At 38.7% G+C, this 72,089-nt stretch overlaps 4 protein-coding genes and 1 long non-coding RNA gene across 6 annotated transcripts in view; 2 read left to right on the plus strand and 3 right to left on the minus strand.

The window, feature by feature from the left end:
- The first annotated feature begins 5,745 nt into the window (after positions 1-5,745).
- On the plus strand, positions 5,746-7,134 carry LOC131319455 (uncharacterized). The gene has a single exon (XM_058349694.1). It carries the CDS (start codon positions 5,984-5,986, stop codon positions 6,671-6,673), a length of 690 nt encoding a protein of 229 aa, XP_058205677.1. The 5' UTR covers positions 5,746-5,983; the 3' UTR covers positions 6,674-7,134.
- A 14,065-nt stretch (positions 7,135-21,199) lies between these two features.
- Positions 21,200-26,426, minus strand: LOC131321191 (protein FAR1-RELATED SEQUENCE 9-like). The gene is made up of 6 exons (XM_058352195.1): positions 25,482-26,426; positions 21,853-21,950; positions 21,701-21,753; positions 21,483-21,561; positions 21,370-21,395; positions 21,200-21,282 (listed from the first exon to the last, which is right to left on the minus strand). Exons 1-6 carry the CDS (start codon positions 26,424-26,426, stop codon positions 21,200-21,202), a joined length of 1,284 nt encoding a protein of 427 aa, XP_058208178.1.
- Positions 26,427-27,140: 714 nt separating this feature from the next.
- Positions 27,141-27,623, minus strand: LOC131321192 (protein FAR1-RELATED SEQUENCE 11-like). Its single transcript, XM_058352196.1, has one exon. It carries the CDS (start codon positions 27,621-27,623, stop codon positions 27,141-27,143), a length of 483 nt encoding a protein of 160 aa, XP_058208179.1.
- Positions 27,624-34,084: 6,461 nt separating this feature from the next.
- Positions 34,085-37,667, minus strand: LOC131319176 (actin-like). Of its 2 annotated transcripts, none has more exons than XM_058349326.1 (5): positions 37,381-37,667; positions 36,385-36,457; positions 35,681-36,074; positions 34,441-35,054; positions 34,085-34,337 (listed from the first exon to the last, which is right to left on the minus strand). In XM_058349326.1, exons 2-5 carry the CDS (start codon positions 36,442-36,444, stop codon positions 34,272-34,274), a joined length of 1,134 nt encoding a protein of 377 aa, XP_058205309.1. In that variant the 5' UTR covers positions 36,445-36,457; positions 37,381-37,667; the 3' UTR covers positions 34,085-34,271. The 2 variants fall into 2 exon arrangements, with proteins under 2 accessions (XP_058205309.1, XP_058205310.1); XM_058349327.1 differs by having other exon boundaries at positions 37,311-37,386.
- Positions 37,668-68,196: 30,529 nt separating this feature from the next.
- LOC131320373 (uncharacterized) overlaps positions 68,197-72,089 on the plus strand; it is a 4,278-nt gene continuing 385 nt past the window's right edge. Inside the window, exons 1-2 of the long non-coding RNA XR_009198206.1 lie at positions 68,197-68,774; positions 71,985-72,089. The exon at positions 71,985-72,089 is cut by the window's right edge and continues 218 nt beyond it. This is a non-coding gene — a long non-coding RNA (uncharacterized LOC131320373). The remainder of the gene's footprint in view (positions 68,775-71,984) is intronic.

Genomic DNA, 72,089 nt, shown 5'->3' on the forward strand with positions numbered 1-72,089 from the left:
CCACTGGATATTGCATTCTTCTTGGAGCATCCCCAATTTCGTGGAAATCCAAGAAACAATCCATTATTTCTCGCTCTTCCGCCAAAGCCGAATATCGTGCCATGGCTAGTACTTGTTACGAGATTACATGGTTATCCTCTTTGATCAAAGACTTCGACATTCAACAAAAACGACCAGCCACCCTTTATTGTGACAATAAGGCAGCCCTCCATATCACTGCTAATCTCGTTTTTCATGAACGAACCAAACATATTGAGATTGATTGCCACCTTGTTCGTGAGAAACTTCAAGCTGGTCTTATTTGCACTGCCTTTTTGCCTTCACAACAACAGCTGGCTGATGTTTTCACTAAGCCTCTTGGAGCATCTCAGTTTAAGACTTTGATTTTCAAGTTGGGTGTTCATAATATTCACACGCCAACTTGAGGAGGAGTATTAGCTACAAAGATTCTTCCATTATCAATATGCTGCAATCAAGGGATTATATTGTCATGGAATCAAGAGATTATGATCCCTATAATCTCTCCATAATCACTAGCTAGTCAATATGCCTTAATCATAGGGATTTGTAGATTCTTTGTAATGTATATATAGCTGTATAGTGGACACAATCAATATACTATTATTCTCTCTTCTTTTCCTTTATCAAAATTATCAAAACCCATTCGGTAGGGATCTTTCCTCTCTCTCTACATGCCTATGTGTTGATTACGTGCGCAATCTTCCTTTAAATTCCTATTCCACGAAATAGAGTCGAACCTAGATGTGATTTTGGCATTTTTTGATGTGTTAAGTTTGTGATGTGATAGAGGGATTTGATACAGAAGTATAGTGATGAGAGAACGTGTAAGAGTTGTAGTTGACCTTGATTTGGGTAGGGGATCGTACGTATGGCCCTTCGATTAGCTTAAAATCTGCCTAGAACGCTGCTCGAGTGCTCGTGGTATCTATACCACGATGAAGGGTATCGAGACCTGTGATGAATATGAAATTCCAGGTCTTGGGGTATCGATACATGGCCCCCTTTTGGGCATTTTTGCTTGCTGCCACACCTCGGTGCCATTCCGAACAATCTTCGATCCTTTTTTTTTTTACTTTCTTGATACTTCTAAATTAATCTTCCACATTGCGTCACATACTTGAATGATACCCTATGAATATTTGAAGTCCTTCCATCTTTAGAATGGATTTAGACAAAGAAACAAAAAATAAAAATAAAAAAAAAGGGAAAAAGCCTGGAATCGAATTTGTGATGGGCCTTCATAATAAGGACCTAGTTCCTCTTTGCTCCCCAACTATGGTAGCCACTTATTATTACAGGAACACTTGATTGTACTCTTGTATTATGGAATTTCTTGGTTGCGTTCTTAGCTATTACGAGGAAAGTAGAATTGTTTTTGGGTAGAGTCGTGAGATGAAACTTTACAGTGTAATTGTGATGCTTAAGGATATTACACTCCACTCGGTGATGTGCTGACCGTGAGTATGAAATCTTTTATGTGTAGTCGGATGATTTGGCAATGATGTACAAAAAAAAAATGACAAGGCTAGTGAGGAAATTTGAATAAGTGGATAGGATGGGTTGTCGCCCTTGCCGTTGTTTGTTTGGCAATCCCTTACTAGTTTAACTCTGCGAGAATGGGACCACGTATGTGCTTAATGTGTACTGAAATGGGAAAAGACCTGGGAGAGGCCGTGGTGACCCTAGTGTTTGTTGAAAAGAGAAGGACACGGAAACTTGTGAACCTCCTTAATCATCTAATCCTTTGTCATTCCGTGGAATCAATAAAGAGTTCGGCATCTTCATTTTTGGTTATCTGGATGTGAATTAAGGGATTTTCTCATGAGGTTCGTGATTGCTTTTCAAAAATGAGCTAAAGATGTCTTCTTCTTCTTTTTTTATAACTACGAATGTGAAGTCTAAGTCTTCTTGAATGATTCAAATAGCTTAGTACCATTTAGAGAGGAGGAAGTGTGTGAGTGTGTGTGAGGGTATGTTTTATGTTTTAAGTTAAACGAAGCGGTTGGACACACTATCTCTTACCCTAGGTAATATCCTCCAACATTAATTTTATTCGAACTGTTCTTTGATTTTATCATCTCATATACATGTGAAGTTGTTAGAGATTTTCCTACTGGGCGCGTGTTTGCTCAACCCTTCATATTTCAGGTATTACATGTGAAGTTGTTAGACATGCATGCATTTAGGGTGCATTCTTTTGAAAGCAGGGAAAGTGAAGACACTAATTTATTCCATACTTAGTTTGAAGGTGTAATGTGAGCTCTTATTATTTTCTTTTAAAGTATTGGGACCTTGTTTCTAGAAGGTTGACACGATACTCTTTTGTGAAGTAATTATGGATATTATGTGTGTTATTGTGAGGATTTTTTTAAAAGAAAGTTAACTCTATTTATCTTGAAAATCAATGGTGTGACAAAAAGTCTCCTCACGGCCTCTAGGAATTCTAACCTAATGCTCTGATACCAAGTTATCACGTCTTCGATTTTCAACATAAATATTAATCACCTTACTAAATCAAGTCCTCGCAGTAATACAGATAAGACCCAAACAATATAGCTTTCCCTTGTTCTCAAATCAAATTTTAGTATTACATTTCAGGCTCAAAGGCCCCGAGTCATTAGAATACTAGTATCCGGAGAAAATATTATTACAATTTATAATAAATATCCTTCCCAAAATGCTCTTTCAAATCTTTTACTATGAAATCCCTCTTGAATACCTTTTAAAGGTTTAGTCATAAATGCACGACAAGCACTCCATGCCACTTCCTTTGTTTGTACTTGAAAATGATAGGGTTGAGCATACATGCACCCAGTAGAGAAATCTATACCCTAGCTATATGAAGATGAGATGAACTATACATCCAAAGTGAATGAATAACAACAGATATGCCCAAAGTACATATGATTAACGACGAACAATACGTGGGAGCCCAAGGATTATAAACAATCCTATAAGAAATTCCCTAACAGTCTACAAGCCAAGCTAAAATCACTAACATTCTCACATCAGCCTAAACATACCATTAACAGGTCCTCAATCATTCTCAACTGTTTAATCACCTTTCATTTAATACTTCAGTCTTTCTCATATGGATATTCGGTTCCGTCACATTTCACATTGTCAATTTTCAAACTCCATTTCCATGTAACTTTCTTTTCAAGTCTTGATAAAATTAACCTTTTTTCCCCTTCTCAACAATCACACATCGATCCATATATGATCACTGTTCTCACATGTTTCGATTTCATTTTTTGGCTATTAGGGGACTTGTGCGTCCCATATCCATTTTGGCATCGTACCAATTCGATGGATCTGTGGCTTTCTTTTATCATTCCAGCATCGCACCAATTCGGTGGATCCGTGGCTTTCTATTATCATTCTGGCATCGCACCAATTCGGTGGATCCTTGGTTTTCTTTTACCATTCCGGTGGATCCGTGGCTTTCTTCGCATTCGTTCTATTTCTTGTTCCTCATTTCACATTCCTCAATGACCTCATGCTCAACATATAACTAATCTATATCATTCATAAAACATGCCACACGATCTCATTATATCCACATATCGATTGATCAATCACGTTTGGTTAAATGCTAAGGTTAACATTTGCTCAAAAAGAGCTCACATTGGAATAATCAAACTTAGCAACTCAACAAATTTTGATCATTGGATAATCAAAACTAGCAACATTTTGCCAATAACCAAATTTAATTGTCCCCACGTTCCTCAATCAATTACATCATCATTACACAAAACCTTCTCTCTCTTCCATTTTCAACATGTTTCTAAGGAAAAATACTTTTGAAAACAGTTTTTATTTTTTTGCAAAAACTTTTTTTAAAAAATTTTTCCCAAAAATTGTTTTTGTTTTTTTTAAATCTAAGTTTTCAAAAAAGTATTCTCTCTTTTTCTAATAACTTGTTTTTATTAGTTTGAAAATTATTTTATGTGTCACAAATTTTAGATTTTTATAAGTTGAAAATGTAATGTGGCCAATTTTGGTTATTCAATTTTGATAATATCATTGTGGACCTCTACATTGCTAACCTTAACAACCTCTTACATGGATAACCAAAAGATGATGTAACAACTTTTGATTATTGAATTTTGGTTATTCCACTACGGATGCTCTTATGCACTTATACAAGTCTAGAATTGAAAATAAAATTTTTATTCTATCCATAAATAAGTTCATACATATACAAAATGACAAAAATAACATATTAAATTCAAGTTAGTAGTACTTTTAAAATTTATCAACTTATAAAAATTTTATTACCTACATGTAAAAATTTATACAAACTCAATATTATATAAAATTAAATGAGATATATACCTATATACTTCGGGTTCGGGAGCCTAATATTGTCAAGTTCAAATTTGGCTCGTTTAGTACCGGGCGGAATCGAACTCGAACGAGTAATTGCCGAGTCGAGTCTCTAACAGTTCACGATTGGCTCAATTTATTTGCAACCCTAGGGATGTCTACCTGACATTCACGGTAATCAGGTGTCCGTGGCCGCTCATAGTTCGAATATATACTCCGGGTTTGGGAGCACAATCGAGCCTAATATTGTCAAGTTCAAATTTGACTTGTTTAGTGCCCAGCGGAATCGAACTCGAATTCGAACGAGCATTTGCCGAGTCGAATCTCGAACAGTTCACGATTGGTTCAATTTATTTGCAGCCCTAGAGATGTCTACCCTGACATTCACGGTAATTCGGTGTCCTTGGCCGCTCATAGGCCGAGCAAGCCAGTTATCCGAGCATGCCTTAGGAGAGCCATAACATAACAAATTTTATCTCGACACAAAAATTTGATTATTCGATTATATATAGAAAGTATCTCCACAATTAATATAAAGGGTAAAGCTCAACTTTCAGAACCTCCATAATATACGTACAAGTTTTGAGTTTAATGATGAAAAATGATTTTTAAGCTTCACTTATTTATATGTATGTATTTAAAAAGTTGTTTTCTAGTGTGCTTTGATAGTTGTGTTAGGTGTCATTTTAAGCACAAAATGACAAAGTTTTGGAGTATATTTGTAAAACATGGAGTGCAAAAATAATTACCCTAATTAAGGAAATGTAATTATCTTAAAAAGTTTAAATTGAAGTTTTAACGACTTTTTCGTTTCTTTGATTTAAAGAATGATGCAGATAGAACAGGACTATCAATCATATCGTCCCCGATGTAGGATGCTCACTGTGTTCATTAATCAGGTCGGTCCCACAACAAACATTAAACCAACGGAACATCTGATCATAGCTTTTGACATTCACGGTACACTAAACATCAATACTTGCACATGAATAAGTGCCCAACATTATATGAGATATAGAATATGTCATCAAATCAACTAAATTACCCCACCTCATCCCATGACCAACCAGTACTTTAATAACACACACACATGCACTCCATACACTTAATTAATTAAATTACCCCACTTCATCTCATGACCTACAACTTTAGTAATTTCTTTCTTTTCTTTTATTTTCTTTTATTTTCGGGTAATGCAAGGTTATTTTGGGCCAATTCGTCCGCATCTTAGACTAATCATACGCCTACGTGTGGAATGAGATAGCCCAAAGACTTGCTAGCAAGAGAAATTAAATATGAGATATTAAATGAGAGCAAACTTCCAAATCTCAAAATAAGACGATCAGGCCCGCCCTTTGGGGTTCATGACCCACCACTTTAATAACACACATATAACCACCATTAAATTAGGTGTAACAAAATAAAAAGAACCAATTTTTGTTGCAAAGTATACCTAGCTAGCTAGTTGCCCACCCTCCTTTTGACTGGAACATCTCATCAGAAAACAATCCTTTTTCTGTACCCAAATGCACCTCCTAAAGCATTAGATTCGGTTTCTTCATTATTTTCACAAACACAAACAAAACCCACCCACCATCTCCCCCACCCCTCACCCCTCACCCCTCATTAAACCATGGGAGAAGACAAAGATAACAGCAAAAACAAGAAGAAGAAGAAGCAGAAGCACAACCACCCAAACGACCAAACCACAAAACCCACCTCAGATTTCTCCTTCAAGCCCTGCTCCGACGTCAAGGGTCTCAAATTCGGCGGCCAGTTCGTCGTCAAATCCTTCACCATCCGCCGCGCCCGCCCGCTGGAGCTCCCCCGCCTCCTCTCCCTCCCCACTACCCAAGATGACCAAAAACCCACTCATTCAACAAAACCCCCTTTCCCTTCCACCACCGCTTTCCTCCCCACCAACTTCACCATCCTAGCCCACCACGCCTGGCACACGCTCACCCTCGGCCTGGGGACAAAAAAGTCCAAAGTGGTAGTATTCGTGTTCGAGACGGAGAGCATGAAGTCGGCCGTGGAGCGGGTGTGGCCGCCGGAGATACCGCTGGGGGAGGTGAACAAGAAGCTGATACGGGGGCTGAGCGGGTGCGAGATGGCGAGGTTCAAGTTCCGGAAAGGGTGCGTGACTTTCTACGTGTACGCGGTGAGGCGGGTGGGTAGCTTGGGGTTTTCGTGTGCGGAGGATCTGAGGAGGATCTTGGAGTGTGTGGTTGAGTTGAAGGATTTCTTGGACCACACGGCCATGCTTGCTATGCCTAACCAGAGAAGCATCAGTTTTGCGCCTCCAGCAGCCATGGCTCACTAATTACGGTGTAGATCGATCCACTTCTTCATTTCAGTATCGCCTGGCCGGGTCAGATGAATCTCATTCATACGCCAGTGCAGTGCTTTTAACAAATTACTGTAATAGTATTTTCAGTAAGTATTTTTTTATTTTTTTAAATCTCTAGCACTACACATGCTCTCGATCTTGCACTGTTTGTGTCTTAATTTGACATTTCTTCTCTTTGTTTTTCGTTTATATCATGAGATCTCCTTCGTCTTCTCCGTTAAGACACTTTCCTTTTCCTTTTCCATTTTTCTACTGACTTGTGAAGATATTTTTATTCTGGGGACTGGGATTGTTTTAATACTAGTATTTTTTTTGTTTTTTTTTGTGTGGCGGGGGCGGGGGCGGCCTCGCTTGTTTTTCTGTATCTTCTTTGTCCTTTTCAGATGTAATTTACTGGTAGTATGAATAAAGTGAAGGCTTTTGCAGTTGAGTTATGTTGTTTTGCAGTTGAGTTATGTTGTTGCTTTGTCCATTTGCATAGAGAGTAATTATCTGATAGTCCTGGTGCATCACCACGTAGTACTCCAATGTCCTAATTCATCACATATTTCTTTAAAGTGCATACTTAACCCTAGGTTTATAAAAAATGTATGATATAGACAAAAGTGATGGAACCGTGGCGATATGGTACTTCAAGACCACCAAATAAATTTTCATGCATAGCCCACCAGCACATGTCCAGTATGTGGAAAGTAGTACTATCATTTAATGAAGTTGAATGGATTTTGAATGCTACTCTTCATACTGATTTGTTTGTTCCTTTTTTGACTTTTAGAAAGCGTTTGACCTCTAAAAATTCTCTATAATTTTAATTTGTAATGTTTTTAATATGTAATATGAATCTTGTTTGATAGATCTCAATTACTTTTATTATAAAAAAAATCATAAAAATCATAAAAAAAACATCACCACGTAGTACTCCAACGTCTTAATTCATCACAAATTTTCTTTAAGGTGCATACTTAACCCTAGGTTTATAAAAAAATGTATGATATAGACAAAAGTGATAAAAAAAAAATGTATGATATAGACAAAAGTGATGGAACTGTGGCGGTACGGTACTTCAAGACCACCAAATAAATTTTCATGCATAGCCCACCAGCACATGTACAGTATGTGGAAAGTAGTACTATCATTTAAGAAGTTGAATGGATTTTGAATGCTACTCCTCGTCCTGATTTGTTTGTTCTTTTTTAACTTTTAGAGAGTGTTTGACCTCTAAAAAATTGTCTATAATTTTAATTTGTAATGTTTTTAATATGTAATATGAATCTTGTTTGATAGATCTCAATTATTTTTATTATAAAAAAATCTTAAAAATCATAAAAAAAATATTATAAAATGTAAGATATAAGTATATTTTTGAAAGACACGAATGTCGACAATTGGACAATAAATTGGGACGGAGGGAGTAAGATTTTCTTGAGATTTATACAATTAATGATGGCTTAATTTCAAAAACACCCCCTCAAATTATCACGTTTTTTTAACATCGCTCTTTTAACTAAAAAATCAGCCAACATAACCTCCTCAACTATCAAAACTAAACAACCTCACCCCCTATCTCCACTTCTGTTAATTTTGTGGACGAAAAAGGGACAAAAGATAAATATACCCTTATGTAAGTGGACGGGAAAAGTAGGGCAGAAAAATTAGATCTCATATCATCTCATCTCTCACATCTCCATCTTTTTACGGCGTCCACCGCATCTAGCTTTCCAACCTCCTCAAAACCGGTGGCTGGCCAATCAACTTCATCCCCTTGCTCATAACCTACCTCCACTGCCGCTTCAAACATGGCCCCACCACCAAATCCATCCTCATCAAACCCCCCGTCTTCCTCGCAGTCATCGTTATTAGCCTCCTCACCAGTGCTGACTACCTCTACGCCTACAGCTTCGCCAAACTCCCTGTCTCAACCTCAGCCCTCATCATCGCATCCCAGCTCGGCTTCACAGCGTTGTTCGCGTTCTTGTTGGTGTGGCAGAAGTTCACATCATACTCTACCAACAAAGTTTTCTTGCTGACAGTGGGGATCCTAGTGCTGGAGAGAGAGAGAGAGAGAGAGAGAGAGTTGGACAGAAGGGGTAATGTTGCTTAGTTTGAGGGGGTCATGTTGGTTGATTTTTTAGTTAAGGATGTGATGTTGCAAAAACGTGATAGTTGTGTGTGTGGGGGTGGATGTTTTGAAATTAAGTCATTAATGATATTAGAAGAATGGTATATATAATGTAATCTAATACTAATATTGAGAGCGAGCTGGCTCCCGGGAGTTCCCCAATGTAGACACATGAAGCAATGGAATCAAAACGATTGAATATAGAATCAGTCTACCCATACAGATAAAAGTGCACAGATTATGCACAGATGTTTGTGTGGGGCCTATCATGAGTCCTACACAAACGATTCGAGCCGTTCATTAAATGTAAAACATTTTTTCAAGAGTCCGTTATGAAAAATCAGTTCAATCCGATACCTAACAGTTCTCGACCAAATCATCTAACTCTTCATTGAGATTTTAGGAAAATGAAAAGTTAAATGATTGAATCGAGCACTTATAAGTATCGATTTAAGCTGATTTTTCACAATGACTCTTGAAAAAGTATTTTACATTTAATGAACGGCTCGAATCATTTGTGTGAAATCCGTGATAAACCCCATAAAAAAATCTGTGTATAATCTATACATGTAATATCTATGTGGACAGACTTTCTGTTGAATATACTCACACTCCTTAGTTCCCTAGAGTCTTTTAATTTCCGTTTGATCGGAAAAAAAATTACCTTGAGTCTTTGACCTTGACCCCCCGGAAAAAACGAAAGAAAACGTACGAATGAGATTTCTTTGAAATTAATTAATTGTGAGACAGTGCTGGATCGATCGATCACAGTTGTTTCGTAAATTGAGGTGAGAATGTGAGATGAGATCTATCTAACCTAATAATAATCCCGACCCGCGTGACGTGATCAGTCCGGCCCCATTGTCGAAGCAACAGTACACAGTACATTACTCCAAAGTCCAATCCCCTTTCGAGATACTCCTAAAAACTAAACAACGCCGCGCCCTTGTTCGGTTAACCATTTAGTTTTAATTTTGTTTTCAATCATTATTTTTTTTTTTTTTTAATAATTATTTTATTTTTTCAATTATTACTTTCTCATCTCTCTCTATCTCTCTCCAATTATTATCCATATCTTCAATCATTATTTTATTTCTCTTTCCACCAATTTATCAAAACTAAACTAAACTAAACTCTCAACCAAACACAACCCGGTATAATTCAATCTTCAATGAACCACGTTTAGAAATCACACAATCAAACAAAAAAGTTGAAAAAACAATAAGATATATATGCTACTAATGCAACATTTTGCACAACATTTATTTAGACCACGTAAACATGTTGTATATAATATTGCGCAGAATACATTTTCTCCTAAGAAAATGTGTCTTCCCCTCATAAACCGCATGAATTCGCTATGATAAAGTTATGGACTACATAAATCTTCTTCTCACTCCAACAAATTGTTTGCTTTTTTCTTCTTTTTTCACCCCACCATCTCAACGGTCTCTAACTCTAGAAATGTACGATATTTATATGGCTTTTCGAGTCATTAGAACATCCAGAGTGGTATAATCAAGACAAAAAGGTTTATAAGGTTTGCAACATTTGCTCAAAAAGAGCTCACATTGAAATAATCAAATTTAGAAACATCTTAGCAACTCATCAAATTTTGGCCATTTTATAATCAAAACTACCAACCTTTTGCCAATAATCATATTTAATTGTCTTTATATTTCCTCAATCAAGTATACCATCATTACACAAAAACCTTCTTTCTTTCATTTTCAACATGTTTATAACAAAAATACTTTTAAAAACAGTTTTTTTTATTAAAACTGTTTTTTCCCCAATTTTTTTTTATTGTTCTTTTGAAAGAAAAAAAATTTTCTATTCAATAACTGTTTTTTTTAAACTTTTTCCCAAAAACTCTTTTTTAATCAAAGTTTTCAAAAAAACTATTTTCCCTTTTTCTAATACCCTATTTTTATTAGTTTGAAAACTATTTTAAAAAAATTATTTTCTATGTTACAATTTCTAGATTTTTATAAGTTAAAAAGGTGATGTGGCAAGTTTTGGTTATTCAATTTGAATTGTATCATTGTGGACCTCTACATTACTAACCTTAGCAACCCTTTAAATAGCAACTTTTGATTATTCCACCGTAGATGCTCTAAGTAAGTAAGCGTTACGGTGGGGGAGCTCACCCCCGTCTTTGGGGTTGTCTCCGCTCGCAATCATAGTTGTCAGAATTGCACAATTCTCGATTCGATTTACGATTTATACGAAACCGATACAACTCTATAGGTGAATAAGGAATCAAACAGAATTGGTAATGAAATGTACGATTCACGGTTCGATTTATGCAAATGTAACTTCGTAGAGCGTTAAGTTCGGAAAATAATATTCCCATAAAAATTTCGGGGCGGTTCCGGGGACACTTATAAAAACATCTAAAAAAACACCTCAAATCTCAATCTCATAGGTCCGGATCAAATTTTTATGATCCGAACTGTTTAATGTGTGCAGAATATGATTTTAAGGGTGCTCGCTAGAAATTAACAAAAAACATGACCAGAAAGTGCTTGTTTTGAGCAGTTTTTAATTGAATTGTTCATCAAATCTAAACTAAAAACTGCTCAGATCAAGCCTTCCTGGTCAAATTTTTTTTTGATGATTTCTAGCGGGTACTCTTAAAATCACGTTCTAATCACATTGAGCAGCTCGAGTCATCAATTTTTGATTGGGAACTATAAGATGTTTTTATAAGTATCCCCAGAACCACCTCGTAAAAATTTTGTTCATATATATGTTGATTACAATACGTATTCTTGCTAGAAATTGCCCATGCCTGGTTGATGAATTTGTTATTCAGTATGATTTTGAGTGGCCTTAGATAGGTGTGAGCTTAGTTAGCGGAATGCCCAAGCCTAAAAGCATTTGCGAACAAAATTTAACTTCCCGCTATATTAAACACGATTATAATACTGATCACATCCCAAAAACCCAATTGTCTTCACAAAATCAATTTTATAAGTTCGAAATAGGAAAACTTTTTTTTTATCCATACAACGAAGCAACATCTAACTGATCAATTCGAAATGAAAGAAGATTGAGGTGGTTTCACTTCTACCTAATCAACTTGATATGAAAGAAGTTTGAGGTGGTTTCACTTCCATCCCAACATAGCTTTTGACGTTGCAAGGTTGGCCACTGCAAGGTTTTTCCCACCCGGACTGAATGCTGTTGCAATGGTTGACCTTGGAGGAGGCATCAAAGAATAATCCTTAGCTGATAAATGTCGCAATGACTTGGACTCAACTCTAAAATAATCCAAAGACGTGCCTAGGACTCAACATATTCAAAATGATATGAGAACTGGTAAATTAATATAATAGTAAAACTTGTGTGAAAATATAATGCTAAACCCTATATGGAAATACCATGATAAAAGGCCATACTTTACATCTCTCGTTGCTTCAGGTCGGGACCCCAAACCAATGCCCTAATTCCGTTTTTTTTTTTATAAAGGTCAAGAGGGTAATTTCCGTCTAGGCAAGTGATTGTGACCTTAAAGTGTGTTGCAATAAGAATGCCCCAAGCATAGGGCTAGGTCGGTTGAAAGCATAATAATACCCGAAAGTCCGGGGTCGAATCCACAGGGAGCACATCCATAACTTGTTTCAAAGGTTAGCTTGCGTAGAGATTTTAGCGTTAGGACCGCCAACCAAACTTCGGCGTTGAGACGGCCAACTGAAGGATTTAGTTAACTGGCTACTTAACCTAACTACGGCTTTTTAACTGGAGATTAAACTAAAGATTAGGTTTAGGGATAATTAACACCCATAACGTAAGGATAAACTCAATTCTTCCCTTCTTAACAAAGGTGTTAAACATGACTAGGGCTCTTTTGGTTCATTTTGACAAACACAGAGGAACATAGCTCCAAGCACCAAATGTGGCAAATAGCTTAGCCCTTGCCTACATTTGATCAAAGAGATTAACACCTCTAAGTTTTGATACATAAAATTAGTCCTAAGCCATGTTTAAGCTAGAAAACGGGATTTTACAAGAGAAGAACAAGCCACATCCTTGGTTACGGGATGTTAACTATCCCACAACCTAACCTTACTACACTACTCAACTATTGAAAGGGGCAACGAAATGAGCAAGAGTAAAAATAAGGAAAATACCAAACATTGAGTAAGTTTGAAATAAATACAAGATCCTCGAAGAGGATGAGATTCCTTACAACTTTAATGAAGGTGAAATGCTTCGAAAGTAAATGGATCGTACCTAAAAACCTTGCTCAAAGCATAAATGAAAAGAGAGGTGGGAGCTCCATTAATGGAGGTAGAGAGAGAAAGTGCAAGAGTAAAAGATGCCTACTAAAATCAGGTCTGGGGGTATTTATAGCCCCTTAAAAATGAGTTACAAAGGTCCGAAATGCCCCTAGAAAGTTACAAAAGTCGGGCACAAAAAGCCGACTTTTTTCCAGGATGTACCGGTACCGTGAAAGTCCAGTACCAGTACAGGTCTTGTTTCTCAGCATTTTAGACCAAATATGTCCGCGATGTACAGGTACAGCTTTTATCTGTACTGGTACATTGCTGGCAGATTTCTTCTGAATTATTTTCTTCCCTCCAACGGCCCCTTTGGCATCCCGAACACTCTTCGACACTTCTTTAAACACTCCTTGGGACTTGGTGGCAGTGTGCACATGGTCTCGACTCTTTGGATGATCCCGGATTGATTTCTTTGGCGTTCAAAATGCCTTATTTCCACCTTTAACCTGAAAGGGCCAAAAACACCAACTCCGCGCAATATCATCTAATTAAGGTAAATTATGTACGAAAGCAGGACAAAATTAGTATCGATAAGCCCATTTATAAACACTATCGAGGGCTTATCAGCAAGCATTTTGTTCTTGGAGATATCTCTCTTCGTGCTAATCTGAGCAATATCTAATAATACCTGAGGGGTATGTTTCAATCTTTTAGACCTCAAAGCATAATTAAGAAGACGAATATTATACAAAATTGAAAAGTAAAATCAATCACTCTACCATACTACAACCATCTATTATACAAAATTGAAAAAGCATGCTTACCGGATCCCAATTTGTCTGTACTGCGTAGTTAAAAGTTTTTGAGATGTGTCATTACAGGTGAGCTGGTAAATCCCAATTTCAGAAGGCAAATCCCAATTTTTGTTTAGATGGAATAAAAAAAGTAAAAACTTTACTCAAACTTTGTTTATAAAAACTTTACCCAAAAAGTTTCTATGCAATAAAAAGGTGAAAATCATATCATCGAGCGTGACAACTCCACAGACCACTGGAACAACACCACGTCTTGTTTGCATAGATGCCAATTCCAAAAAATATAAGAGATGAATTGCATATAAAAAAAGTAGACAACAGGAAACCTCACATACATCCCATTGAGTCCATAATGGAACTAAAAAAAAGTAAGCTGGAAAAAGAAATGTCAAGTTGACTATGGTTTCCCACACCGTCGCGATTTGTATTATAGATAACAAAAAGACATAATAAAATAAGAATCATACAACTGATAGAAACTTGCCGAATAAAAAACTAACTATTTTTTCCACTTGCCGAATCATACAACGGTGTGCTCCTCATGCCAAATTAAAGTTGATGCAGAGTGACGGGGGATGGGGGAGGAGAGAGGGAGAGAGGAAAATAATGAAATACAAAACCGTATATTGATTTGCCTTTGATTTGCATTCTTACCATAAATAAAGTGCATTTTATTTATTGCCGTGTATATTGATTTTGCCGTGCACTGTCATTTTGCATTCTTACCATAAATAAAGTGCATTTTGTTTATTGCCGTGTATATTGATTTGCATTCTTACCATAAATAAAGTGCATTTTGTTTCCATCCATTTTGCCATGTATATTGAGTTGCCTTTGATTCTATAAATAAAGTGCATTTTTATTGCCGTGGGATTAGGAATAGCAATAGCAATGGCAATAGCAATAGCCTTTGATTTGCCTTACCGTAAATTATTGTTGTGAGAGCTAATTAATTACTGGGCTCTTAGAATGAGAATGAATAAAAGGTGAAGATTTATGCAGAAAAATATGTTACAAATCCAACGGTAGAGGAAAAATACGTGGACCACCACGCCATCGTGATTTGTATTATAGATATATATTAGGAGCATTTGGTTAACCTCTTTTTTTTTTCTTCTCAAACATAGAAATAATCATTTCAGATATGCTTCAGGCTAAGATACCTTGTTCTCATGGATTATCTATTACTCCGTATTAGTTTGGTAGAATTTCCACAGTTTATGAGTCTATAGATCGCTTCAATGTCTTCAGAATAGGTTTTGTTTTTTTTTCAATTTGCTAGACTATAATTAGGCCTGTCAATGGATTGGATCCAATCCGAAAAATTCGATCCGAATCCGATAATCCGAATCCGGTAATCCAAATTCGGATCGGATTGGATTAAATCCGTAATCAATCCGAATCCGAACTTTATTTTTTAATTTTTTTAAAAAACAATAAATTTTTTATTTTGAAAAAAAATGTTTAAGAAGTTGTATTTTTATTTTTAATTTTTTTAGGAAAATAAATTTTTTTTCAAATTTTTTTTTGTTAAAATTTTTGAAGTAAAAAAGTTTTCGGATCGGATCCGAATTACCACTATCGGATTTGAGTCTTATCGAATCCGGATCGGATTCAAATTCCGGATCCGGCTCATTGACAGGCCTAACTATAATAGCACAGGTAGTTAAGAATATGATTGAGTACGTATAATACCCGACATGAATGCTGCTAAATTTGACAAATTGATCACTTAACTTATGTTTGGTTGGATGGAATCAAGGTTGGAATGGAATAGTTATTCCAATAACTTACTTATTCCAATATTTGGTTCACCATTGAATAATAGAATGATGATTCAAAATGAAATCACTATTCACCTTAGTAAAGGAATTGTCATTCCATCCAAAAAACTAAGGAATTGTTATTCCATTTCTTTGTCACACCAAAATTACTAGTGCCACTCCAACATTCACTATTGCCACACCAAAAATTACTATTGCCACTCCAAAAATTACTATTGTCACTCTAAAAAATGCTATTGTTACTCCAAAAATTACTATTGTCACACTATTCCATTAGAGATGAGAATGACTATTCCTAAGCACAACCAAACATGAGAATGATTATTCCATTTTCAATTCCTCCAATTCTATTCCATTCTTAATTCCATTCCTATTCACATTTCATTCCATCCAACCAAACGCACCCTTATATCCTCTAAATCGGATGTCGCGGCAGGGTTCAAAGTTTCAGACTACTAGTCTCCAAATGTTATCATATAAGCTACTTAATAATTGTCAAAAACATAATTCATAGTGTATTAAATTAAATCTTAGACTTTTCATTTTTATGATGAATCTTTAATATCTATATACGTACATATTTTTCTCTTATTGATCAAATTTTTACAATTCACGATTTGATTTCACTCATGATTTAGGAGAAGGCGAGAGCGAAAAAGTTTAACTGCACACAACTGTTACACACACACACACACACACACACATATATATATATGGGGGCATATCTGTAGACAACCAAACAAACACCCCATCTCAGCCCTTTATTTCAAGGGCTGAGATTAAATCCCAGCCCATACTTAAAACTAATTACACTCTTCCCCTCTCTCCTCCCATCTCTCACGTCAGACACAAGCCATCCTCTGTGACAGACCATCCCTCCACTCCGACTGACGCGCTCAGCCCCCGCCGCCGACAACCCTCAGTCCCCTGCCGCCGACGCCCCTCTCTCTCCACCGACGACCCACGCTCGACGACCCCTCTCTCTGGTCGAGGTAACGCTCTCCCCCCTCTCTCTGTCTCCGCGTCTCTCTCTCTCTCTCTCTCTCTCTCTCTCTCTCTCTCTCCCCCTCTCTCTCTCTCTCTTCCTCAATGAGCCCTAGATTCTTCATCTTAGGGTTCCAAAATTTGGAGAGCCCCAAAAATGAGGGTTTGTGATCCACTATGAAATTGGGGATTTTTTGTGGTCCACTATGAAATTACGGTTTGTTTCAGCCATATACAGCTGGATTGCAAAGTTTTTACTAGAGAACATGAATTCCACTAGTATACCATTATTTCCCATTGATTATTGGGTCTATAACACGTGTTAGGTTGTAAATTCCATCCATACCAGTTGTTATATTGCAAAGTTCTGTCATTTAAACAAGGGTTCGACGCTTGGAACGACACATTGCATTAAAAACTGAACTGGACCTATGTAGTAACATTTGACGTAACGTTTAAGGATGAGTATAGATGCGTCAAGTACCCAAAGATGGTTCTCTAGAATTAGTTTTCTTCTTTCAAGGACCCCAGTTGTTGTTAGCTTTCGGTTTCAGTTGATAGTAGAATAATTGACATGTATTTGATTTGTTTGGTTGTTGGTTTGTAGTTGATGGGTACGTGACAGAATGCATCCATTTATTGTAATCATTTTCAAATCAATTGTGGCCATACCAGTTTTTTTCTTTTGGGGCCAAAATAATCTTTCAAGGTTCATTTCCGAATGCAACTTTAAATTCCCAAGGCGCATTGAGAGAGAGAGGGGGAGAGAGAGATTGCCTTTCTGCTTTCTCCCTCCATCCCTCTCTCTCGTACGTTCTCTTCCCTTCTCTCTTTCGATTAAGTATTCTTCCGTGGAACATTTCAAACTTGTATGGAGGTTTGAGGATGTGGAATTCCTGTCTTCTGTTTGTGTTTTATTCGAACGAACAGCCGTTGTGCTAGCTAGGAAATTTGTGGATCTTTGTCTACGGTTGGCTGGAACTGATCAAGTCTCCTCAATTTATCTGCATTTATGATTCACTTCTTATTCTTCTTGGTTGCATTTTGAAGTTACGGAACTGCTTAATTGGGAGACTACATCTTAGAGTTTTTGTATCTGATCATGGAATACCTAACTGGTGGAGATATGATGACTTTGCTTATGAGAAAGGATACATTGACTGAAGAGGAGGCCAGGTTTTACATTGCGGAAACAATTTTGGCGATTGAATCCATTCATAAGCATAACTATATCCATAGGTTCTTAGCTAGCAGTGTTCGATGCATAAATGTTATTTGTATTTTAAAGTTTTATTGTGATTGCTACTTTCAGATAATCTGATTCCTTCTTTTCGCCTGCTGCCGAGACATTAAGCCTGATAACTTGCTGCTTGATAGATATGGTCACTTGAGACTATCAAATTTTGGACTATGTAAACCCTTAGATTGAAGCTGTAACGCCCCGATTTTCTAAGGAATTTTGAAAGCATTAACCCTAAAATACACTGAATTTTATAAACTATTAGGCCCCTATTTGTCGTTATACAAAATGTACATTAAAAAAAAATACAACAAAAAGAATCCAACATTTTATTTAAATATCTTCAGAGCAACTCTAGTCTTGATTCAGATCTCAAGCATACTTGGTCTCCGTTGTTGGTATTCTTCCTGTGTCAAACAGCTCCACCATTGAACCCTGCACCCTCTGGCAAATTGATCGCCGAAGCAAACGATTTACCAGGATACAAACGTATCCGTGAGTGATAATTCACCCAGTAGAATAATTCCAATCCTACCAACCCCTTACTCTACATTTAGCAGATCAACAATATATCAATTCACAGGAGGTACAGAATAATAACACATCGCCCTTTCCTTTACTATCCATTATCTTACATGAAATCTAAGGATCATTTCCACAAGGTCATTTCCTCCTATATCCACTAACTTTGACCGTCCCATGGAATATAACTCTCCCTTTATTTGTCCTGCATCAAGGTTCTAAGCGAATACTACTAAATTACGTATCCAGTCTGGATTCACTTACAACCATAATAAAGGAACAGCTCACCATGACAACTCAGCATTAGCGGTCGCACTATCTCATTGTCAGGATCCTTTACCGTCTCCCAACTCTACACACTGGGTACTTTACCATACCCCTAATCTACACACTGGGTACTATACAGTATTCAAGGATCCTTTACCGTTTCCCAAAATACTGTACTCGGAGTCCTTTACCGTCCTCCACACACACACTGGGTACTGTACCGTATTTAGGATCATTTACTGTATCCCAAATACTATACCCGGAGTCCTTTACCGTCCTCCACACACACACTGGGTACTGTACCGTATTTACGATCATTTATCGTATTCCAAATACTGTACCCGGAGTCCTTTACCGTCCTCCACACACTCTGAGTACTTTACCGTACCCGGGGTCTTTTACCATTCCCCAACTCAACCAAAGGTACTTTACCGTACCAAGGTCCTTTACCGGCACCTAACATCCTTAATCAACTTTACCATTTTATCCTTTACTTAACCACGTCTACTTGTTCACTACTCAAAACCACCCATGAACCCAAGCCCATTCCAACACAAACAACATGATACAATCAATAACAGCTCGATTCATAACATAATACATTTCAATGAGATAAAAAGTCATATCAAATAATATTGTGCGAGTAAGTAAACACATAATATTTTATGATTGGACCGATGCCCTTAAGATTCGTTGAACAAGTAAATTAATTAATTATAGCATGCACTTATTCTACTAAAAATAAATCAACCACATAGTTTAGGTTCAAATTGAGAACTAAAGTATATTCAGGGGGCAAACTGCAATTTCATAATATCTCACTTTAAAAGAAAAACGTGCATGCTACAGTAGCCTTCGATTTTCAATTTTTCAGGAAACAGAGTACTTCTGGTTTGATTCGCGGGTATGACAAATCCCATTATAACTTTTCAAATTCATCATATAGAAATTATTTAATACTTAGGAGAAAATAGGAAAGCAATTATTCTACCTTAAATCCGGCTGAAAGAGCGGGTACTAGCTTGCGGACAATTTCGGTAAAATGAAAAAGATGGCGACGGCAGCAGGGGACTCGGGGCTAATTGGAAGGTGGTTTGTGGATACTTGGTGATGTAGTGGTTGATTGAGAACCTGAATATGATGTACGGAGGGATTTTATGTAGAAATCCGTCTCTCTCTCTCTCTCTATTCTAGACTCAATAATAGAATTGGGAGTGAAATAATATACTGGTGTTCAATTTTCGGATTTATGTGGGTATGTATAATGGGAGAGAATAAGGTAGTGAGAATGTGAGAGGATAAGTGTGGAAGTGGTAGAATGGGGAAGGAGAGTGAATGAGAAAGATACTGATAATGATAAGAGAGATAGAGGACAAGTGTCACATTTTGTGGGGTTTTCTTTAATCTAATGTATGTGGACGCGTATATGTATAAGATAAGAATGTATGTGGACGCGTTTATGTATAAGGTGAGAATGTATGTGGACGCATATATGTATAGGATGAGAGAGAGAGAGAGAAGTGGAGAGTTAATTTGAATAGAATTTTAGTTAGGATTTAGATAGGAAAGATAAGAGATGAATATGAATCCCTAATTTCCTGTATATCTAAAGTTTAAATATCTTAAACAATAGCGCAAATAATATCAATTGTACACGTAATAATATATTTTAATTATTCAATCTAATTAATTATTGAATTAGAAATTTAACAATAAAAATTTGTATTAAAAAAATTAGGTCAAAAATCCGGGTCGTTACAGAAGCGCTCTCAAAGAGAAGGATTTTTCAGGGGCAGGCAGTTTTAATGGAACTTCACAAAATGGTGAACGCTTGGTTTAGACTTCTAGTAGACTTATGATTGGTGCTTTTTTAGGTGGTTGCTTGGTGCTATTATGTATGAAATGCTCGTGGGATATCCTCCTTTTATTCTAATGATCCCATGTCAACATATAGAAAGTTAAAATTGCAGATGCTGAATTATATCTTTATCAAGGGACAGAAATGCATTGCGGATGATAATCTTCATGACGCAAAGATAGCTATGAAGGATTTGATTGATTTTATGGGAAGCAAGAAAAGTGGACTGTACAATTATGTCAGAAGATACAAGAAAAATTGGATGCTCCTATTTCTTTACAAATTGAAAAAAGTCTCATGCCTTCGGGAAGAGGGAAGGAAGCATCATCAGAGAGATGAATTTTGTTTAGAGAGATTAATTTTGTAACTTATACTCAGATGATGTAATTACATTAGAACTTCAATAAAAATTCAGTTTATACATAATTTTTGGTGTTCTTCTACTTGTTTGTACATATCCTTCACTTGTCCAATATGCCTATGAATTCTATTCTATTCACTTTTCCATTATTTAGTTGTTGTGAATGTGGCCTGTGAATGGTGATTTAGAATGAGAAATGCCTATCGTGGGCTTATGCATAACCTGATGTGGTGCCTGTTGTTATTGCTGTACTGACTGAGACGCAAGATGTCGGGTTAGGACCAAAAATAGAGGAGATTGTGCCGAATTTTTTTCAAAACCTAACTTTGTGAACGGACACGACACGGACACCGGCATTCCAAATAGTCAATTTCAGCACTTCTAAAACTCAATTTTCCAGCACCTAATGAAGCAAGTGTTACCAACCAAAAATAGGGGAGATTTTGCCGAATTTTTTTCAAAACCTAACAAACACGATACGGACACCGACATTCCAAATAGTCAATTTCAGCACTTCTAAAACTCAATTTTCCAGCACCTAATGAAGCAAGTGTTACCAACCAAAAATAGGGGAGACTTTGCCGAATTTTTTTCAAAACCTACCTTTGTGAACGAACACGATACGGACACCGGCATTCCAAATACTCAATTTCAGCACTTCTAAAACTCAATTTTTCAGCACCTAATGAAGCAAGTGTTACCAACATTGAAACTCAAGATCATTTGAAGCAAGGCTAGTGCTCGGGGCATAAAAAGAACTTTTATACACTGATCAATTCCACCCAAAAAAAGAAAAGAACTTTCTTACATTCAATACCAACATTGAAACTGATCCATGAGAATAACTTTCTTACATTCCATTTCATCCCAAAAACTGATCCATAAAATAAACTTTCTTACAGTTAACATAAAAACTGGTCAATTCCATTACATTCAATTCCAAATTTAAAGCACAATAACTACATTACATTACGAAACAAAGCTAACATGCCAAAATACTCTGAGATCATTCAGAGCAATCTGAGCCTTCCTCTTGGTCACTATCTGAACCTTCCACTTCCTCTTCCAAGTCTATTGAATAAAATTGACAATTAAAAAAAAGACATTAGTAAATAAGAACATCTATGTCCATAAGAAAAATAGAATTAGTAATTGAGTTACCTTTGCTAGTTTTACGCATTGGATTCGAAGGACAAGTTCTCTTATCATGTCCAAATTGAAAGCACATGTGACACTTTCTTTTCTTCTTATTTAATGACATCTTAATACCAATTTTCAATCTTTCGGATTGTGTAACGCCCCTCAATTTTGGTCAGTGAAAATTTCGTTAAATATTTGAATTTTATTTGAATTACTTATTTTCCATTGAAGGGCTATATGATTTCTTATTAATTTTCGTCGTAGTTAAATTTCAGTCGTTGGTTAAACTCTCGACTAGAAAACCTACGTGACCAATTTAGTTAGTTTTCAACCGACTACTTGGAGGAACCAAGCAACCAACTTACCTAGTTACTCGATGAACCTTTTGGACCTTTTAAAACTTTTGAACCTTTTGCCTTTACCCATTGGTCCATAATGGTTAGGGTAATTTTTGTCCATTGGACAATAAACTTTTTTTTAAAAAGTACATGTAGTCTTTTCAAAATTTTATTTTAATAAAAGGTACTTGTACTCCTTTTATCCATTGGTTATTAACTGCAAGGGGAATTATTATCCATTGGGTAATAACCGTTAGGGAAATTAGTGACCATTGGGTAATAGAGTCTTTGACCAAATAAAGTACCGATGTGACTAGGGAACCTTTCAATAAAGTTGATTTGACTTGTACTTTATTATTATTTTAATGGGGAGAATCCTAGTCTTTTTATTTAATTGGGGTACTTGGTACCACACCTATATTTAATATAGGGCTTTTGTCACATGCTTAAAAGTACTCCTTGATTATTTTACTATAAAAGTTTCCTAGTAGCTATTGTCCATTGGATAATAAAAGTTAGGGGATTTATTATCCATTGGGTAAAAGAGTTATTCTTTTAACTAGTCTTTTTTCCTAATTGCCCATGTGATGAAGTACCAAAATTTTATTTTGAAAGTACTTGTTAGCCTTAGTAGCCTTTAATGCCTAATATTCTCCTAAGTACTTTTTTATTATTTTGTATTGGAGTTTTGTACCCAATTGGATTTATTTATTGGGGAGTTGATCTTTCTAGATTACAAAGTACCCTAGTTTATTTATTTAATCAACATGTGCCTTATTGGATTTCTTTAATAGGATTTTTATTTGGAAAATCTTGTACTTGGTACTTTGTATTTATTCTTTCTTGGTTATAGTACATAAGTATATATATATATATATATATATATATGTGTGTGTGTGTGTGTGTGTGTGTGTACCTTTGCACAAGAGAGAGAGAGAGAGAGAGAGAGGAGAGAGAGGCCGAGAGAGGGAGAGAGGAGAGAGAGGCCGAGAGAGAGGGAGAGGAGAGAGAGAGCCGAGAGAGAGATAGGAGAGAGAGAGGGAGAGATTTTGTTGTACTTTCTTGACCTTCCATGATCCTTCCTTGATCTTTCTCCATCCTTGGAGAATCTTTTCCCTAACCAAACTTAACTCCCCATTTGTACTTCCATATTTGTTTTATGACCAAATCTTGTACCATTGTCTCCTTCTTTCCAAACAAATCTCCCAAAGATCAATCCTTGGTACAATCTAGCCATGCAAGCCTACCTTTTAGCCTAACCTAGCCATGCAAGCCTACCAAGTAGCCTTTGATCTTCCATGATTACATGCCATGTGTCAAAATTTTAGGTAGAGAGAGAGAGAGAGAGGCCGGCCATGAGAGGGAGGGAGAGCCCAAGGTTTTGCCTATAAATAGGACCCCATTCCAAGCATTGAACTCACACCTTCACCTAGCAACTTCTCTCTCTAGAAAAATTGTGTTCTTTCTTTGTTTTTTCCTTTGTTCTTGAATTCTTCAAGAAACTCATCCTAGGCCACCACTAAACCGCCACTCGACCACCCTCTCGATCCAAAAGTAGTAGTAGTAATAGTCAAGTAGAAGTTTCGAGAGAAACCTTTCTCTTTCGAAGCTACCGGAGACCACCGTAGGAAGTTACTCCGTCCGACCACCGACGTACTTTCCGTAGCCGACCTACCGCCAAGAAGAACGGTAGATTATCCCTATCTACTACTCCTAATTATATGTAGTTCATCCTTACGTACTTATCGTTTAATTAGAAGTATTCGTATTTTGATCTTTAAGATAGTTATGAGTATGCGTATATGAGTTGCTTGTATTACTTGTGGTATGTGATAAAGCATAAGTGATTTCACTCCAAAGACGTCCGTACATGTGGCGTTGTGCTTTGAATAAAGCATAAGTGATACACTCCAAAGGCGTCCGTACATGTGGCGTTATGCTATAAGTAGTGATTAAGCGTGATAAGTAATATAGAATTTGATGATCCTGTTAGAATGATTTCTGTTTATTTTTGTCCTACCGCGGAGTCTTTGCATGTAACGAGACATGAGAATCGAGAAAGTAGAAACATGACACCTAGGGTGTGATTAAAGGAAATATTTTTTCGAGGAAGGAAATATTTTTGAAACAACATAATGACCGGTTTTGGGTGGCATTATGTGAGTTGTGTGCGTGTGTAAAAGAAACATTTGAAAAGGTTTTGAAATGTTTTGAAAACCGCAATGTGGCCGGACATGGTAGCCCATTGTGTGGTGTGTGTTGAAAAACCCAATGAGAACCCGGAGCGGCGGAATCATTGTGGGGATACTCGGGAACCCGGAGCGGCGAAACCGAGGTTTTTAGATTTCGAAAACCCCAATTGGGAACCCGGAGCGGCGGAACCATTGTGGGATACTCGGGAACCCGGAGCGGCGGAACCGAGGGTTTTGAAATGTGTGCGTTCCCATGGGAACCCGGAGCGGCGGAACCATGGTGAGGTATAGCTTGGTTATCCGCGGTACGGAGCCAATGCAAATGATTTTGAAAGGTTGGGTGTGTAGCTTGGTTATCCGCGGTAGGGAGCCAATGCAAATGATTTTGAAAGGTTGGGTGTGTTTAAACAAAGTGTTTTTTTGAAAGATTGTTTTGTAAATGAAAATGTTGACACGGTCTACGATGAGTCGCGTAGGAGAAATACGAACCTCTTGGACACCAACGATAGTTGATTAACGAATGTGGATGTGTCATTGATTAGCTGCGTATATACTTATCATGTGGAAATTGATGTTGTATTATAGCTTTGTTTATAAGTTATGGGTTAGCGGGTATGGGATTACTCTGCTGAGCTTTGTAGCTCACGGTGTTGCCTTTTTGGTGACCCTGACATATTATATTAGTGGTGACGCTGGTATAATGTGTCAGATTTTGTAGATAATCAGGGTAAGCAGATCATCGTGGAGGCTTTTGGAGCTGAGGAGCTGGCAAGAATGGAGGAGCAGGAGGAGCTGTAGTTAGGAACCCTAGAACCCCTTCCATTTGTGTAAATATTGAACTCGTGTGGAAGTTCTGTTGTAATAAGAGCCAGACTCCATTTGATTTTATGAATAAAATGTCTTCTTAACGTACTCAAAATTCGGGGCATTACAGATTGTGTAGTAGCGGCTTTGCCCTTGACGTCCTTTTTCCTACCCTTGCATTGTGAGATGTTCGGATCCAAAAGCAATATCTCAGCCCGCGATGGCTCGATAGATTTCTCATTATCTTTGTCAGCACAAATTTCAATTGGAGACACCTTAGAAACTTTTTGAATCTTCTCAAATAAATCATTCATACCTTCAATAAAAATTGTGTATGCCCCATTTGATGGGGCGGCCAAACAAGCCAATTTCGTAGCTTCTTGACACATATGGCTAAGTCTTAATGCCTCAGATTCTTCTTTGCCATCGTCATGCACCAATCCTTGGGAATCAATTATCCTAAATTTATTGGCCTTTTGCCTCCATCGTGGAAGAATAAAATGTTCCGGTATTTCATCAATGTCTAGTCGGACAAACACTTTCAAAATGTGCGCACACAATATCCCAACAAACTCAAATTGTTGGCATTCACACTTTCCCTCATAGGTTTGCGAATCCAATGTCACCTCAAACTTTTCAAGTTCATCATATTTTGACTTCATTTCGAAAGATTGAAAACTATTGCCATTTCTCACATTTTCAACTTTGTAGTCAAAGACTTTACTCCATGATTCCTTGAACTTGTTGAAGACGTTTCTAGTATACACTTTTCCCGCATGCTTCAACAAAAATTCATGGTCATTAACAATCCGAAATTTATGTTCGGACTCAAAATCCTCATCATTTTCCCTTTTCACAATCCTATTCAAGGCTTTCTCATACTTCACCACAAATTCTTTGAGATTTGACGTGTGAGTTACAAAACCATCAAAAAATGAGTTAATACCCTCACTACGTACGGTAGTATTCATACCGGCAAAGAATGTACCACGATTGTAAACGGGTACCCATGATTCACGAATATCAAATAACCCTTGAAGCCATTTGTTGCTTTCTAACTCGTTTTCCTTCATCAATAACATCCATCTCCCTTCAAAGTCCTATTTCTTGTATGTCTCCTTAATACATTTTTTGATATCCTTCTTGAATTTCGACCTCTTGTAGTACACTTGTGACAATTTTTCAACAAATTTCTTCTTAATATGCCAAAGACAGAGACGATGACGGGTGTTGGGAAAGACTGTGGCAATAGCTCATTTCATTCCCAAGTCTTGGTCAGTGATCATAGAAGTTGGAGGACGTCCTCCCATAGCGTCAAGCCATGTCCGAAACAACCATTCAAACGTCACCTCTGTCTTGTCTTGTAAAAGTGCACATCCAAACTGTATCGACTGCATGTGATGGTTTACTCCCGTAAATGGTGCGAAAGGCATATCATACTTATTTGTTCGATATGTTGTGTCAAATGTGACCACATCTCCAAAATAATGGTACGCCATGCGAGATCGGGAATCCACCCAAAAAAAATTAACTGCCCTCCCACTTTCATCACATTGAATTGCATAAAAAAATTGTGGATTCTGAGCTTGTTTGTTCTTAAAGTAGTCAAGAACTGATTGTGCATCCCCGCAATCTAGGTCTCTATGCCTCACATTCCTCAAGTGATTGTAGCAGTCCCTACTATCAAAGCCAATGTACTCCCCACCAAAAATTGAAGGAACTTTCGAAATTCCTATACTTTCTTTATGAAATACCTCAATCAAATCCTTAACTGCTTTGGGCATGTTTCAATTTGACTTCATTTTCATCCTTTTAGATGGAGTCACTAGTTGGTGGTTGTGACGTTCATTAAAACCTGTTACTTTCCATTTGTAATTCCATTTGTCAAGCATAATCCGCATATGAGCCTCGCATCCACATTTAACGGTTGAACAACTTTTAACTCTTTTCTTTGATATCACTTTCTCTTCTCCGACTGTCTCATCATTCACTTCCACGATACGCTCCTGCTGATTTCTCGCAACATACTTTCCTTCTTTTCTGCAAACAAATATCACCTTAGTGACTTCATTCGACCGGTTTCGTCCTTTGCCTGAAGCCCGAGTACGAATCCAAAATCCATTTTCTTGACCATAACGTTCGTAGTACTTCCGTGCTTCTTCAATTGTCTCAAAATATATCCCAATTGTCGGTGTTGCTAAACCTTCCACAATATTATCTACAGTCTCGGTATCATCTACTTCGACATCATCTAAACCCACTAACTCCATTGTTCACCCTTCAGTTGCCTGCAAGAAAAAGAAAAGAGATCCATATAGTTATAAGGCAGATGATACTTTTTTGCTTCTTTGTAAAGTAATTAAGATGTGTATTTTTTCTTTTAAGGTCTCACGTTCGATACCTCTCATGTATCATCAACTCTTATGAGTTCGTCTATATAGGGCATTACCCTAATTTTAAACGGGCTACGTGTCAGCAAACGATAAAATTGAGTCCCTAGAAAATAGTCAATGTATGCATAAACTAACACGAATGTCTTTTTCTTTTCTTAATTCAAGTAGTAAATCCTGATTATGTTTCCAATGTTGTTAGGGTTCAACAACATTGGGTGGCACAGCCAAGAGATTTTGAAATACAGTCATATTCACAAGCTACATTAGCCATAAATAGTGAGCTCATGACTCATAGAATTACTCAGGAAATGCTTATAGATATTTAATGATTAGTTGTACTTAACTGCTGCTAATGGTTGGCCCTCCACGTATGTATGTATTTATATTGGTTTATTACCTCATGAAAATCGAATATGAGTATGTCATACATAGGTAAAATCTTTTTGAGATCTAAAGATAAAATCATATTCAACTAAATATAAGGGCTTGGCCCGCTGGTCAAGATCTAGGAATCAATCAAAATTATATAGCAATTTAGCTAATCTATCCTTGTGAATTCGACACTTGGATTTCACTACTAATCTTTTGAGTATGACAGTACAACACGATCACCTCACCTTAATCTACTTTTTGACTTAGGATGACATAATCACCCCGCATGGAGGGGCCTGGGTCACTGAACAATCTCTCCCTAAATCCACTCCAGGTTTTGAATTTGGGCCTAAGAACCGGTTCAAAAGTAAAACTACCTACCCAAAAATGAGACCCAACCCAATTTAGTTTTCTATTGTTAGCCCGTATTCCTCTTTCACGTTGTTAACGTTTTCCATGTATGCGCCCATTTTCGAAAAATGCATTTTTGGAAAATCCCTTCTGTACCTCGAGTAGAGAGGTGGTGGGTCGGCGTCGACGGAGTCTCGTCGGTCGTTGGTTGAAGTGCAGGCGGCGGGGGACTAAGGGGCGTCGGCGGGCATGGGTCGTTGACCAGAGAGAGGGGTCGTCGGGCGGGGGTCGTCAGTGGAGAGAGAGAGGGGCGTCGGCGGCAGGGGACTAAGGGTTGTCGACGGCGGGGGCTGAGCACGTCGGTCGGAGTGGAGGGAGGTGGAGTCGGAGTGGAGGGATGGTCTGTCACAGAGGATGGCTTGTGTCTGACGTGAGAGATGGGAGGAGAGGGGGGAAGAGTGTAATTAGTTTTAAGTATGGGCTGGGATTTAATCTCAGCCCTTGAAATAAAGGGCTGAGATGGGGTGTTTGTTTGGGTGTTTGTTTGGTTGTCTACAAATCCGCCCCCTTCTCCTAAGGACCACCTTAACTTAATAAAATAAGGACCTTCCTTTCCCGATAGAATTTTGATGATCCAAACCGCTCAATGTGTTCAGAACGTGATTTTAAGGGTACCTGCGAGAAATCAACAAAAAAAAATGATCGGAAAGGCTTCATCTGAGTAGGTTTTGTTTGTTTTTTATCGAACGGTTCAAATAAAAACTGCTCAGATGAAGCCCTTCCCGGTCATTTTTTTTGCTGATTCCTCGTAAATACTCTTAAAATCACGTTCTGAACACATTGAGCGGCTCGGATTATCGAAATTCGAACGGAAAATGGGAGGAATGGAGAGGTCCTTATTTTAACTCAAATAAAAACCTCCTTATTTGAAAATGAATATATATATATATATATATATATATATATATATACATACATACAGTCAGTCTCAAATGAGGGAGTCCTTATTTTAGTTAAAATGCAGACCTCCTCATTTCTCCCATTTTTCGATCGAATTTCGATGATCCGAGCCGCTCAATGTGTTCAGAATGTGATTTTAAGGGTACTCATAAGAAATCGACAAAAAAAATGATCAGGAAGGGCTTCATCTGAGCAGTTTTTGTTTGAACCGTTCGATAAAAAATAAACAAAAACTGCTCGGATGAAGCCCTTCCCGGTCATTTTTTTTGCTGATTTCTCGCAGGTACCATTAAAATCACGTTCTAAACACATTGAGCGGCTCGGATTATCGAAATTCAATTGGGAAAGGGAGGTCCGCATTTTATTAAAATGAGGTGGTCCTTACGGGAGACGGACTGTATATATATATATATATCGGGGCGGTTCCGGAGACCATTAAAAAAATCCTTAAAAAACCACCCAAGTTTCCGATCGAATTTTGATGATTCAAGCCACTCAATGTAATCAGAACGTGATTTTAAGAGTGCTCGTGAGAAATCAGCAAAAAAAAATGACCGGGAAGGGCTTCATCCGAACAGTTTTTTTATTGAACTTTATTGAACGGTTCAATAAAAAACTGCTCAAATCAAGCCCTTCCCGGTTAGTTTTTTTGCCAGTTTCTCGCGGGCACCTTTAAAATCACATTCTGAACACATTGAGCGGCTCGGATCATCAAAATTTGATCGAAAATTATGAGATTAAGATTTGGAGGATTTTTTTAAAGGTATCCCGAACCGCCCCGTATGTGTGTGTGTGTGTGTGTGTGTGTGTGTGTGTGTGTATATATTTACAAACTTTTTTTAAAGAAGGGAATTAATTTCTACACTCTCTTTTTTGATAATCACATTCTTTTTTTTGAATTTTTGTATTGAAAGTGTGTATTTTTTTGCTTAAAGACAAAAAAAGATGTGTGAATATCAAAAAAGTGGGTAAAAATCATTTTCTTTGTAGAAATATCCACGGATTGCGCAGGTGACTAATATTTGCAGTTGTGTGTGAGAGCCAAAGAGTGACAAAGTACTGGAGCGATGGACAGTTCCACTTGGTGAACTTGTCGGTTGATTATTTGCAAGGGAGATCTAGAGAGAGAGAGAGAGAGAGAGAGAGAGATGAGTGAGAGAGATTGTTAGATGAATGATGCCTTGATGGATGATGGATGGTGCATGTGGGTGTGATGATGATGGTTACATGGAAAAAGAAAGGGGATTGGTTGGGCCAACCCTTTATGGTCTACAAAAGTGAAGTGAAAGTGGGGGAGGGAACAAAGAAACCTTTCTTTTTGGTTATTCCATTAATCCCACTCTTTAGCCTTTAATAATTAGTGCCATGAGACGAGAATGAGAACCTAGAAAATAAAAAGTATTTTCATCAGGTCACCTCCAATTAATAAAACACTAAAATTCTATGAAAATACTTAAAACTCTAAATTCTGAAAGTGCCTAAACCCTAGGATATCCTATGAAAGTGCCCAAACCTTAAGGTACTCTATAAAAGTGTCTAAACTATTGGATATCCTATGAGAATGCCTAAATCCTATGGTACCCTATGAAAGTGCCTAAATCACTAAAATTCTATGATAGGAAAGTGCACCCTAAATCCCTAGGGTGTTTTAGGGTGACACTTCCATTAATGGTAAATATATTTTGTAAAAAGTGGACTTAGTGATAATTAAGTATTCTATCTTATCTTAATGAGAAATACTTTTGTTTTCTGGACCTGGTAGTAATAATCTCAACCTTTTTCACATGAATCATGGATTATACTATACCATGTACGTAGCTAGAATGGGATACTACATTTTCTCGCGGAAACCCTTAAAATCACGTTTTGAACACATTGAACGGTTCGGATCATCAAAATTTGACCGAGAAATGAGAGGTCCGCATTTTGTTAAAATAAGGGATTCCTTATAGGATCCTGATTGTATACGAGTTTCCTTCTTATAAGGACCTCATTGATTCCAATCGAATTTTGATGATTCGAGCTGCTCAATGTGATCAGAATGTGATTTTAAGGGTCCATACGAGAAATCATAAAAAAAAATTACCGGAAAGGATTTCATCCGAACAGTTCCAAACAATTTTTTACTAAACAGTTAAAAAAATTGCTCAAATCAAGCCCTTTCCGATCATTTTTTTTGACGATTTCTTGCGAGTATCTTTAAAATCACGTTCGAGTACCCTTAAAATCACGTTCTAATCACATTGAGCGGCTCGGATCATCGAAATTCGATCGAGAAAGGGGAGAAATGGAGAGATCCGCATATAAGATCCTTAACTTAAGGTCCTTACCTGAAGATTTCTATTAATATATATGGGAAAGTTTTCTATATATAATATAGCTCTTTCCCTTTTTAAGCTAATTAAGGGGCTGTATAGCTAGCATAAAAAAATGCACTTAATTACTCTTTATCCTAGTTACCTTATGCCCAATGAGGAGATCTGGTACTACTCGTACATGCATTTAGCTAGGTGATCAAGTGAATAACCTAGATCTCACACCGTCAAGGTTTTTTGAGAAGCATATATATAGGGGAGAGCGCAGGAAGGTGATTCGTATATGAGACGTACATAGTGACGGCCATGGCAAGTGAAAAGATGTACAACTCTTGGCACGTCTAGGTAGTATTTTTGGCTTCTATATAAGGCGGAAGTTTGGAGTTTGAGTCTAGGGAGGGACATCGAATCTCCTTTGATTGCTAACCAAACTTAACCGTTTAACCCCCACTAATGCATATAATGTTGACAAAAAATTCAAAAACAAAAAAAATCACTTGTTCAAGAAAATAATCATATGATTGCTGCTAACTGTGTTCAAAAGGATAGAAAAATCGTTCACTTATTAATATATTAGGGAATACTGTGTATTATACTGTGTACATATTATTACAAAGAGTAGTAATTTTTGCACTCCCCTTACTTATATCCTTACTCCTTCCAACGTTGACCAATTGAGGTTCTTTATTCACGTAACGTAGGTTACAAGATTAACAGTTCACATGCATCTTCTATACATCAAAGCATATTGTTAATTCTAAGTTCACATTGTAAAGATAGAAAAACAAGTGTGCAAACGTATAAAGTAGAGTAAAAAAAGAGTGAAAATCAATTACCTTATGCGAAATGTACTCCTATGTGTTTCTAAGAGAAATGACAGGGGTGACCTTACAGTACACAAAGGATGTCTGTATGCAATATGCTCCCTAAAAACTCTAACCCACCAGCTGGGCCACCACAAATGAACAAGTGGTAAATAATAGTAGATCTCATCTGTTGCCAGAGGCTTGCTCATTAGGTTGGTAAGCTGGGCTGTCCTTTTCCTTTATCATTGAAACTAAGGCACCAGGTTAAGTTAAGAGCCCTGTTTTTTTGTTTTGGTACAAGGTTAAGAGCCTTGTAACCCAAATGGGTTGGTCAAGTGGTCTTGATTTGAGACTTAGGTGTTTTCTCTATCCTAAAGTTTCAGGTTCGATTCTTTTTGTCAACAACTCTTGGGGCCATCTCAACCTCCACACGTAAGCGTGTGAAATGAATGTGAGAGGGGCTGTAAGGATTAGTCTGAGGTACAGACAAGCTAGCCCAGGTTACTCTGCATTCCCAAAAAATAATTGTTAAAGAGGCTTGTACACTATGCTATGTGGCCTTAAAAGTCCCGTGGCTCATTATAGTTTCCTCCAGTTACCACCTAATACTATCATGGTCCAATAAAATTGAAAGCCCAAGAAAAAGAGAGAGCTTAACAGCCCCTTTACATTGTGACCATTTTTTTGGCGACAATCAGTAAGGATAACTTTTGACTGCCTGGATGATACTTGTGTTGGAGTCTATTATTTGAAATTGAGGTAAAGTTACTCTAGAACTCACTTGATTTTGATCTTACTCGTGCATGGTAGTGTAATTTTAAGATGCTTTCTAGAGCTGCTGCCCGGAAGCTGTTTACAAACAACTATTTGAAGAAGTAACAACTAGGAACATGGAGATTGTGCAGCTGGTGCTTTCATGTTGAGTTAGTGAGTCTATTTATGCAAACTTTTTGGGACCCCTATGGTTGGAGAGAGCTGTAAACTGGTCTGAAATTCCTGGATCCAAGGTTAGTCCATCAAGCATTCCAAAAATGCACACTCTGGGAGCCTGTTTTCATGTCTGGAATCTATATAGGACTGGCATGTGAAAATTTGTCTTCGGGGTTTAAGCATTCCCATTTGGAGAACAGCCAGCCACCCTTCCATATTTGCTTTCTTTCAGTTCACGCAATGCCAGACAAAGAAACAAATTGTAGGACATATGCGTCTTTGAAAACGTTAGTGCAGAGGAGAGGTTACATATACCCTGGTTTTGTAATCAGTGACCAAAAACGGGCAATTGGAAGTCAAACTCTGGGTTTAAGTACCGGAGAGAGATTCACCACCACCGCCACCTCTGAACTGTTTCTTTTCTTTCTATCTATCCACAAGATGAAATTCATGCAACTCTGAACTCTATATAAATGAGTGCTGTAGATGCTCTAGACATTCGTTTCCTGGTCTCGGATGACCATAGTTCTTATGTCCATGTTTCTTGAATGTACCCCAAACGAAAAACAAATAAAAGCTAAAAACAAAAGGAATAACATGCCAATAGATGGAAACTCCAAAAATTAGGTAAAAATCAAAGAATTTCGCCCGTTCCAACAATTCCTCGCCCTCTAGTCATCAACCCAACAACATATAAATAACAAATGTAGAAAACAAAGGAAGAATGAAAAATCGCAAGCTGCATCGCATATAAATTAGCTTCTTTCTTCAATATTTCTCTTCTGGCACAATCAGAAGCATTTTCTGTGCACAATTGATGGCCCAGACTCGTCATACTCGGCCTTTGCAATCCACATCTGCACTCAAACAATAAATAAGTCCAATGAGAAATCATCTGATAGCAAATCAAAGAGAATTCATGAACGTTCAATGTCTGCTTAAAATGACAAAAGTACAAACCTGCTGGAAGGTGCTGAGAGATGCCAAGATGGATCCTCCAATCCAAACACTATACTTCCTCTCCGGCGGCGCCACCACCTTGATCTTCATGCTACTAGGGGCAAGCGCGGTGATTTCCTTGCTCATCCTATCTGCAATGCCAGGGAACATGGTGGACCCACCACTAAGCACGATATTCCCATACAAATCTTTCCTGATATCGACATCACACTTCATGATGGAATTGTAAGTGGTCTCGTGGATTCCTGCCGCTTCCATTCCAATCATCGACGGCTGGAAGAGGACCTCTGGACAGCGGAACCGCTCGGCGCCGATTGTGATCACCTGTCCATCAGGCAGCTCGTAGCTCTTCTCGACGGAGGAGCTGGTTTTGGAAGTCTCTAGCTCCTGCTCGTAGTCTAGGGCTATGTAAGCCAGCTTCTCCTTCATGTCCCTCACAATTTCCCGCTCCGCGGTGGTGGTGAAGGAGTAGCCGCGCTCCGTGAGGATTTTCATCAAGGCATCAGTGAGGTCGCGGCCTGCCAAATCGAGACGGAGGATTGCATGTGGGAGGGCATACCCTTCATAGATGGGGACCGTGTGACTGACACCATCTCCACTATCCAGCACAATGCCTGCATAATCCAAATACAGGATACAGTGGACACCAGAATCCAGCACAATGCATTGTCTACTGAACTACTATTGAGACCAATCAAAACCATTTCTCTTCCTATATTCTTGGTCATTTTTATGGCAGTCGTGCTCTTTAATGGGATCAACAAATAATAATATGTTCGAGACATTTTCTCCACCAATGAAAAGATCTCAATTACAACTTGTAGAAAGTTTTCCAAACCATTCAACAAAGAATACAATAAAAGATATTGGCTTTTTTTAGACGTCAGGAAAAGACCATGAATATGGAATGGAGGTAGTAAAGTAATTCGTCCTCAACCTTCATGAAAAACCATCACACCGAGAAAATTTAACAAAGACCATATACATAGGCATCTCATGCCTGCATATAGACCATACACTGGAATTGAAGTTCTGGGCCACGAGAATACATAAAACACCTCGAGGGAGCTATCAAAAAATTATATACATCAATCTAAGCTGAAATCATCAGCCATTGTCATCATTCTGTCACGCTGACGTGTATTGACACATTAAGCATGCTGAATTTCAGTATTTGATGGTTTCATACTAAATTCAATTGAAAGCTTTACTACTGGCAATATAATAACTGACAACTTACCAGTTGTACGACCACTGGCATAGAGGGAAAGAACAGCCTGAATAGCAACATACATAGCAGGAGTGTTGAAAGTCTCAAACATGATTTGGGTCATCTTCTCACGGTTAGCCTTCGGGTTCAGAGGTGCTTCCGTCAGGAGAACAGGATGCTCTTCTGGGGCAACACGGAGCTCATTGTAGAAGGTGTGATGCCATATCTTCTCCATGTCATCCCAGTTGCTGACAATACCGTGCTCAATTGGATATTTCAATGTTAGAATACCACGCTTGGATTGAGCCTCGTCTCCCACATATGCATCTTTCTGCCCCATCCCAACCATCACACCAGTATGACGCGGGCGACCTACAATGCTAGGGAACACTGCCCTTGGAGCATCATCTCCAGCAAATCCAGCCTAGCAAATGGTAAACCAATTAGTTCTATCAAATCAGCGATCCCCCTTTCCTCTGAAGTAGAGAGGGATTTTTATATCACCACAAACTGAGACTTAAGCAGTGTTGGATTCAAAACTGGTGCTAGAGATCACCAATTGACTTATTACACTCCTGAGTCCGGACTATGAACTCAAAAAGAATGATATGTTGGCAATATTTTGATATTGTTTGTTTTTTCATTTCTAGATTTTTTAAGGGCGGCAAAGGGGGAGGTTTAGTATGATCAAGCATCTATTCGAAACCTTAAATAGAAGAAATTGCAGCCGATACCTTAACCATTCCAGTTCCATTATCGCACACGAGTGGCTGAATATCCTCAGCATCTGCCATCCTATATTATCTCCTGATAAGAATGCAGATTAAGTGAGAACAAGTACAACACAATGAACATATTTTGTTTAATCAGATTTAATTAACCTAATACTTGATGTACTACCATGTATGATATCACAAATGATTTTGATGTCTGTTCTCTCTTATTCAAAATTCTCCATATGAAAATTATTCGTGAAAGCCGAGAAAATAAGAACGGGGGGGGGGGGGGGGGGGGGGGGGGGGGGGGGGGGGTGGGGGGTGGAGATGTTTCAGCAATTTTTAGTTTTTCTACAATTTGATCTTATGTCACATTTGACCTTAAATCAAACAAACATCTATTCGAACGTTTCACTTCGTTATGATTCCTGTAGTAAGTAAACACAGAAACCAATCAATTTCAATGAATCAATTGGAAACAAAATGCTACAAATCTCATGAAAGTGTTTAAAAATTCACCGAATCATTAGAGTGCACCGACACCAAAACCCGTTCTCAGAAAACACAGAACATGCCAATTCAATGCAACAAAATACTTGATCTAATCTTAACTCAGATGCATTTTCCCATTGCACATCCCATGTTTCTTGTAGACTTTTCCCCCCATCGCATCGTTACAAATAAACACTTCTTTTAAATTTTTTCTGAATAAAAACATCTAATATGAAAGAGAATCTTTGAAAAATATTAAATGGCTACTTTTAACACATATCAGCGGCATGCACAAATAACAGCTAGAACAAACTGAATTACAATGGAACAAACAGGGGATGAAATCAATTATAGTACTATATATCATATCGTAAATTGAGAATCTGGGAAAGCATAATCCAAAATAAACAACGGAAAATGGATTGTAAAATGGATAAAGCAGCGGTTTTAACTGAATCTACTGCGCCAACGCAGAATGGGATCAATCACAATGGCGATGAATGCGATTAGATATTCTCCTACCTTTCTTCTGAAACTCTGGATGTGACGAGAGAGAGAGAGAGAGAGAGAGAATCGGGTCTGGGAAGGATGCGGAGGCGAATGAATGATCGAAACACAAATGGTACCCTTGCCACCCGAAAAGAGGAATGGCTGGGGTTAATATGGAGGGCGAGGGAAGATCAGGGCCGTTTGATTTGGCTTAACCTCTCTGGATGGACGGACAGGAAGACACGTGGATGAATCATTGCGAGTTCTTGAGCCATGGAAAGTGGTGTCACTCTGTCACTTTGAGAAAATAAGAATGCTCAAAGCTAGTCTTGGCTTTAGATGCATGAGTAATTACCATTTATGTAGCAACAACTCATACGATAACATTACCATTCACACGCACTACACTAGAGCAGGTCTTGGCTTTAGATGCCTGAGTAACGTTACCATTTATGTAGCCACAACTCAAACGATAACATTACCATTCACACGCACTACACACTGTGCCCGCTTAGACTATCTACAGTGGTATAATCAAAAAAATGATAATCTAAAGTTGACATATCAGCTTTTGATTATTCACTTAAGAGGTTGCTAAGCTTAACAATATTGAGCTTCACAATGATCACTTCTAGTCCATAATCAAAATAAGGGTCCACTACAAGTTCACTCTCTCTCTCTCTCTCTCTTTCTCTCCCTCTGTTTTCTGCCATTCACTTCCCTCCATTTACCTTTTTTTTAGGCAAAAATATATCGATTTCCTCTCTTAATTTTGGGCAAAATCAGTGACTTTCTTCACTCTTATTATTAATATTTTTTTGGGAGGAAGAAAGTGAAATATCTTAATCCGGCGACGATAGGTTGAATTGTAAATGATTGAGAATATAAGCTTCACTTTTGTAGGGAAATAAAGAGAAATAGTTTGTGTAAAGTGAAGAAGATATAAAGTAGGCGAAAAAAAGAAGAAGAAAATACCAGTTGAAACACGCATGTATACAAATTTTGGAACTAGTTAACTTATGTGGTATGAGATCCACAAATTTTGATTATTGAAAAAGGTTGCTAGTTTTGATTATCCAAAATCCAAAATTTGATTATTTGTAAGAATGTTGCTAAGTTTGATTATATCATTGTGAGCCATCTTTTACACTAACATTATTAACACTAAAAATAATTGATTTTTGATTATACCACTGTGGATGACCTTAGAGGGGTTCTAGCCTTTTCCGCCACTGAACCATGAGACAATAAAAAGTATGTGATGCCCAGGCATATTCCGGCCCATAGATGTGTTGGTGACGTGTGTGAAACCCACAAAATATATGAATTTGTGTATCTCTCTGTGTGAGTTGTATGCGAACTAGCATCGCTCTCAATCCAATTATTGTCAAAAACTATTTCAGACACTTTTCAATCTCCTACACTTCTTTCTTGTCCTTATTCACACAAATTACTCTTAAGTTTAACACTCATCACACACACACACACATATATACAGAAATCTTCAGGTAAGGACCTTAAAATGAGGACCTTATATGCGGACCTCCTATTTCTCGCCTTTTCTGATTGGATTTCGATGATCCGAGCCGCTCAATGTGTTCAGAACGTGATTTTAGGGGTACCCGTGAGAAATTGGCAAAAAAAATGACCGGAAATGGCTTGATTTGAGCAGTTGTTATTTGAACCGTTAGATAAAAAAAACAAAAACTGCTCGGATGAAGCCCTTCCCGGTCTTTTTTTTTGCTGATTTCTTTAGGGTACCTTTAAAATCACGTTCTGAACACATTGAGCGGCTCGATTATAGAAATTCGATCGGAAAAGAAAGGTCCGCATTTTATTAAAATAGGGTAGTCCTTATAAGAAGGGGACTATATATATATACAGGGCGGTTCCGGAGACCTTTAAACCCCCCCTCCCCCCCCCCCCCCCCCAGTTTTCAATTGAATTTTGATGATCTGAGCCGCTCAATGTAATCAGAACGTGATTTTAAGAGTGCTCATGAGAAATTAGTAAAAAAAAATGACTGGGAAGGGCTTCATCCGAACAGTTTTTTATTGAACTTTATTGAACGGTTCAATAAAAAATTGCTCAAATTAAGCCTTTCGCAGTTAGTTTTTTTGCCAGTTTCTCGCGGGCACCTTTAAAATCACGTTCTGAACACATTGAGTAGCTCGGATCATCAAAATTTGATCGGAAATTATGAGATTAAGATTTGGAAGGTTTTTTTTAAGGGTCTCCGGAACCGCTCCGATATATATATGTAAATGATAATTTTGTTATTTCACGTGAATAAGGAGGGAGTAGAACAAGTGGACAAAATGTTAAAAAGAAATTGCAAAATCATTTTCCCTTATCGATAGCATCTTACTATGTTGTTATATGTCTGCAGCCACAATGCATTGATGGTGGTACAATTATATTTTTGGTAATGGAGGGGGTAACTCTTATTAGTCGATTTCCATGCCATAGCCCATATGCGGTGTGGTGGTGAGAGATTTTATTGCCATACCATTATTTTTGGTTTGAAGAGATTGAGCTGTGCAGTGCACCCCATTGCCAGATTCCATTGCTGTCAATACTGCAGTGTCAAACCTTTCCACCCCATCAAAAAGAAACCAACATAAACTTTTCCACTTTACTGAGTCCACAGGCTATGAAAGAAAGAAAGATTCAAGCCACATGTGGTGTCTGAAAACCCAACTCACCAATGAATAATCGATACATTAACTGGCCTTCCTGAAATACAACTAGTATTTACTATCTGTTCCCAACTAGATTGGAGTGCATTTTAGCATCCAACAGTTGTCACCTAAATTTTCCTCCTCCTATTTTCCCTTTGGGAATGTCTACTCCATCCAGAATCCCCACCAAGCACTAGTGGCAATGTCAAATCAAACGAAGATAACCAATACCAATACTACACAGAATAAATAAAGCCTTAAATATCAAATGACAAAAGCACCCATCACTTTTGCAAATGCTTAGGCTCCGTTCCATAACACTTTCTCAAAAAATAGGTACTTATTTCACATTTTTAAACTCAAAAATAATATAAATGAAAAATAATTTTTCAATTTTTTTTGTACCGTCTTATAGATCTCAATAAGATCTATCAAACAAGATCCATATTGATAGAAAAATAATTTGCGTAAGCACATGATTTTTAAGCTTGAAATTACCTTCTTAAAAAATAAGTACTTATTTTTCTTTCCGAAACGGAGCCTTAGACTCCATTTTCCTTTGTACTGGAGCCATCGTAACTATACCTTTACATGTGGCATATATTCATACAAGAAATATATTTTTTGAACAGTTCATACAAGAAATACGGACACACAAACTGTGTGCATCTTTCCAAGATAGCAACTCAAAAGATGAAATTGAGACTACTATTTAAAAAAAAAAAAACTAACTTGGGACTACTATTGGAGCATAAAAAATGGTCTTGTGCTAAAAAATTTATTCACGGAGGAACTGTAAATAAGGAAATTGCAGCACCCAATACTGTTTCAACACCTCAGCCAAATAATCCCTTTCGTATGTGGGACCGAAAAAACTGTGAATCACTTTTAGCAGACCGAATCAAATCTTCTCCAACTTAAATATGGTCGCCGAGGTCTTTTATATATACATTTCGGCTGGATTTTTGCCAGAATTACAACAATGCCATGTAGTGCATCAGTCAGTAGATTCAGCACTCTACACGCTCATCCAATTTTTCTTTTCTTCGGTTTTTCCCTAGTTAATTATCTCGAAAAGTATGGTCAGTAGACGATTATTTTTTCCTTATATTTAAAAGAACAGAAATTCGCTTTATTGGTTCATTTCTAGAGAGGAATCTTTAATAGTAAAAATTTTATACACCAATCCCATTCCATTAACACTTTTTTTACTTTTTTTGGTTTTGTCTTTATTCAATTTTTTTTTTTTGCGTTTGTTAGTTTTACGACTCACTTTTCCACTTTTCTGATAACGAGACGAATCGAAAAAGTAAAAAAGTGAGTCGTAAAACTAACAAATGCGAAAAAAATTCAAATAAAGACAAAATCCAAAAAAGTCCTAAAAGTTCCTATCGGAACAAGGTCTTTGAAAAAGACAAAGCTAATCCAATAAATATACCTATTATGGATTATTTTTGTCTTTAGTAGATATTTTGAGGTTTTGACTATTTTTTTAAGAAAATTTAGGTTCCTCTCTTCAAAACGAAACAATATTTGTCCAATTACCATAGTTGTAGCTTTTTTCCCAAAATGAAATCGAGGGTAATTTCCCAAAAAAGGCCACTTCGTTCTTTTTTTTTGTCTTTATTCAAAAAAAATTCTTGTTTGTTAGTTTTGTACCAAATTTATATAGTTTTGTTGATTTGTCTCTACGACATAAATCGAAAAAATAAAAAATTATGACTCAAATTCAAATTTTTTTCAAAAACTTTAAAAACTTAAACTTTAAAAACATAGCATAGAAAGCAGTCTTTTTGGGCTTTTGATTGGATTTTTCCTAAACAATCAGGCTTTACTCTTAATTTTTAACAAATGTTATTTGCTCCGCCTTTTCTCTGATTTGATAGACAATTACCATTAACAGTTGGGCATAGAACAATAGGATGAACAGTTCCCCCAAGAGCAAGTCCGATTAGTTGGTGGGTTTGTCTCCCACACAATTAACCAGTGTTTGATTTTTGGGATCAGGCTGTGAATTTCCTAATCCCGATATAGATGACTTGTCTTTAGTCAAACAAGATATGAGACTAGTCGAAGTACGCGTAAGCTAGTGTTGACAACCTTTAACCGTTGAATAAAAAGAAAGATAGTAGACAGTGCTTCGTCTTTCTGGACCGCTTCTTCTACGCGCTTCTTTGTTTTGGGTTTATTCAGCAAGTGCAGTGGCAAAAGGAATTTAACCATGGTTACAATTGAGAGGACAATATATGAATGAAACTTAAAGTACGTCTATCTGGCTGAGGTGTTCAAATATCATTGGGTTCTATAATTTTTCTTATTCACGGCTCCTTCGTGAAAAAGTTTTTCTTGTGCTAAAAAATAGAGATCAAATCCACCACATACCACGAAAGGACTATCTAAGAATCTTATCTATTCATTACACGCACCCAATGTTGAATATTCAATAAGAGAGAAATTTATTCATGGCTACGCTCAATCTCATCCGTTTGGCTGAGATGTATTTTCAATTTTAATCGGTAAAAATACTAGTAAAAATGGTTTTCAATCTAGACCCAAAATATTAATGTGCGCGATTGAGCGCTGTATATCTTCTTTACGGAATGTCCGTAAAAAAGTTTTTCTCATTCAATAATCGTAGACCTTTTTTTCCCGGATGGAATACACTCCTAGCCGTTTCTCAAGTACAAGTCAAACTGGAACTTGCGCAGGAAGCTGACCTTGCAATCACGACGTAGGGGTAATATAGGGGTGGGCTTCTCTCTCTAGAATGAGAGGCTTCCCTTAGTGGTTTTGTCTTGTTGTGTCCATTACCAATAAGGGTCATCATCGGGCCGGGCCGGGCCAGCCCGTCAATGTACTACCCAAGCCCGCCCACGGGCCGGGCCGATCGGGCTTTTTCTTTTTTGCGGGCCGGACGGGCCGGGCTACCTACTATAAATTGAAGCCCAAGCCCCGCCCGCGAGCTAGCCCAATTGACGGGCTAGCGGGCCAAAAACCGGACGGGCTTAAATTTCCTTGGGAAAGGGAAAAAAGAAAGGATTTTGTGGGATTTGGGGCTAATGGGCGGACCCGTGGGCGGGCTTTTGAACGGGTACCACGGGCGGGCCGAGTAAAAATTTATAGGCCCGATCCCGCCCATTATAAACTATGGGCCGGGCCGGGCTTAGGGCGGGCCGCGGGCCTTCGGGCCAAATGATGACCCTTAATTACCAACTACCACCACCTTTCACCCTCTCTGTTTTCCTCCTTCGCTCACCTTCTTTCACTTTTCTTCCCCCTCCACCCTTTCCTCTTTCCCCTCGTTCTTTTCCCTACTCCCTACTCCCTCCTTTCTCCTTATCTCTCTTCCCTCTTTCCCCCCTCTTCTTCTCTCTCTCTTTTCTTCTTTCTCTTCATCCATGGCAGACCTTGAGGAGGGTTCTGGAGAAACAGGAGAAATCAGCAACCGTTGTCTTTTGGACCTTGAGCAGGGTTCTGGAGAAACAGGAGAAATCAGCAACCGTTGTCTTGTGGGCAAAATCTTAGCCCAAAAAGCACTAAACATTCAAGGAGTCACTAATATTCTCAAAGGGGCCTAGTGTAACGCTCCGATTTTCGGACACGTTAATTAAATTATTTTTAATTGATTTAATAATTCATAAAACTGATTTAAGAAGTAAAATTTTATTAAACAGGATTTAGTAGCGGAAATCTCAAATACTAAATTCAAAACTACTTAATTATCTTACAACTCAACAAGAATAAAACAGGGTTTGACAAATGTGATAATACTTTTGGAAATTTAAATAACATTATTCCAAATTACAGAGCTTCTAAAGGTAAGGCATCCAAGGCTCGACAAACTCCCCTTCCTTAGCTGGGAGGTCCTCACCCTGGTACTGATCATCTTGTAGAGGATTCTGTTCTTCGGTCTCCTCATTACCTGGCATGAAATGCCAGCCCAATGGCACTATAATGAGTTTTGAAACTCAGTAGATAAATCTTACTCATTAACCCTTACTCTACAAACAATCACATTTATAATAAAAGGAGGTAAGAATCGAATAACACAAAACTTATATCATTATATAACTATCAACTTAAGTAAATTCCAGAATCTAAAATCATTCCAACACCGTAGTATTCACCACGTTCCAAACTCAGAATTTCACTGGATATACTTTACAGGTCCTAGTAGGCTACTCTCACAATTCTAGGTCCATTAGGCTACCCTCAAGGTCCTGCTAGGCTACCCTCAATATCTGAGGTCCTGCCGAACTACCCCTGAGGTCCTTCTTTGCCACCCTCACAATTCTAGGTCCATCAGGCTACCCTCAAGGTCCTGCTAGGCTATCCTCAATACCTAAGGTCCTGCCAGACTACCCCTAAGGTCCTGCTTGGCCACCCTAGCTACATCGGATCTTTCAGGCTGCTCTCAAGGTCCTACCAGGCTACCCCTGATCACACAAGGTCCTGTCAAGCTACCCCCGAGGTCCTGCTAAGCCCACCACCTTTCATATGTTTCCTTTTCCCACTAACCAGAACAACGTATGCATAAGTTCTCTAAGTCCACAACTCCTCCAATGTCCATAATGTCCTTTCTACATTCTCGGTTCAATCAACAAAGCAATTATTTTAAATGACGAGTACACATATCATACTATCACCACATACACAGGATAAGTGAACCACCGTAGGTCACCTCCAGTGAGCTTAAGTCCAAACTAACCTCACAACAATTTCTATATATTTCAATACCAGAGTAATTGCAAGTGGTAAATAATAACAACAATTCATAAAAAGTCAATACAACATAACATTATCGATAGTTCAAAAGACAAAAGAATTTTGAATAAAGTATTTGGTTTTGTCCTTGTGACTTTTGTGTTTCTTAATGATTTAGTACGCAGGTTCATTTTAGTAATTTCTAGCACTTTGAGGGTTAACGAGCCTTTCGTAAACCATAGGGTCAGTTTAATTAGTAACTTAACTAATCTTAGCGATTGTCTTGTGGTATTTAACCTTATGGTGAAATTTATAGTTTCACTTAGTTAAAATCTTACTAGGCGAGATCTTCTAATTGTTTTAATATTCTACAGTGTCACATTAAACTATTCACCTAAACACCATCTAGTTTTATCAAACTAAATTACTGAAGTAGTCAATCAAGTTCCACTAAAAGGCATACATTTTTATTAACTACAATGATAAATTATAATTATTTAACCTCACACTTTTTTTTTTTACTAAAATCTGACAATATACCCATATAATTTTGTTTAGTGAAATATAAACTGTGCTAGTTAAACAAGTAAAATTAATTATCTAGTACATCCGTATAACGTCTTAATCATGTAGCTCCAAAAATCTTCTATTTGTTTTAACTTCTTTACACTTCTAAACATACTAACTATTTCGTGCCTTACTAATTAATAAATACTAGTTTTATTCCATACTCATATAGATCAATAGAAAACTTATACATTTCAAGCACACTACCAACATATCATTACCATTATAAGGCCCAAGCTAAATGTATATCCTTGATTAAGTTACTAACAACAGAACTAGTATTACCCAAATAGCCAAACATATTGTTAATAAGCTGGCGGCCATAAGGCCGTGACTCACGGACTTGAGGTACCGACTTGTTCGAACATGTAACGCCCCGAATTTTGGGTACGTTAAATAAACATTTTATTGAAAATAAACTGAGTCTGGCTCTTTTATTACAACAAAAACTTAAAAGAAGTACTTTTATTACAAACGGGAGGGAACTAAGGTTCCTAACTACTGCTCCGCTTGTTCTTCCATCCGGGCTAGCTCTTCGGCTCCAAATGCCTCCAAGGTGTAAAGTTCACCCTGTTCATCTATGAGGTCTGACATATTATACCGGCGTCGCCACCAATATAATAAGTCAGGGTCACCAAAAAGGCAACACCGTGAGCTACAAAGCTCAATAGAACTATCCAAACCCTCTAACCCATAACTTACACACAACAGGTTATACTGAAACATCGATTTCCACATGATACGTATATACAAAGCTAACAATGACACATCCATCAACGTTGGTGTCCAAGATTTTCCGGGTTTCTCCTACGCTACTCATCGTAGACTGTGTCAACAATTTCATTTACCAATCAACCTTTCAAAAACCATTTGTTTAACTCACACAATTTACATTGGCTCCGTACCACGGATAACCAAGCTACACACCCAACCTCGGTTCCGCCGCGCCGGTCTCCCGAGTATCCTCACAATGGTTCCGCCGCGCCGGGTTCCCATTGGCACACAAAACTTGCATTGGCTCCTCTCCGCGGATAACCAAGCCACATTACCAATGAGGCTACCACGTCCGGCCGCATTGGCAATCTTCACAATGGGCTACCAAGTCCGACCACATTGTGGTTTTCACAATCCACGCAATGGGCTACCAAGTCCGGCCACATTACGAGTTTTCATACACACAACGGGCTACCAAGTCCGGCCACGTTGCGGTTTTCACAATCCACACGATGGGCTACCATGTCCGGCCACATTGCGGGTTTCCATACACACAATGGGCTACCAAGTCCGGCCATATTGCGGTTTCAAAACACATCTCATCATTATCCACACCCTAGGTGTCATGTTTCTACTTTCTTGATTTTCGTGTCTCGTTTCTCATGCATAGACTCCGCGGTGAGACTTTTCACATAAGATATCATTCATTATACTATTCAATCTAACAAGATCATCCATTTTAAAACTACTTGACATGCTTGAATCACTTAATAACAAACATCATGCATTTCATATACTTTCAACAAAAGATAACATTATCTACTTTAAATGACATGATTAAAGTTTCTTCCTAACGAACTTATAATTGGGTACAAGACTATATTTGGGAAAATAGGTAAAGATAACTACTTGGGATGGAAGATAAGGATATCCTACCTTGCTTCTTGGCGGTAGTAGTCAGTTATAAAGATTCGGTCTACGGTTTTGGATTTTGGCGGCGTAACGGCGTAGGTTTGCTTCGAAAGGAAAAGAGTTGTACTTTCTTTTCCTAGAGAACTCAAGAACATGAAGAACTAAAGAAAGAACAAAGAAAGAACACAATTTTTCTAGAGAGAGAAGTTGCTAGGTGAAGGTGTGAGTTGAATGAGAAGCATGGGGTGCTATTTATAGGCAAAACCTTGGCTCTTCCCCTCTCTCTATGGCCGGCCCTCTCTCTCTATAAATCCTCCATGGATTTGCTCCATTAAGTCATCAAATCACTTCACATGTCAAGCCATGCCTTGTCCAATCCAAATCTTAGGTGTAAGGCTATGTAATCAACTAAGATCTTAGGCTTTTTAGGTGAATCTAGATAATTATAATCTAGGTTTAGCTTGTAGTCAAGGTCTAAGGCTAATAAAGGCTAGGATTGTGTCATAAAGGTCCATCATAGGTTGTCATTAGGCAAAATAGACTTAGGCCTAATAAGGTAGCTTGCAAGGCTAGGTTTAGTCCTTGGATTTGATCTTTGGGAGATTTGTTGGAAGAAAGGGGACAATGATACAAGATTTGGGAACTAAACAATCCTAGAAGTACAATGGGGGAGTTATGTTTGGCTAGGAGAAAGATTCACCAAGGATGAAGAAAGATCAAGGAAGGATCATGAAAGTACAATCCCATCTTCTTCTATCTTTCCTCCTCTCTCTCTCGGGTCTCTCTCTCTTTCTCTCTCTCTCTCTCTCTCTCTCTCTCTCTCTCTCTCTCTCTCCCCCCAATAAATTAATCCAATTGGGTACAAAACCCTAATACAAAATAATATCAAGGTACCTAGGAAATCTTAGGCTTTAAAGACTACCAAGTACTAGCACAATAAAAATATTGGTACCTCATCCCATGGGGTTTTTGAAAAAGACTAGTTTATTAAACCCATGTACTTGGTTGAAAGAATAAGGCTATTACCCAATGGATAATAAAATCCCTAACGGTTAATAACCAAAGGATAATAAGGTACGAGTACTTTAAATATTAAACTAAGTCTTTGAAAAAGACTACATGTCCTTTTTATTATTACACATGTTTATATATATATATATATATATATATATATATATATATATGTACTTACCAAATAAAATAAAGGAAAGGCTTTTGTCCAATGGGTAAAGATTACCCTAACGGTTATTGTCCAATGGTCCAAGGTTACTTGGGTACTTTTATTAGAAAAAATAATCAAAAGTACTTTTCAAAATAATTATAAATGTCATTTCTTTAAAAGATCAAAGTACTTGTCAAATCTTTCAAAAATCCTTTTAATATAAAGAATTGAGTTTCTATTATCCAATGGATAATAGTTCCCCTAACATTTATCGTCCAAAGGACAAAGAATAAAACTAATTTAATAAAAAGGAAATTAATAAGTAATTCCTAGGGTTTGAAAATGTTGACTATTCAAATCAACTTTATTGGAAGGTTCCCTAGTCACATCGGTACTTTATTTGGTCAAAAGACTCTATTACCCAAGGGTTATTAACTTCCCTAGCGGTTATTACCCAATGGATAATAATTTCCCTTGCGGTTAATAACCATTGGACAAAAGAGTACAAGTACCATTTATTTTAAAATAAGATTTTGAAAGACTACATGTACTTTTATAATAAAAAGTTTATTATCCAATGGACAAAAATTACCCTTGTGGTTATTAACCAATGGATAATGGAGGGGTGGGAGAATCCCCAATAAACAAAGAATAAATGTACTTTGCACATGTGAACATACACCATTAAGATACTATATCTAGTACTTTACCAAAATATTTAAATGGGGGCCTATTGTCCAATGGACAAAGATTACCCTAACCATTATGGACCAATGGGTAAAGGCAAAAGGTTCAAAAGTTTCAAAAGGTTCATCTAGTAACTAGGTGAGTTGGTTGCTCGGTTCCTCCAACGAGTCGGTTGGAAACTAACTAAATTGGTCACGTAGGGTTTCTAGTCGAGAGTTAACTAACGACCAAAATCTAATTACGACCAAAATAAACAAGAAGTCATATAGCCATTCAAGAGAAAATAAGTAATTCAAATAAAATTCAAATTTTTAACGAAATTTTTACTGACCAAAATTGAGGGGCGTTACAGAACAGTTTTTGGTAGTTTTGGTTTCTCTTTGCACGGGTTTGATTCAAGCCACGGTTTTCATTTTTGATATTCTTAGAGTTAAGGGGTAAAAAAAAATCTACCTTGGTCCTTGGAGTTCTAGCGAGGATTTAAAAAAAAAGAGGTGAGCAGCAGCGGCAATGGTGCGGCAATGGAGGAACTTTGTGATCGTCTTTTCCTCTTCCCTTTTTTTTTTTTCCTTCTTCTTCTTCCTTTTTTTTCCTTCTTTTTCTCTCGGCAAAGTGGAAGTGAATTTTGGGGAAGGGATTTGTTCCTCTCTTGATCAAACAAAATAAAACAAAGATGGGAAGAACAAATAATTGAATAAAGACTTTGTATCTTATTCTCTGCTGTCTCTTTCTCTCTCCCTACCGAGAGTGGGAAATGAATAATGGGGTTGAAATTTATTTATTTTGGATAGATGATGAAACCCACATTTCTCTCTCTCTCTCTCTCTCTCTCTCTCTCTCTCTCTCTCCCGAAAAAAAAAATGAGAGAGTGGGGAGGGATTTAGTTTTGTAGAGGAGGTGGAGGAAAGTGGGGGAGTTATTTTCTCTCTCCTCTCTCTCAGCCGAATAAATGGGGGGATTGGGTGGGTTTGTTTTTTTTTTTTTGTTAGGTTTCTAATCTTTGTATCCTTATCATCCTAGATCAATTTGAAGTTTATCTCTTATAACCCTATTTATCTTGAAGGGGTTATATATATACACACACGTATATTAAAATTTAAAATGTTATATAGGAAATTCAAAGTAACTATATGAATTAAATACCTGGTTACAATAATTAAATCGATTAGTCTAATATAATTAGTGAGTCTTAATAAAACATTGCGAATTTTTTTAAAAAAATTAGGGCCAAAATTAGGGTCGTTACACCTAGAATGTAGAGACCTGTATTTTCTTTAATTATTGAAATGTTAATTAAATGACTAATTGGAAGAATATGGTGTAATTGGTGATTATTTGATTTGAGGATTTAAGTGAAAGAATAGAAGATTGAGGAAGTGGATGTGTAGTTTAAAACTATAAGAGTATATAAGGGGTGTGTGTGTGTGGTGTAGAGAATCATTTTCATCTCCCCAACTCTCTCTCATCCATTCTCTCTCTCTCTCTCTAGCAAGCCATATCTCTCTCTCTCCTCCTATCACTCAAAACCTCACTCCATCTCTCAAAAACTTCAAGGATCAACCTCCCACCGACCTTCAAATCGCATCCTCAAGCTCAAAATTCCTTGGGTCAAGCTTGAATCGAAGTTTTGAAGGTCAAAGAGGCTAAGGCTCGTTTAAAGCGCTTGGATCTTGATTATCATCATGAGGTAGGGACTTCTTTACCTCTTTAATGTGTTTATATGTTGTTGTGGTGTGAGAATCGAGCTTTGATCGTCTCCCTTCATTCATTTGAAAGTTGTCAGAAAACTGCAGAAATCGCCCGAAATCGCTGATCCCCAAGCATGAGGGATCGATCCCTCTTTCAAATCTGGACATTTTCACCTTGGGGATCGATCCCCAAGAGAGAAGGGATCGATCCCTGCCATCTCTGGAAATTCTGCTCGTCTTTTGGGTTTCAGCCCAACTTCAAACGGCCATAACTTTCTCGTCCAATGTTCGATTGATGCAAACTTTATATCGATTCGAAGGTCTTGAAGTTAGATTTCCATTGCCACCAAAATCGCCTTAAGATTCTGAGTACACAGAAAGTTATGACCATTAGAGTGAGGGTGTGTCAGTTTGCCAACATCCGTTGGCTATTCCTAAGATCCTTGTTCTATCGTTTTGACTTCCTATGATTAGTGGATGTTATTCTTGATCCGTTGGCCTTCCGTTAGTGAGGAACGAATAAGGAATTACTTAGTTAAAACTTCGTTTAAATACTTTCTATTGATTGTTGGCACTTGTGAATGTTTGTTGCATATTTGTGATAACGTTGGCATGTTGTATGAAGTCTCATCTATGAATGTGAACATGGGGGAGTCTTAACTTGCATATTGTGTGAGAAAGTAGTTGTTTGAGAGTCGAAAGTTGGTTTAGGGAGTCTCGTAACGCAAGGGGTGGTAATACGGAGACTCAGATGGGTCTCGTAACGCAAGGGGTGGTAATACGGTGACTCGAGTCGTTAGGGATCACTGTGATGCAAGGGGTGGTAACACGGTAATCCTCGTGGTGTTATATGGTAACACAAGGGGTGGAAATACCGATGGTGGGAATTTGGGATAGAGAGTCGTGTTGAGACAGTAGAGTGCATTAGTCTTGTGAATTGTGTGGCCATTGTAGGGAGGTATTCCCGAACAGGCCCAAGAAGAGCCCAAGCACGGTGAAGGAAAAAGTCAACGCACTATGGACCAGTGACATGAGAAGTCATGGGTCCAGAGTGGTTGTACGAAATCTTGGTTCAGTAAAACACGAGATGTTATTGGACCAAATACAAGGAAAGTGACATGTGATGCCACTGATCAGGTAGCTTGTTCGGCGAAGAGAGAGCCGAACAGGAGGAGAGTTCCTAAAAAAGGAAATGGTCCAAATCGTTGATAAAGGACCAGTTACATGTGAAGTAACTGGTCCAGGCTGTCTGTTCGGCCATGAGATGGCCGAACAAAGAGAGAAGTCCTATTAGAGGGAACATTCTAGAAGGGTCCAGAATCATTGGTATTCCGTTAAGGGATGAGATCCCAAGAATATAGGATCTAAGAAAGATACCCAACGAGTATGGATGTTCGGCTTGTTATGGAAAGAGTCCTACAAGGATTAAGGAAATAAACTGATAAGGGAACGAGAATCCAAGAGATCCTAGTTTTTCTATACGAGGTAGGAAACCTAGGGCAATATGGATACTTGGGCAACAAGCATCCATAAATCTATAAATATGAGATAAACCTAGAGAAAAGAGGTACGCAATACATTGTATTATTCGATATTCTCCTACTGATAATTAGGGTTTCTTTAGTACGAAATACTAACAAAGGCATCGGAGGGTCTTTGCCACGAGAGGCAAAGGTGCACTCACTCCTTGTCTGTTTTGCAGGACAAAGGTTTGATTGACAAATTATGTAACGACCCTGAATTTTGGTCAGTAAAAATTTCGTTAAATATTTGAATTTTATTTGAATTACTTATTTTCTCTTAAGTGACTATACGATTTCTTGTTAATCTTCGTCATAGTTAGATTTTGGTCGTTGGTTAACTCTCGACTAGAAACCTACGTGACCAATTTAGTTAGTTTCCAACCGACTACTTGGAGGAACCAAGCAACCGACTTACCTAGTTATAGATGAACCTTTTGGACCTTTTGAAACTTTTGAACCTTTTGCTTTTACCCATTTGGTTCATAATGGTTAGGGTAATTTTTATCCATTGGACAATAGGCTTTCCTTTAAAATATTTTGATAAGTACAAGGATATAGTATTTTAATGGGTTTATAAACACATGTGCAAAGTACATTTATTCTTTGTTTATTGGGGATTCTCCCACCCCTCCATTATCCATTGGATAACAACCACAAGGGTAATTTTTGTCCATTGGATAATAAATTTTTTATTATGAAAGTACGTGTAGTCTTTCAAAAAAATCATATTTTAAAATAAAAGGCACTTGTACTCTTTTTATCCTTTGGTTATTAACCGCAAGGGAAACTATTATCCATTGGGTAATAACCGTTAGGGAAGTTAGTGACCCTTGGATAATAGAGTCTTTTGACCAAATAAAGTACCGATGTGACTAGGGAACCTTCCAATAAAGTTGATTTGACTAGTCAACATTTTTCAACCCTAGAAATTATTTATTATTTTCCTTTTATTAATTTGGTTTTATTCTTTGTCCATTGGACAATAAAAGTTAGGGGAACTATTATCCATTGGATAATAGAAACTCAATTCTTTATATTAAAAGGGTTTAATGAAAGATTTGAACAAAATACAATTATAGACTTTTATAAAAATTCTTTAAAGTACTTTTTGATTATTTTACTATAAAAGTTTCCTAGTAGCTATTATCCATTGGACAATAAATGCTAGGGGGTTTATTATCCATTGGGTAAAGGGTTTATTCTTTCAACAAGTACATGGGTTCATTAAAACTAATATTTTCTTAAACCCCATGTGATGATGTACCAATATTGAAAGTACCCATATTTTATTATGTAGCCTTTAAAGCCTAAGATTTTCCTATGTACCTTTTTATTATTTTGTATTGGGGTTTTGTACCCAATTGGATTTGTTTAATGGGAGGTGTGATCTACCTAGATTACAAAGTATCCTAGTTTATTTATTTTCAAACATGTGCCTAATTGGATTTCTTTATTGGGTATTTGATTTTGTGAATCTTTGTACTTTGTACTTTCTTATTCTTTCTTGTTATATATATATATATATATATATATATATATATATATATATATATATATATGCGTGTGTGTGTGTGTGTACTAGAGAGAGAGAGAGAGAGATTGCCGAGAGAGAGAGGGAGAGAGACCCGAGAGAGAGAGAGAGAGAGAGAGAGAGAGAGAGAGAGAGAGAGAGAGATGGGTTGTACCTTGACTTGACTTTCCTTGATCTTTCTTCATCCTTGGTGAATCTTTCTCCTAGCCAAACATAACTCCCCATTGTACTTCTAGGATTGTTTAGTTCCCAAATCTTGTACCATTGTCCCCTTTCTTCCAACAAATCTCCCAAAGAACAAATCCAAGGACTAAACCTAGCCTTGCAAGCTACCTTATTAGGCCTAAGTCTATTTTTGCCTAATGACAACCTATGATGGACCTTTATGACACAATTCTAGCCTTTATTAGCCTTAGACCTTGACTACAAGCTAAACCTAGATTATAATTACCTAGATTCACCTAAAAAGCCTAAGATCTTAGTTGATTACATAGCCTTACACCTAAGATTTGGATTGGACAAGGCATGGCTTGACATGTGAAGTGATTTGATGACTTAATGGAGCAAATCCATGGAGGATTTAGAGAGAGAGAGGGCCGGCCATAGAGAGAGGGGGAGAGCCAAGATTTTTGCCTATAAATAGCACCCCATGTTTCTCATTCAACTCACACCTTCACCTAGCAACTTCTCTCTCTAGAAAAATTATGTTCTTTCTTTGTTCTTTCTTTTATTCTTCATGTTCTTGAGTAGTTCTTGAGTTCTTCAAGAAACTCATCCAAGACCGCCACTAGACCGCCACTCGACCACCCTCTCGATCCAAAAGTAGTAGTAGTAATAGTCAAGATTAGGTTTCGAGAGAGACCTTTCTCTTTCGAAGCTACCGGGAGCATACCGTAGGAAGTTACTCCGCCCGACCACCGACGTACTTTCCGTAGCCGACGTACCTTCCGTAGTCGACTACCGCCAAGAAGTAAGGTAGAATACCTCTACTCACTTCCTTACGTATAAGTAGAGTCCTTTGTCCACTATCTCTAAGTATATGTAAGGAAATCCTTACTTACTTCCCATTTACTTACTTCCTATTTACTTACTCAAATATAAAGTAGGTTATCTTTATTTACGTGCTTATCGTTTGTTTAGAAATATTGTATTTTGATCTTTAAGATGATTATGAGTATGCGTATATGAGTTGCTTGTATTACTTATGGTCTGATAAAGCATAATTGATTTCACTCCAAAGACGTCCGTACATGTGGCGTTGTGCTTTGAATAAAGCATAAGTGATACACTCCAAAGGCGTCCGTACATGTGGCGTTATGCTATAAGTAGTAATCGAGCGTGATGAGTAATATAGAATTGGATGATCTTGTTAGGATGATTCTTGCTTACGTTTGTCCTACCGCGGAGTCTTTGCATGTAACGAGACACGAGAATCGAGAAAGTAGAAATATGACACCTAGGGTGTGAGTAATGCACTACAAGAAAAATTCAATTGGGTGACGAATGAAAATCGTCACAAATTGCATGTTTTTCGTCACAAATAATATAGGTGACGAAAAAAAATTTGTCGACTAAAGGTTGTCGAGGATTCCTACCTGGTGACGAAATCTATTTTTCGTCACCTATTGTGCCTTTTGATGACGAAATATTTCGTCACCAAAAAGTGAATAATTGGTGACGAAAATTTTTTCCTCACTTATTGTGCTTTTTGACAACGAAAAAATTCGTCACCGATGGGTCACATTGGTGACGAAATTTTTCGTTGCGAAAGATGTTTTCATATGGGAAAAGAAATCCATCTTTCTTGCTCCTGCTGGGTTTCGAACCCGAGTCCCTTGAGTTTTTCGCGCAAGCTCCAACCAACTGCACTACACACATTTTTCAGTAAATATTTGAAATATCTAATATATAACACATATGTTTAACATGAAAATATATTTCGAATGTAATTTTGGACCTTTAAACATTAAAATTAGCAATTTTGATAAACATGAAAGTTGTAGGCAATTGAATTATTGTTCAAACCCAATTTGAATTATCTCAATCGGAGATTTTAGTAAAGAGTTATGTCCGAAATACATTTAGTGACAAAGCGCAATTCATAAATTTCGTCACGAAAGGTATCCATTTGACAACGAAATATATATTTTGTCGCTGAAAGTGTTAAAATGGTGACGAAAAAAATATTTCGTCACCAAAGTTAAGCATTTGGTGACGAAAAAAATATTTCGTTACTAAATTGCTCACATTTGGCGACGAAATATTTTTTTTGTCACCAAATGATTATCTTTGGCGACAAAAAATAATTTTGTCACCTTTTTTAAGCTTTCGGCGACGAAAAATGTATTTTATCGCCAAATGGGTACTTTTAGTGACGAAAATATTTTTTTCGTCGCTAAACAGGCATAATTGGTGACGAAATTATTTCGTTACGAAAGTTATCAAAATAGTGACGAATTTATTTTTTCGTCGCCAAATATACTCATTTAGTGACAAAATTAAATTTCGTCGCCACTTTTTCGTCACTAATTTTCATTTTTCTTGTAGTGATGAAAGGAAATATTTTTTGAGGAACGAAATATTTTTGAAACAACATAATGACCAATTTCGGGTGGCATTATGTGAGTTGTGTGTGTGCGTGTGTAAAAGACGTGTTTTGAAAAGGTTTTGAATTTTCGAAAACCGCAATGTGGCCGGACGTGGTAGCCCATTGTGTGGTGTGTGTTGAAAAAAACCAATGAGAACCCAGAGCGGCGGAACCGAGGTTTGTGTGTGTTGAAAAACCCAATGAGAACCCGGAGTGGCGGAATCATTGTGGGGATACTCGGGAACCCGGAGCGGCGGAACCGATGTTTTTTAGATTTCGAAAACCCCCAATTGGGAACCCGGAGCGGCGGAACCATTGTGGGAGACTCGGGAACCCGGAGCGGTGGAACCGAGGGTTTTAAAATGTGTGTGTTCCCATGGGAACCCGGAGCGGCGGAACCATGGTGAGGTATAGCTTGGTTATCCGCGGTACGGAGCCATTGCAAATATTTTTGTGTGCCAATGGGAACCCGGGACGGCGGAACCATTGTGAGGATACTCGGGAGTCCGGAACGGTGGAACCGAGGTTGGGTGTGTAGCTTGGTTATCTGCGGTACGGAGCCAATGCAAATATTTTTTGTGTGCCAATGGGAACCCGGGACGGCGGAGCCATTGTGAGGATACTCGGGAGTCCGGAACGGCGGAACCGAGGTTGGGTGTGTAGCTTGGTTATCCGCGTTACGGAGCCAATGCAAATATTTTTTGTGTGCCAATGGGAACCCGGGACGGCGGAACCATTGTGAGGATACTCGGGAGTCCGGAACGGCGGAACCGAGGTTGGGTGTGTAGCTTGGTTATCCGCGGTACGGAGCCAATGCAAATATTTTTTGTGTGCCAATGGGAACCCGGGACGGCAGAACCATTGTGAGGATACTCGGGAGTTCGGAACGGCGGAACCGAGGTTGGGTGTGTAGCTTGGTTATCCGCGGTACGGAGCCAATGCAAATGTTTTGTGTTAAACAAATGGTTTTTGAAAGATTGTTTTGTAAATAAAAATGTTGACACGGTCTACGATGAGTCGCGTAGGAGAAACACGAAACTCTTGGACACCAACGATAGTTGATTAATGAATGTGGATGTGTCATTGATTAACTGTGTATATACTTATCATGTGGATGTTGTATTATAGCTTTGTTTATAAGTTGTGGGTTAGCGGGTATGGGATTACTCTGCTGAGCTTTGTAGCTCACGGTGTTGCCTTTTGGTGACCCTGACATATTATATCGGTGGTGACGCTGGTATAATGTGTCAGATCTTGTAGATGATCAAGATGAACAGTACACCTTGGAGGCTTTTGGAGCTGAGGAGCTGGCTAGGATGGAGAAGAAGGAGGAGCTGTAGTTAGGAACCTTAGAACCCCCTTCATTTGTGTAAATATTGAACTCTTGTGAGAGTATTTGTTGTAATAAGAGCCAGACTCCATTTGATGTTATCAATAAAATGTCTTCTTAACGTACCTAAAATTCGGGGCGTTACAAATTAGGGTTCCAGTCAAGAGGCACGTGAAGCCGTTGCATTCCAGTGCTATTCAGAGCACTACTTGAATTTGTCCACCTACAATTGGCGCCGTCTGTGGGAAACGAAAGAGTTCCCTTTGAAATACGACCATGGTGGAAGTAGATCCAGCAACACCACACGACCCAAAGGATGTGTTAGTTGGAGGAGGGGATAAATCTCCACCCGGGGCTCCGAGAAAGCCCGAGGGAGGACACAAGAGGACCACGAGTAAGGGCCGCCCCCTTACCGTCCACGGCAACTCCAAAAATAGAAATGGAGAGACGGCATCGAAATCCACGAGAAGGACTAAATCCCATCGAGGGGATGAATCGATTGCACACTCCAGGAGTGTGTACCGTAGCGAAGACGTTCTTGATAAAAAGAGACAAGAGATCGAGAAGTATGCTCGTTTGATCAAAAAATGAGAATATGAGATCAGAGAACTAGAGAGGATCAGGGAACATCTGGAGGATTCCGGACTATCTCGAAAAAATTCTAGAGGCAGTGAATATGCTTTGGTACAATACAAAAAGGCTTCTTCACGAGGAAGAAGGAGCAGAAGCAGAAGTCCGACCCCAAGGCGACATAAAGCTTCTCTACGAAAAGAAAGGAGCAAGACCCGAACACCCGAGCGAAGGAGGGTTTCTCCGAGAAAGAGGAGAAGCAGAGGTCGAAGCTCTACCCCTGAGGAGGAAGGGAGTAGGAAACATCATAGGGACAGGTACGAGAGACCTGATTCCGACTGGGAAAGAACTAGATCCAAGAAAGGACCAGAGGATGAAACCATGACTGCACGGGAAGCAGCACGGAAAGCACTTCAGAATATAGCATCCTCCCCTTTTGCGAAAAAGTTACAGGAGGCTAGGTTACCGACCAGAGTAAAACACGGAACGTTCATCCTCTACGAGACAGATGCTGATCCCGTGGCACATATACAGCATTACCAGCAGGCAATGTTTATGCATGAAAGAGATGATGCAATTATGTGTAAGATGTTCCCGTCGAGTTTAGGGAAGGTTGCTTTGTCTTGGTTTCACAGATTGGGTTCACGCTCCATCTGAACATGGGTGCAGTTGGCCGAGGAATTCACTGCACGGTTTTTGACGAGCAGGAAAGCTCCCAAAACCTTTAAGAGTCTTTCCTTTATGAAGCAAGGAGAGGACGAGCCGATCAGGACATATGCAAAAAAGTACTGGGAAACCTTCAACGAGATTGAAGGTTGTAGCGAGGAATATGCAATAGCCACGTTCAAGACAGGTTTACCTGTTCGGGGGGAATTGCGTAAGTCCCTAAACATGAGTCCAATGCAGACATTAGCAAAATTAATGGAGCGAATTGAGCAGCACGCTAGGAACGAGGATGACATTCTACGGGAGGATGGTAAGCTGGCCGCCGAGCAAGTAAATGGGCCTATAAAGAAAGCAGACAAGCCAGAGCCCAAAACTTATCGTGAAAGGAAAGATTATGGGCAGGCGAAGAAAGAGCAGTACAAGGATAAACAAGCTCCGGATCCAAAATCATTCTTCTCAATGAATACGGTCTGGAAAGAGCCCATTTACAGAATTCTTTATCGAATAAAGAATCAGCCCTATTTCAAATGGCTCCCAACTCTAGGTGGGAATAAAGATGCAAAACGTGCTACGAATCAGCACTGCAGCTACCATAAGGATTGTGGTCATATGACAGAGGATTGTGAGATGTTTAAACGGCATCTTGATGATCTGGTCTCGCGAGGTTATCTTAAAGAATTTATCCAAGAAGATCTCAAGGATAAAGAGAAAGCAATGGAATTGGATTACGAACAGAATCCAAAGGGAGTAATCCATATGATACATGGATTAGCCGAGCCTTATACTAGAAATGAGGTGAGATTGCTTCAGAGACAGATTAAACACGACCAACATGTGATGCAGTTGGGAAAAAAAAGAGGGCGTAGCGAGGAGGCATGCAACGAAGGCATAGTTTTTTCAGATGAAGATCTGGGAGGAGTCCAGGTACCACACAACGATGCTTTGGTCATAACCCTACGAGTTGGGGAGTATGACATGGAAAGAATATTAGTGGACTCTGGGAGTTGCACCGAAGTGCTATACTACGATGCATTCAAGAAACTGGGATTAACTCAAGAAGATTTGGTACAATCAGTAACCCCTTTGGTCGGCTTTGGAGCAGGAGCAGTTTGGCCATTGGGAAAGGTAACTTTGCCTGTTCGGGCTGGTACAGTGGTACTACGAACCGACTTCCTGGTGGTGGATGTACCATCCTCCTATAACGTGATTATAGGGAGAACATGGTTACATAAGATGAGGGCAGTCTCTTCTACTTTCCATCAAATGGTAAAATTCCCAGGGTCCAATGGGATTGAACAGATCAAGGGTAACCAAAAGGTAGCTTAACAATGTTTGGTATCCATCATAAAAAGAATCCATAACGCCCACCATGTCAATACAGTGGAAATTCCAGATCAGCCTACCATTGAGGACATCGGCAAGTATCCAACCGAGAGGGTTGTTGAGGGTTTGAAGAAAACACAGATCAACGAGACTGATCCAGATAGGTATTTTTTGATTGGGGAATCATTGCCAGCAGAGGAAGAGACTGAATTAATAAGTTTCTTAAACACTTATGTCGACATATTTGCCTGGACACCAGAAGATATGCCAGGGGTGAGTGCAGACGTTATCTGCCATCATTTGAATATAGATCCACAGCATAAGCCAGTCATTCAAAAGAAAAGAAGGGCAGCCATACAGCACGTTGACGCTGTAATTGAAGAGGTGGATCGTTTGTTGAAGGACAAAGCAATACGTGTAGTCTACTACCCAGAGTGGTTATCCAACACCATTGTGGTGAAGAAAAAGAATGGAAAGTGGCGAGTCTGCGTAGACTTCACTGACCTGAACAAAGCCTGCCCAAAGGATAGCTTTCCTCTTCCAAGGATAGACCAGTTGGTTGACGCAACTGCTGGGTACGAGCGAATGAGCTTCCTCGACGCATATCGGGGATATCATCAAATTGCCATGTTTGGGCCAGATCAAGAGAAGACTTCTTTTATTACACCACGAGGGTTGTATTGTTACAATGTCATGCCCTTTGGATTGAAGAATGCAGGCGCAACATATTAGAGATTGGCAACCATCATGTTCAGAAAATTGCTCGACAAAACTATGGAGGTTTACATAGATGACATGGTGGTGAAAAGTAAGACTGGGCAAGGCCATATAGCAGATTTGAAGGAGGCTTTTGAAATCTTGAGGAGATACAAGTTGAAACTCAACGCCTCGAAGTGTGCGTTTGGAGTCGGTTCTGGAAAGTTTTTGGGCCACCTTGTAACTTTGAGGGGGATAGAGGCGAATCCCGATCAAATAAAGGCCTTACAGAATCTGCAAAGTCCTCGAACAACGAAAGAAGTCCAACAGTTGACTGGGATGGTAGCGGCTCTTAATCGATTTATTAGCCGGTCAAGTGACAAGTGCAGACCTTTCTTTCAGCTGTTAAAGAAAAGAGAATGGTTCAAATGGGGAGCAGAATGTGAACAAGCCTTCCAGGAGCTTAAGGGATATTTGGCCTCTCCTCCCCTTCTTTCAACTCCAGAACCAGGTGAGTCTCTAGTTTTATACTTAGCTGTTTCTGAGCATGCTGTGAGTGCAGTCCTTTTGAGAAATAAGGGATCCGAGCAAATCCCTGTTTATTATGTGAGCAAAACTTTGTTAGATGCCGAAACAAGATATTTGCTTCTCGAGAAGTTAGTCCTGGCACTAAGGACAGTTACCAGAAAATTGCCACATTATTTCCAGAGCCATAAAGTTGTGGTTTACACTGAGTTCCCATTAAAATCACTACTATGAAAAGCAGACTTCTCGGGAAGGATCTCAACTTGGTCCGTTGAGTTGAGCCAATACGACATTGATTATCAGCCGCGCACAGCAATCAAAGGCCAAGTGTTGGCTGATTTTGTGGCAGAATTCTCACCCACAGTTGCACCTTTGCCTCCTACGAGAAAGGAGTGTGAAGCAAAGACACCTGTAAGGAAGAAACAGGTATCAGCCGAACAAGATCCCTTGGAATGGAAGCTGTTCATTGATGGATCAGCTTGCAACACTGGATTAGGAATCAGGGTTGTGCTTTTACCCCCTGAAGGATCAATGTTGGAACTATCTATTCGGCTAGGGTTCAATGCATCAAATAACGTGGCAGAGTACGAGGCACTCTTAGCTAGTTTGAGAAGTGCAAAAAACCTAAAAGCTGAACGTATTAGGGTGTATTCTGATTCACAACTCGTAGTCCATCAACTGTTCGAACAATATGAAACCCGGAGCGAGAAGATGGCGGCCTATGTACAGGCGACCAGAGATCTGCTCGATACCTTCGAAAGGGTGTATATTGAGCAGATAAGTTCTGGAAAGAATGCTCATGCAGATTCATTGGCGTGGTTAGCCGCAGCTGTCCCAACAGAGTTTAAAAGAAAGATAGCCGTGGAGTATCTGACTGAGCCGAGCATTGGGAGAAGCATAGAGATGGTCTTGGACGTGAACCAAGGACCAAGTTGGATGGACCCAATTGTGGAGTTTTTACGAGATGAAACACTCCCTTTGGACAAAAAGGAGGCTCATAAAATAAGGACCAAATCTGCTCGGTTCTGGTTATCCCCAGAGGGAAAATTGTATAGAAAATCTTTTACAGGACCCTACTTACTTTGTGTGCACCCTGAAATGGTGCAAAAGTTCCTCCACAAAATTCATGAGGGGACTTGTGGAAGCCATGCTGGTGGCCGGTCCATAGCCCACCGAGCAATCACCCAAGGATATTGGTGGCCGTACATGCAAGAAGACGCTAAGGTGTACGTTAAAATTTGTGAAAAGTGTCAGAAATTTTCACCAATGATTCGAACACCAGCCGAGGACCTGGTGCCGCTGACAAGTCCCTGGCCGTTTGCTCAATGGGGAATGGACATAGTGGGTCCACTACACAACAACTGGGAATCGAAAACTCCTGCTAGTTGCAACAGACTATTTCACTAAGTGGATTGAGGCAGAACCATTGGCCAAGATCACTGAACCTATGATAGAAAGGTTCGTATGGAAGAGCATCATTACTCGTTTTGGGGTCCCATACTCATTGATTACAGACAATGGATCCCAGTTTCAGAAGAAGTTCAAAACTTTCTGTGCCCAGTATGGGATAAGAAATTACTACTCAACTCCGGCCTACCCTCAAAGTAATGGACAGGCAGAAGCTTCTAACAAAACAATTCTTGATGGAATTAAGAAGAGGTTGGATAAAGCAAAGGGGAAATGGCCTGATGAATTGCCATTGGTACTTTGGGCATACCGAACAACGCCTAGGAGGTCTACGGGAGAGACCCCCTATTCATTAGCATATGGAACAGAGGCTGTTATTCCATTGGAAATAGGTCTGCCGACCAACAGGACCACTTTGGTTGAAAGTGGAGGAAATGATAGAGCCTTGGAGATTGAATTAGACCTTGCCGAGGAACGACGAGAGCGGGCCCTGGTGCACTTGGCCTCATACCAAGAGCAGCTCATCAAAAGTTACAACAAGAATGTACACCCACGAGAGTTTGGTGTTGGAGACCTTGTGCTACGAAAGGTGCTCGGCAATACTAAAGTGGCTAATGAGGGAAAGTTAGGGGGAAATTGGGAAGGCCCATATCGAGTTACAGAAATCGTGGGCATTGGGGCTTATCAATTGACAGACTTGGACGGGAACCCAGTGCCAAGACCTTGGAATGTCCATAATCTGAGAAAGTTTTTTATATGAATATATTTTTCTTTCTGCACATCGTGATTGTGTGAGAGTTACGAATAAAACTCTCTTGTGTTCTAGTTTTGTTATTCTAGTTGCAAGGGGTACGAATAACGCCCTCTTGAGTTTTACAGATTTTGAATGAAGTTACTTTTTTAGTATAACTGTTGTGTTCTTGGTATTTGTTTTAAATACGAACTACGAGACTAGTTTCCCTCATTCGTATTGGGGAGCAGGGTATAGGGTATACGTTTAAGTACGTGAAACTTAAATGCAAGTATGAAACACTTGTGTGATTTTCAAACATTTAAGTACGTGAAACTTAAACACAAGTACGAAACACTTGTGTGATGTTCTAAGTATGTGAAACTTAACGAGTACAAGTATGAAAATACTTGTATGGAATTTAAACACTTGAGATGCATACGAATACATGCATAAAGTACGAGAAACTTAGACAAGTACGAAATACTTGAAACATACACAAGTACGAGAAACTTAAACACTTGGCTTCATACGCATACATGCTTAAAGTACGAAAGACTTACATAAGTACGAAATACTTAAACGTTTCAAACACCCATGAAAAAACCCAACATTTGGAAATTGCATCTTGAAGGGAACAATTCAAAACAGATGCCAAACAGAAAAAGAAGATTGAACTCATTCATCTTCAGTGAGATCTTGAACAGTTGTAGGAGCTGCTGGTGCAGTTAAGTCTTCTGTGGTATTTTCATCTCCAAGTTGACCACCACTGACTTCCTTTTGGCCAGGGTTGGTCATATCATTATGAGGTTCCACTTCAGTAACAGGTTGTTCAGACACGTTCACCGCCTGCTCTTCATCTCTCTCCTCTGCAATATCTTCCTCACAACTAGCAGCAGCACTTGGTAGTTCTATGTTGGTCCAAAGGGGAGATGATTCAGGAATCTCAGCTTTTGCAAGGCAGGATGTCCAGGAAGCCACCCAAACTTGGTCCTGAATTCCAGGCATCTGGTTTGTGTAGCTTTCTGTAGCAACTTTGATTCTTTCGTTGTATCCCTTTTCAAATGCAGCTTTGGCCTCAGTCTGGCTTGCCTCGAGTTCTTTCAGAGTTTGATTCAGACTGTCCTCAGCCCCCTTCAGTTGTCCCTTGAGTCCATCAGCTACCCCCAGGGCTTGGTTTCTCTCTCTCTCTCTCTCTCTCTCGCCTAATAATGGTACGTTGTAACTTGGTGTTCTCACTGACAAGTTTGGCGCGTTGGGGCTCGGACTGGCTGAGCTTCTGAGCCATGGCCACCATCTTTTGCATCACTTGGAATGTTCAAAACAGATAAAAATAGATACCAAACGATATGAATTACAAAGAGAAATTTACCTTGGCATTATGGGACATAAAGGAGCTCAGGAGATTGTCAGGCGACATTGCAACTTCTTTCTGCATATCTCCAGGCAACAAGAAGGCTTGGGATAATGCAAGTGCAATCCTATCAGTCTCAACACTGTCCCGAGCAGTGATAGCTCGGTTCCCGTGAGAGAAAAAGGGAGCCCACGCAGGAGCAGGAGATGAGGAGGATGGTGGGGGTCTATCTTGGGATTCTTCCACAAGTTGACGTTTTTCATGATGAAGGGCTTCAATTTCTCCTGGAGAAAATCCTGGGGGAGCATCGGTTTGAGTCTGGGGGCGACGACCACAACCTTGACCACTTTGGCCCCGACCAATGCCACGACCTCGACCAGGAATGGTGAGAAGGCTGCCTAAGTCAATTGGCCGGTTCATCTCCGGAGGTGAGGGGGTGTAACCACTGGAAGAAGAGCTAGATGTGGAAATGGAAGCCTCCTCAGCAAGAGGGATCGGTTCGTCAGAGATTGGAGGTGTCCGAGAATGCTTTTCTTCTTGTTCGGGGACTGGTCTTGAAGGACCAGCAATAACGGGATTTTCGGCTGCACGGGTTCGCCGATCAATAAACCCACCGTACGAGGCTTTGTAGCTGAGAAGTACCTGAGCTGCTCTTGCTCGGCCTGCAAGGTATGTCCCTTCACCGCTGAATGCAAGTGCTCGTCTGATATCTGCTACATGAACTTGAGGGGTTATGATATTATAGCCTCGATTGATGTTTGAAGCTGAAACATAAACAAAGTACAAATAATTAGAAGCATGAAAAAGCTTTTCCTATGAAAAAAGGAAGAACATACGAATTAAGAGGAAAGCACTGACGTGGGCTCCCAAATACGTGAGGGGCATGAAAACCAATCACTTGGCCGTCCTCATCTCTGGGTTCGAAGTTGCCCGTAACGATCAGAAAGTCGTCGTCATCCCCTCGAGCAGAGTCAGGGAGTTCAAGGACAAGTTTCTTTCTAGAATCCCTACTTTTTAAGTAATATGTAAGGGCATCCCCGGTTCTGGAGATACTGTATAAATGATGAATGTCGTACAAACCTAGAGAGGTCCCTAACATCTGATTTAGGGCATTTATACCCATAACTACTTGAAAGAAATTAGCAGAAACCTGCATTGGGGAAAGCCTATAATATGCTAGGACTTGGCGAAGCAGGGGAGCCAAGGGAAACCTAACCCTGCCCTCAACGATGGCCACTACTGGAATGTGAAGGGTGTCAAAATCAAAACTTTCACGAATGGCATCCTCAGGAGCCAGAACAGTAGCTACGTTGTCAGGAATCTCGTAACGAGATCTAAAATTTGCCATGGTTTGAGGAGTATTACAGTGCCTCCGAAATCTCCCCATAGATCAGAAATGGTTTTGATACTTTGAAAAGTATAGAGAAAAGGGGACGATGAAACCCTAAAGAGATTGTAAACAATCCACCAGAGAAATGGAGCAGTAAGAAGAAGAATGGTGACTTACGAAATTAGTCGATGGAATCCCTAAAAGCAGAAAGGAGGAGGCCTTGAAATGATGAACAGAGCTTCAATGGCAGGTAAAAGCTTGAAACTTCTTTTTTCTGCAGAGGGAGTCTAAGAGAAAGATTGGGGTTTTGAAAATGGGACGAAAACCCAAAAATACCCTAAAAGTAGGGTGGCGTACGTGAAACGTCACCCTAGACGCCGTTTGAGTGTTCCGTTCCCCAAAACACGTCTGTCCGCATTAAATGTGAGCAATACAATGATCGACACGTGTAAAGATTAGGGCTAAAAGCTTGTGACGCCCAAACGAAAAGAAGTTTTCGCCTTGGCAAAATGATGAACAATTGCACCAATCTATGAAATAGGGTGCAGGGACAAAATGAATTTGCTCGGTAAAAGAGCTTTACTCGTCATCTGAGTACAACATAAACGAGTAAGGCTGGGGAGCAATTGTAGGGAGGTATTCCCGAACAGGCCCAAGAAGAGCCCAAGCACGGTGAAGGAAAAAGTCAACGCACTATGGACCAGTGACATGAGAAGTCATGGGTCCAGAGAGGTTGTACGAAATCTTGGTTCAGTAAAACACGAGATGTTATTGGACCAAATACAAGGAAAGTGACATGTGATGCCACTGATCAGGTATCTTGTTCGGCGAAGAGAGAGCCGAACAGGAGGAGAGTTCCTTAAATAGGAAATGGTCCAAATCGTTGACAAAGGACCAGTTACATGTGAAGTAACTGGTCCAGGCCGTCTGTTCGGCCATGAGATGGCCGAACAAAGAGAGAAGTCCTATTAGAGAGAACATTCTAGAAGGGTCCAGAATCATTGGTATTCCGTTAAGGGATGAGATCCCAAGAATATAGGATCTAAGAAAGATACCCAACGAGTATGGGATGTTCGGCTTGTTCTGGAAAGAGTCCTACAAGGATTAAGGAAATAAACTGATAAGGGAACGAGAATCCAAGAGATCCTAGTTTTCCTATACGAGGTAGGAAACCTAGGGCAATATGGATACTTGGGCAACAAGCATCCATAAATCTATAAATATGAGGTAAACCTAGAGAAAAGAGGTACGCAATACATTGTATTATTCGATATTCTCCTACTGATAATTAGGGTTTCTTTAGTACGAAATACTAATAAAGGCATCGGAGGGCCTTTGCCACGAGAGGCAAAGGTGCACTCACTCCTTGTCTGTTTTGCAGGACAAAGGTTTCATTGACAAATTAGGGTTCCGGTCAAGAGGCACGTGAAGCCGTTGCATTCCAGTGCTATTCAGAGCACTACTTGAATTTGTCCACCTACAGCCATTTGTGATAATGGCATATCCTTGAATGATTGTAATGAATGTTGATACACCTATGAGTTCATTGTTATCTCTTGATTGAACTATATCTCCTTGTCATCTCATTTTGCACTTGGCTTCATATTTATGCATAGAATTGGTAAAGATTTTCCTACTGGGCTAGTGTAGCTCAACCTAATCTTTCTTTCAGGACAAAATGCTGGATAATAGCTTGCATGCAACGTGTGTTTGGGAATGAAAGACTTTTTGGAAGCTATTCTCATGTAGTTACTTAGCATCTTTGTATTAACATTATTTTGACTGAGATGTATTTGTAACTTATAATTTCAATCCTTTTGACTAAACGTTTGTAATATTCTAAACAGGTTCATACTTGTATGTCTGTATATTTGGGGCCAGAGTGCCAAAGTTGTAAGACTTTAATCTTGGGGACTTGATTTGTAATTTAAGACATGTGGGAACTCTTTTGGGTAATATGTAAGATATGCGAGACTCTTTTATTAAAATGTATTATTTAATTATGTTGAAAATCGGGGGCGTGACATGGAAAACCCGTGCTGAGTTCACTCTAACTCAGTGGAGTACCAATGTTTTCCTCTTTTGCTTTGAGGATTATGCAGATCGCGACGAGGTTGCTAAGGAAGGCCCCACACTACAACAAAGATGGCTTTTTATAGCACTATCTCACAGCGTTCTTTTAAGAATGCTATGAAAGAGAACCAATTACAGTTTTCAGTGTTAAAGGAGCGGCGGAAAAACTCGCGTCGAAATTACTATAGCATTCATAGTGAATAATAGCGTTCCACAAAAGTTACTTTACTTGAAAGCCCTAAATCGCACACCCCCTTCTTAAAATTTCATTCTTTCCTCTGAAATCAGAGGCGAAAATCTTCTTCTTTGTTGGCGTTGAAACACAGAAATCGGCTCAGTTTTTTCGTTGTATCAGAAATGAAGAGTTTCGATCAAGTTGGCGACGCCAAATTGGGTGAGGAGATCTTCAGATTTCGACACCATCAAGAAAGGTGTTGACACAAACAAGGTCTCTCTCTCTGAAAACCTTCGTCTCCCCCTTTCCCCCTTCCTCCCACTCTCCTCCTTCTCCCTTGTTAGTCGATCTGTAGGTGTGTCGTGACACAGGAATACGAGGATTAAGCACCATTAGTCTTCGCCATTTGCGAGCGAGAGAAGTTTCCAGAAATCAAGCCCAATTTCAGAGAACCCACAAGTAGCAACAGCACGCCACAGATACAACAACCTGGTTGTTTCCCTCTCTATTTCTCTCTCTCGGCCTCAGCCTCTCTTGCTATACATATACGGAGAAATCTATAACTACCAATTTCAGAAAACCCTAGATTTTTTCTAGAGAAAAATCAGATTCAAAAACCCTCAGTTGTTTCCAGAAATTAAACCCAAAGTGTAAACCCTAGTTCTCTTATCTAGCCCTACATAAACTCCTGGTTTGTATAAATTTTATATATGGCTTGGATTTCATTATGTGCTTAAGAGTAATTTATGAGTTCGCGGAGAAGAATTGATACCTTGACTCGTTGAGAGTGTTCTACTCTAGTTCCATTCAAGAGAATGTCAAACATCATATGTTGGGTTCCTCTTAATCAAGTTTTTTGTCAGGGTATATGGCCTATAGGCAATTGGATGACTTCAAATTTTGCCATTTTGGGATTTGTTTTATCTAAAAACAGAGTTGATACTATATGAGTAAGGTTTGCTTCCTTTTTGTTACTTTAATAGGTTTTAAAGTTTAATACTCATTTTGTTAGCTATATGAGCAATGGGTGTTTATTATTGGGTGTTTAATACTACTTCATGTTTATCCTTGAAAGGTAACATGCATTCTAGTGGGTGCAACTGAACTCTGTAGACTTTGAGAAAACCATGGTAGAAAATGATATGACGAATGCTTGGGGCCAACTCCATTCCTGTGGCATAGTTGTTTTATAGGACATCTTTGGAAATCACTTCTACCACTCCCGAGGGGTGTACGACTGTTGAAAAATTGAAATGAAAACTTTCTTTCTGTTGTGTACATGTGGTTGAGTTATGTGATGATAGATAACCTTATTGCTCTTATGTTTCTGTTTTGTACATATTGGCTGCTTCTGTTTGTTGTTATTTGCGATCAGTGCTGCATTGATGCTGCTCTGAATATGACTGTATTTGTTGACTCCCTTTTATGCATATCATATTTATGCCTAATTATTTGGTTGCCCCATATTGTTGATTATGGCCATATCAATCTTACTGTTAGTAAGTTATATGCATGGTACAATACCTGTGTTGGCATTTGTAAAATTATGGGATTTGTGTCTTAAAGGATGTCTTTTAATTCTATCTTGTCTGTTTACTACTCTTGTTAATCTTGTGAAGTAACTGCATGAAAATGTGTAAGGCGGCCTTTAGCGGACCTCAACCAAATGATTTAGTGATTGTAAGCTCTGTAGTCCATACTGCTTTCTTGTATACTAAAACTTTGAACCTGACGAGAAAATTGGTGGCAATTCCCTTGTGGGACCTTTTCCCATCTTTGTGGCATGCTTAATGGATGCTAGCACATTAATTTTTATTTGATGCTTGAGTAATCACCTGAATATGAAACCATACTGATAAAGTCACTCAGTGATTTACCTTCGTTTCAAACACTACTGATGGTAACTTGACCTAGTTCCTAATACTGATTGGAAGAGATACTGCATTGGTGAGATTTCCCATTACAGGTTTGATTATTTGCATTGGTCACGAGTCTCACGGCTCACGACATTCTTGAAGAGTTGTCAATTACATCTTGTTCTGTGATTGATATTCAAATAAAAGAGTGAAGATTATTCATAGAGGACAACCGACCTAAGAAACAAGCAGGAGTGTTTGTCTTTTGGGGTTGAGTGTTGAAGGCTCAATGCATGGTAGCTCAATCAACTTATAAAGTGTGTCGCTCACTTGGTTATTATTAATCAGTAAGGGGTTGAGACTAATAGGTAGTCTTATCCATGGACTGCATTCCAATTCCTTATTTATGTTCAATTTTTTTTTCTGCTTTGGTTGTGATCTGGAAACTTGCACATTTTCTATGCAGATAAAGCAATGGAAGTTGATCCAAATAGACGGAGAGCACTTTTCTTGAATATAGAATGTATTAACACTTTGAATGAGGGTCTTTTGTTACAACATGCCACACGTGGCTGCCCAAAGCCAAAGTGGTCAAAATACTTGAGCCTCTTAAGGAGCAAAACTTTTGTTGACCTACCGTTTTTTCCACAGAGTGTACTCCTTACTTTGATTGGCAAACTGTGGGACTCATTCACAGCTTCCATACGAATGGCCAACCTGGGAATATCACGAGGCTTCTCAATTGTACAGATGAGGACCTAAAGAATTATAAGGGCTGTGATCTGGCTCCCACCCACTATGTTCCATCCATGAGTCGACATCCATTAACAAGCGATTGGTAATTCTATTGCTGCCTTATGTTTTTTTTTGTTTCCTTTTTTGGTATTTCGTATTTGTTGTCCTTCTACAATTGACTTCTTCAGATAAACTAAGGTTGATGAACTCCCCTTGTCTGATTTAGCCCAACTGTACTCACTGACTTAGTTACTGTTTGTTTGTAGCATTTGTAAGGACTTTCAAAAATATCATTAAAGCTCTAATTTAGTAGCTGCTTGGATCTCATCATGTTGGTCAAAAAAGGGACCTATTAAACATTATCTGTTTGTAGTAATAAAAAAATTTGATGTATTACATTCACTATTTACTCACACTCGGAATCCTTTTGGGTTTCCCATTCTGCGTCTGGTTTTGGGCTACTGTGCATGTATATATATGTGCATGTGTTCAAGCAAGGATAGAGTGTTGAGTGTATTTCCTTTACTAAGGTCAGGTCTGCTCTACTTGTCATGTTTGCAATGCTATGTTTATTTTTGTTATGGCCGGTGTCACTGTTTAGTTTATTGAGAATTATGGACTATTCAAGCATTAGAAACCTGAATGCACTTTTAAGTGCAGTTTGAATGCAGTTTCTATTCAAGTATTAAAAACCTGTTATGGTGCAGTTTTAAGTGCAGTTTGAATGCAGTTTGTAGTGCAATTTGAATGCACTTTTTAGTAGAGTTTGAATGCAGTTTTAGTGCACATTGCTAGGGAAGTGCAACAATTGTTTTGTGTGTGTGTGTGTCCAAATTGAATTGCAATTTTGGTGGAGATTGTTGGCTGTTTTTTGCAATCTGTTTTTTTGTGTAATTTTACTGCAATTTATGTGGCAAGCATGCTTTCACTTGAATGGAAAAAAAAAAAAAACTATGCTCCATTGATGCTCTTTCACTCCTTGTAACTGTCAACTGTTTTTGCTCCACTCCTCCATTCCCACCCTAGCAAACAAAAACAACATCAATGTATGGGGTGTTGGTTATATGCTTACCTTTAGATTCTGATGACCTTTGTAGTTCATGAATTGCAGGTCAAAGGACAATTACTCTATCTTCAAAACTTATGTGCTTTGTAGTTCTATTGAGGCTGCTTGTTTCTAGTGAGAGTCACAGAAGTTATAGGTAGATGAAGATTT

The sequence above is a fragment of the Rhododendron vialii genome, chromosome 3a (genome assembly GCF_030253575.1).
Source record: "Rhododendron vialii isolate Sample 1 chromosome 3a, ASM3025357v1".
Classification (NCBI taxonomy): Eukaryota; Viridiplantae; Streptophyta; class Magnoliopsida; order Ericales; family Ericaceae; genus Rhododendron; species Rhododendron vialii.

Bases quoted from the DNA above. Each gene is read 5' to 3' on its own strand.
- LOC131321191 (XM_058352195.1), bottom strand. From the start codon at position 26,426: ATGAAGGAAAACGAGTTAGAAAGCAACAAATGGCTTCAAGGGTTATTT. The intron at 21,562-21,700 runs GTTGGTATTGAA...TTGCTTCATTAG, and splicing joins TCTCATGGATCAGTTTCAAT to GTGCTGAAAAATTGAGTTTT. The intron at 21,283-21,369 runs GTCGGTGTCCGT...TTGCTTCATTAG, and splicing joins TGAAATTGACTATTTGGAAT to GTGCTGGAAAATTGAGTTTT.
- LOC131319455 (XM_058349694.1), top strand. From the start codon at position 5,984: ATGGGAGAAGACAAAGATAACAGCAAAAACAAGAAGAAGAAGAAGCAG.
- LOC131321192 (XM_058352196.1), bottom strand. From the start codon at position 27,623: ATGGAGTTAGTGGGTTTAGATGATGTCGAAGTAGATGATACCGAGACT.
- LOC131319176 (XM_058349326.1), bottom strand. From the start codon at position 36,444: ATGGCAGATGCTGAGGATATTCAGCCACTCGTGTGCGATAATGGAACT. The intron at 35,055-35,680 runs GTAAGTTGTCAG...TGGATTATGCAG, and splicing joins TGCCAGTGGTCGTACAACTG to GCATTGTGCTGGATAGTGGA. The intron at 34,338-34,440 runs GTTTGTACTTTT...GTTTGAGTGCAG, and splicing joins CTCTCAGCACCTTCCAGCAG to ATGTGGATTGCAAAGGCCGA.